Here is a 72,089-nt window from a genome sequence, read left to right as displayed (position 1 = left end):
AGCCCAGGCAGGTACGTAGGGTTTAATTAGGTCAGCTAAGTGGGGGGGCAGTCCGTGAACAATTTTATAGGTTAGTAGCAGAACCTTAAAATCTCATCTCACAGGGACAGGAAGTAAGTGAAGAGATCCCAAAATTGGTGTAATGTGGTCAAACTTTCTTATTCCTGTCAAAAGTCTGGCAGCAGCATTTTTTAGCAATTGGAGATACCTAATGCTGGACTGCGGTAAACCAGAAAATAAAACATTGCAGTAATCCAATCTAGAAGAGATGAATGCATGAATCAGTGTCTCAGCATCAGCCATAGACAGGATGGGACAAATCTTCGCTATATTTCGCAGGTCGAAGAAAGTCCTCGTAATATCTCTAATGTGGTCAAAGAACAATGTATGATGAAAAATTACCCCAAGGTTCCTCACTGTCAGTGTGATGTATGACACACAAGCCTGGTCAAACTGATGCCGATCTCTTGCTGAATCAAGAACCATCATTTCAGTTGTATCAGAGTGTAAAATTATCATCAGCATAGCAATGAAAGGTAATCCCAAATGCCACAATATGTGCCCAAGGGGTGCGATGTAAAGGCAGAAAAGCAGGGGCCTAACCACAAATTTCATGTCACTAAGGTTAGAGGTAGTGTTATTGTTATAGTTAGGGATTCAGATGGTACTGAACCGTTTTAGACTGTGGACCCACACACAGGGAGCAGGACACAGGACTTAGTTCAAAAGGAAAAATATGATTTATTAATACAAAATAAAGTACAACCCCAATTCCAATGAAGTTGGGACACTGTGCAAAATGTAAATTAAAAAACAGAATACAATGATTTGCAAATCCTCTTTAACCTATACTCAATTGAATACACCACAAAGACAATATAATGTTTAATGTTCAAACTGATACAGTAGACTGTTGTTTTTGTGCAAATATTTGTTCATTTTGAAATGGATGCCTAGTGAGATACTGTCAAATTCTGTAAATCTAGGTAATACCTCAGTAATGGGACCCACCTCAATAGCAGAGTGTAGTGGCTGGGTTAAGGCATGTTGGGATATGTTTAACCTAATGTCATCTTTTTTTCTCAAAATAATCCAAGAAATCTTGTGCTGTAAAAGTGGTGGTTGTCCATGAATAAGTGTTGTCGAACAAGAACTTTGAGTTGTGCTTATTTTTGTTGATCAAATCAGAGCAATAGGCCCACTGTTTATAATCTAAGATAGCATCACGCCATGCAAGGTGAATACTTCTAATTTTGAACTACGCCATTTGCATTCTAGATCTCTAGCCTTATGCTTGAGGTCACACAAGTAATCATTGAACCAAGGTGACTCTGTTTTGGGGGCGTGGTTTTAATATAGCTGGCGCAATCATGTCGAGTGTAGTTTTGAGCGCGGAGTTTGTACTATCCACAAGACTGTCTACTGATTGGGCATTTTCCAAATGTGAAGCTAAGATATCAGGCAGTCTAGTTTTGAGTTCAGTCATAATTGCGGAGTTGATGCATTACCACAGTGATAAATAAGGTTGTTGTTCCAGTAAACACGGCAGCAAAACTGTAAACCAAGTGATCAGAGACCACTGAAATCCACAATTTCCATAAATGATTTACAGAGGACATCAGAAGCCTTATTTATATGAATGTTGAAGTCACCAATAATCATAATGTTATCTCCTGTATATCAGTCTCATTCTAGAACTGACTTGTTCCTCTCAAGTAATTCTATAACTCCCAAAATTAATTCTAAAATTCATTCCATCACTATCATCGATCATGCTCCTGTGTCACTTTCCATACAAATACAATCCACTATTAAAGCGTCTCACTCATGGCGCTTTAACACCTCACTCTTAAAGGACTGTGAATTTACTAAAATCAGAAGAAGAGAGTTGGCAGACTTTATAGAAAGAAATGACTCTCCAAGTGGTTCTCCTTGGGAAACAGGAAAAGCAGTAATTAGAGGGAAAATTATTCTTCTTATGAAAATAAAATGGAACATAAATTTGAAAATGACCTTGAAGAAAAAATTAAACATTTAACAAATAAATATGCTGCGAGAGCAAGTGATCAAACTTTGCCAGAATTAAATAATGCAAAATTCCAACTTCACAATATTATATCGAAAAAACAGAGTTCCTCATTCAACAACTTAGATATAATAATTTCAAACATAATAATAAATCAGGTAAATTTTTGGCAAATCAACTACAATGCAATAAGGAAAAATCAAGGATAACATCTATCAGGGATCAAGCTGGAAACTATGCAGTCGCCAAAGGAAATTAATCAGATATTTAAGAACTACTACAGTAATCTATGGGTGATTCTTAGACTACGGGCACTTATTATGTCCTTTCATCATATTGTATGAAAAACTCATTTGAATACTGCAGTAATAAAACTTATATTGAAACCAGAAAAAGACCCTACTCTGACCTCTAATTATCGCCTGCTATCATTAATAAATACTGATGTAAAAATCATCGCTAAGGCATTAGCATCCCACTTAGAAAAAGTATTGCCATCAATAATACATAATGACCAAACTGGGTTTATTAAGTGTCGACATTCTACCAATAATGTCAGAAGACTACTCAGTCTCATTGACAAATCACAGAGTAGCAATACAAAGGTAATAGTGGTGTCATTGGTCGCAGAAAAAGACTTTGACAGAGTAATCTGTAGTTTTCTTATTAGAGTCTTTCATAAATTTGGTTTTGGAGAATCATTCATTCATTGGATCACAACTCTATATAACTCACCAAAGGCCACAGTCACAACTAACGAGATTGCTTCTCAAAGTTTCACATTGCAAACAGGGACCAGACATGGCTGCCCACTCTCACCACTATTATTTGCAATATTTATCAAACCACTTGCGACTGCAATATGTCAGAACGTCAACATCAAGGGTATCAACTCTTCAATATCTGACCACAAAATCAATTTATATGCTGATGACATTATACTATATATCCAAGAACCCTCAAAATCATTACAATAAGTATTTAAACTGATCACTACTTTCTCAGAAGTATTAGATTACTCTGTTAATTGGTCAAAATCAATTGATTTACTTCCTTTAACTGAGGATTTATGGAATCCTTCACCCGAAGATCCACAATATACCTTTCCCACTGGCAATATTAAGTACCTAGACATGAACATCTCTTCTAAATTAGGAGAGCTGGCCCACTTGAACTTTGCCGCACTCACTGACAAAGTCTGTAACAATTTGAAACGATGGAACAATTACCTCTTTTCAGTGATTCCATTCAAACCCACAGTCAAATGGTTTCAGTCTTCAGATTTGGCCATTTCAAAGTTTTACTGGAAAAAATAAAAAAAAAAGCTCAAATTAGTCTCGCTAATTTTCAGAAAAATAATTCTCAAGGGGGTCTGGAAGCAACAAATTTGTTGTGTGGGCCGCCTGAAGAGGAGGTACTGCTGGCCCACCACCACCAGATGGCGCCCTGCCTGGAGTGCGGGCTTCAGGCACGAGAGGGCGCTGCCGCCACGGACACAGCCGGGGGTGACAGCAGTTTAAAATGGGGGATGGACTTCCTTCTCACATATGACCCTGACCACTGGACACAGATTTATAAAAACATATTTTCAATGACAAAACACCACTAAACACCACTGACACCTATTTTCATGCCCTTTGGCTCTGCTCACCTGTCCAGTGTTTTTGGTCAGAAGTCACTGAAAAATTGTCCTCCATCTCGGGATATAGATTTCCCTTATCTCTTATTAGTTGTTTTCCTTCCCACTGTCGCCAAGTGCTTGCTCATAGGGGGTCGTTTTGACCGTTGGGGTTTTTCTGTAATTATTGTATGGCTTTTGCCGTACAATATAAAGCGCCTTGGGGCAACTGTTTGTTGTGATTTGGCGCTATATAAATAAAATTGATTTGATTTGATTTTTGATTTGATTTTTGATTTGATCTCCTAATTTATGTTTACTTGGAGATACTACACTTATTGAGCTGCCAACTAAACAGTCTAAAACTATACTGACTATTGCCAAAAAAAAAAAAAAAAAAAAAAAAAACAATTTTGCTGAATTGGAAAAATAAACAATCAGTCAGTATTAACCACTGGTAAAACCTCATTTTCAAATATATATCAATGGAAAAAAAATCTGCTTTATTAAGAAAGAGCGGGCCGCGGGGCCCGGTGTGTGTGGTCCTCTCCTTTCTGCCAGCTGCTTGGGGTTGGGCCTCACATGTCACACCCTTTTAATAGTTGTGGTGGGGTGTGGGCATTGGCACTGGGGGGTGGATGGCTGCTGGTGGGTTGGAAGGCCATGGTCTCCATGAGGTGGGGTGTTGCCCAGCTCTCACTTTGGCTGTCTTTCGATCTTGGGCTTTGGTGTTTGGGGTGGGGTCTGGGGTGGGGGATGGGTTGGGGGCCGGGGGGTGCTTGAGGGGGTCCTGCTGGCTGTGCTGGGAGCCTTGTGTGCTTCCTGGCCCAGGGGATTGGGACTTGCCTCTTGTCTGGGAGTCAGGCCCCACCCTCATATGGCTCGGTGGTCCCTGCCCATGCTTTGGGTTTGGTTGCAGTGGCTCCTGTGCTCCCCATCCCCACCACTGCTCATTCCTCCCTTTGGGGGCTGTGGTCCGCCTGGTGTGGTTCAGGAGCCTCCCCTTTTGTGGCCCATGCCTGCACTGTGTGCTTCACTTGGGTATGGGGTTGCTTCCTGTGCCTCTGTGGGGGGCGGTGTGTGTGTGTGTGTGTGTGGGGGGGTGTTCCAGTGCCACTGGGCCGTTCCCGTGGTGGTTCGTCGGGCTACACCAGTGGCTCTGTTGGCTGCCCTTCCTGGCCCCTGTGCCCTTCTGCTGCACTTCTTCTTCTGGTTTCTCCTGTGGCCCTGCGTCCTGGACCCATTTCCGTCTGTTGCATGCAGTCGGTCATATGGCTTCTGACATGCCAGAGTGGTCCAACCAATATTGTAAGGTTTTGTCTTGGCCCAACACACCAGCCACAGTAGTGATCGGATATTTAGCTGTGATCTGGGTCTCTGTGCATGGATGGTTGTGTGTTTGTGGCGTCACCAAAATTCGGGGGTGCTCTCAAGGGGATCAAGACTCTGGTATCCTAGATTAAGGTATGGATGCTCACTAATTAGGCAACAGATTGTTGAAGTCACTACATGTTCCTGTGTGTTTGTTTGTCCTGGTAAGTTCTATGATTGGGGCCCCGTCTGCTCAGTGTCTCACTTCTCATCACTTCACCAGCTATTGCCTTCACCACTCGTCTTTCATTCTTGTCTGTCTTCGTGTTGTTTTGGTGGTCGGCCCATCCTGATAGACGTTGTCGGTTGGCTTTGAGTAGGATGGTGTAAGCTGATCGGGAAGGGCAGATGGAGGTCACACACACGACATACTTACTGTCTTGCAAGAGTAAATTGCATATATGTGTATTAATGTACATAAATGGTTCTGTGGCATTTACCATTACTATATAAGCAGACAGGGGGGAAAAATGTTATCTGCACTAGTCGACAAGTTAGAGATGAACTCACCAAATTCATTTAAGAATTCATAGCCAGGGGGTCTATATACAGTGACAAAGTACAACCCCAATTCCAATGAAGTTGTGATGTTGTGTAAAATGTAAATAAAAACACAATACAATGATTTACAAATCCTCTTCAACCTATATTCAATTCAATACACCACAAAGACAAGAAATTTAATGTTCAAACTGATAAACATTGTTGTTTTTGTGCAAATATTTGCTCATTTTGAAATGGATGCCTGCAACACATTTTTACCACTGTGTTACATCACCTTTCCTTCTAACAACACTCAGTATGCAGGAACAGTCAACGGGCCATCCTCAGTTTCAACATCTTCCAATGTAGCAATGGATATTAAGTTTGCAAAGCCCTCTATGATTTTTATGGACACGTCTGTGGAAACAGGCCACAGTCTCAACTTCCCTGTCACATAAACTGCACTATCACCATGGTGGATTTTCGGCACTAATTTCCCCGCTAAGCTAATGGATTCCTGTTAGAGTTTTTCAGAGTTAGACCTGAAAAGTTTACACACACACAGAAATGATCACCCAGGAGACACTGAATTTCTTTATCCTGTACAGGAGAGGACAAACGAGAAGCTCCTTCAGAAAGAACTGTTGTCCATCCTAAAGGTCCCGCCCATTGCCTCTCCTATTTATTGAATATCGTTGCATACAGCATATAGGAATGACGATATCACAACACAATGGAAAGACACAAAGTCTGGTCTTACATTGATATGAGCCCTGTCTCCTAAGCTTTCCATAACAATGTGAGGTTGCCATGCTCTCCTTCAAGGCTGAACCATTAATCAAAAGTACATATCTGTGATTAGTTAATCATGACCCCAGCCTACCAGTCTGACATTCTAGATAAACAATCTGCACATTGAATGGTCACTTGCTCAACGCATATGATTGCTTTTGCCACTAAGTAATTATTTAGAGGAATAATGGTACATGAACTTTCACACATGCATATACATATATAATAGAGAACAGAAATGAAAGACATGATTACAGAGAGTACATCAAAGTGAAGACATTAATATTTGATAATACATATATTGACAATATAGAGAAAAACCCTGTCATTCTTCCCCCCTGTTTATCCAAATTAATATCTACATGTCTAACATTATCATTGTAGAAATATCAAAAACTTACAAACAGTGTACCTAACCACCCGTTTTCCCTGTCGGGACGGGTTGACATAATTCAGTCTCCAATAACAATAACGCAACATAGTAAAGGTCCAGCAATAAGCCATCAGTTGTGGTGGAAATCATCCGTTGAGCCATTGATCAAGCAAGAGGAATCATACAACAAATCATAACACATAGTAAGTCAGTTCAGTGGTTTCCATCAGATATTATTTTAGGGGCTGAAGGTGACAGTTCACAGTCTCAGTTCTGTTCAGCAAGGGGCTGAGGAAATCTGGAACTCTTTTTATGTTAGTTCCCTTCACCTGTAGTGCATAAATCTGTGCTATTATCAGTATGTGTAAAGCATGTTGCAAGTGGAATTAAAATAATGTGTCATGTACTCTGTCCTGTGTCCTGTTCTTGACATTTTCTTTAAACACAGGTGCACAGGAATAGAACAGGATTGTCTCCTGTTCTCAAAGATGCAGTTTCGTCTGCTTCTTTTCTCCTGGTCTGGTCATGTCAGTGCTCTTATTTCAAGCCTGTAGTACGTCTGCTTCTAATCCTGGATTATGTGGACAGGATTCTCCTCGGTTGTAGCTGGTTTCTCATCTGCTTCAGGACCCAGGCGCCTGGTTCAATCTCTGGTCTTTGCCTTTGTTCACTCCTGGTCACTCTCTGTCTCTGTTGTGACGCGCTTCCAGCCGTTACTGGGCCTATAGGCCATCAGCCGACACTGTTACCCGTCGCTCCCCTTGTCTTGCTCAGGATCTTTCAGGTATCTTTGTCTTTTACAGTGGAATAGATGCACCCAAGATGACCTTTCTGCAATTTTCATGGCAGTGGGGGTGGTCAGCAGCATTTGGAATGGACCTTCCCACCTTGGAGATGACCAGTTCTTTCTCTTAATAGTCTTTATCAGCACCCAGTCGCCGATCTGGATCTGACCCTCAGGGTCCTGCACAGAAATAGGAGAGTCTGGTATCGTGTTAGAATGTGTAACATTCTTATGGGACAATACTCGTCTCATGTAATCAACTAATTCCTCATCCTCACTATCAGGCCCAGCTATCTTCTGTAAGTCTGGTATTCTGTAGAGCCTGCCATACAAAATTTTGAATGGCTTAAGGCCAGTCGCTAGTTTGCTAGCAGCTAGTCATGAGCTGGGTGTTATATGCATGTACAGTTTCACCAAATTAAAAAAAAACAATAAACCCAGGATTTATTTTTTTTTCTCTTCCACAATGCATTTCCCTGAGCTCACTTTTAATTGTTCCATTTGTTCTTCCCACTAAACCTGCACTTTGAGGATGATTAGCACAATGTGTTTTTGCATTTATTTCCAAATGTTCTGTCAAATGTTGGATGATTTCATTTACAAAATGAATGCCATTATCACCCCACATCCACATTTGTCATAAGCCTTGCAGGGTCTCTAATCACCTGCTCTGTGGCCTGCTGTAAAGTTTTAATGTTCCCCTCCCTGTCAAGGTCTATCTATGTTCACAGACAAGATGGTGGCACCTTTCCCGGTAGGGTGAAGGTCGTCCGGGCATCAGCAAGCCACGGCGGCCCCAGAATGAAGGCCAGTTTTCAATAAAACTAAAGCCTTACTATCTGCAAAATTGCGCCAGCCACAATGTCAGCCTGCTAAACGCCTCATCATTACCTCGGGAGTGGAGGGGACCAGAGCCTAATTGATGCTGACACATCTTTCTGGTAAGGTCACAAGTCCTCTCTATGTCCATTTTTATGACTTTGGAGTGCTTCATCCTGACATCATTGGCGCCGAGACGTGAATAACGATGTGACTGTATCTCATGTCATGTTCTTTTGTCTGTCTACCCTTATGCAGTGTCAGCATCCTAAGATGGGAGGCAATGTCGGGAGCTCAGGCCCCAGGAATATATTTAATGTCAGCCGGCATCTGTAACCAGACTTTGCGGGTGATAGAATCCCATATCACTAAAGCCCGCCGTTTTGGCCTGAGATAGGAGTGGAAGTCACCTGTGGGCTCAAAGAACTCACAACAGGCATATCCTAAGGAGAAAACTGGTTCACAGTTCGTAGTGGCAAGTGTGATCGGGGGACTGCAACTGGGCCCCAAGCCCTACGTGACTTCCTCTGCCTAACCACAGTCCTGAAATGTCATCATCCACTGCCGGCATTTCTAGGCTGATGCTAATGGACACACTAGCTGGCCCAACAGTAACCTTGTCTGGAGTGCCCATAACATCTAACTCCACTGAGCAAAGGAGCTGTTCTAAAAGAGCCACCCTATCTGCCAGCATCATGCAGGATTTATGTAAAGCATAAAGTATTGTACTTTGTGCACCAGAAAATTCAAGAGTATTGGCAAGCTTGCGCAACCTAACCGCTAACAAAAATGCAGAAGTAAAATAAAGAGCTAAAATTCACAATAGTTACACTGAAAAACTAACACAAGTATTAGACTGGTAGAAATAGTAATAAAAGAAATTGGGGGAGGGAAAAAACCTGACCTAGCGAACACAAGCTAACTGCTAGCAAAACGCTAACCACTCCTAAGATTCATAACAGGAGAAATTTAGTGAAATAAGATTCACAATAGATGCACTTAAAAACTAAAAGAAGTGTTAAACAGAAATAAAAGAAACAAATACATCCTTGTAGAGAGGACTTCAATTCAGCACACAGTCCGTTGGAAGCAAGTTGTCAGACCTGTGACCCAGTATTGACCATAAGAACTTAGCTTACATACAGTCTGCCAAGCAGCTCAACTTCGCGCAAGCCAGGTTGTTGATCTTCTGCATACGCTTAAATTTCACATTCATGTACTGCCCTGGCTCCAAGAATGGGAAATTCAATGTCCCCTCCCACCAGTGATCCCATGTCTGCCTTTATTTTGTAACTGGATTGCCTCCATCCCAGGGAAAAACCGTCATCCTCACAATTATGGACCGCTTGTCCAAGGTGGCACTCTTCATGGCCCTGCTGAAGCTCCCATCATCCCAGGAGACCATAGACCTCCCAGTCCACCACATCTTCCATCTCCATGGCATTCCTGTGGACATCATGTCCAAACAAGGCCCCCAGTTCACCTCCCTAGGATGGCAATCCTTCTGTTCAGCACTGGGAGCCTTAGTCAGCCTCTTGTCTGGGTTCCACCCCCAGACCAATGGCCAGGCAAAACCGGCAAATTAAGATCTGGAGTCGCATCTTATGACATGTGGCATCTTCTCACCTATCTTCCTGGAGCACCCATCTACCCTGGATCAAATACACACACAACACCCAGCTCTGTTCCGCCACTGGACTTTCCCCCTTTGAGTGTCCCAAGTACATTGGACCTTATGTGGTGGACCAGGTGCTCAGTCCATCTGTGGTGTGCCTGTGCCTGCCCCGGTCCCTCTGGATTCACCCTGTGTTCTGTGTGTCCAAGATCAAACCAGTACACTCAAGCCCTCTGTGCCCTCCTGCTGTTCCACCTCCTGCCCAGATTATGGATGGATCATAGTGGGAACACAGTACACATCAGGTCCCTCCGTGTAGTTCTGGGATTGTTGTTCACCGTTCTCAAGATCATTTTGACCTCACGGGATGAGGTCTTGGGTGGAGCCCCAGATTGAGGGAGATTATCAATAGTCTTGTATGTCTTCCATTTTCTTACAATTGGTCCCACAGTTGATTTATTCACACCAACCTGCTTGACTATTGTAGATTCACTCTTCCCAGCCTGGTGCAGGTCTGCAATTTTCTTCCTGGTGTCCTTCAACAGCTCTTTGGTCTTGGCCATGGTTGAGTTTGGAGTCTGACTGTTTGAGGCTGTGGATAGGTGTCTTTTATACAGATAACGAGTTCCAACAGGTGGAGGACAGAAGAGCTTCTCAAAGAACAAGTTACAGGTCTGTGAGAGCCAGAAATCTTGCTTGTTTATCGGTGACAAAATATTTATTTTCCACCGTAATTTACAAATAAATTCTTTAAAAATCCTACAATGTGCTATTCTGCACAGTTTGAGGCTTTGGTGCAGAAATCCTTAAACCTCCGCCATCTCCTGAGTCCACTGTCTACACAGTAATGCACCAGATTCAAGCACAGACTGATCTTAAATGCAACACAAGATGACAATGTGATTGTTTTATTTCTTATTCTGGACAAAACATCTATACTATGATTAATCCACAGATTAATGATAATTAAATGATTAATCACAACCCCTTTGATCCCAGCAACAAAACATAGACCCTTCACCAAAAACACAGAAAGCAGTTAAGAACTATCCAACAGTGTAATCTTAGGTCTATACTGCAAATCAAATGGGATCACTTTGTCTTGAATTAGAAGGTCCTTGAAAAATTCTGTGTCAGTGATATAGAGATCAAATTAGCCGTAAGCCGCCTCTGATGGGTAAGGTATATTTGTCATATGGGTAATGACCAGTAAGCTCAAGCTTTATTATATGGTGATCACTACTTCCCTTCAAGGACATTTCTAAAAACATCCTCAAGCAAAGGAAGTGTTTCAAGTACAAGTTACTTTATTGGTACCCAGAGGTAGATTTTGTCTGTAGTACAGTCCCCATACATATACATTTGAAAAACCCAGAGACACATCAGTCAGACTTGACAAGGACAAGGGAATTAAAAATGGAAAATTTAAAAGTAAAATAAAATAGAATAAAAAGTTTTTTTTTTAAAAGAAGTTATTACAGGTCTGGCTACTACTAAATTACAAACAGTAAAATGTAAAAAACAGTATAATGATGGTAAAACAGTAATAACCTTATAAAATAGCAATAAATACTACCTGTCCATTAAACTGAATAAAATTATGACTTATTCCTCAATGCAATCCCTGCAGTAACAAAACTGTTTTTGTTTCAATTTGTTCTACCCCCAAGGGTTGTTAATCTGCAACCAGAGTGGAGAAGCTGAAACTCAGTGTGTAATGGATGGGAACTCTCTCTTAAAGCTGAACTGGGTATGCATTTAAGCTGTCTTTAAACAAATCTCCAAGTTGTCCTGTAGGTTAACAATCAGCCTGCCAGACCACTTAATTTCATTACGTGAGCTTTTGTTCTCCAAAGAGGGGTTCCCAAACCAGGCTGCTAGTGCAAATAATAAACCTGATTCAATAAAAGCATGATAAAACAGGATCATGATGAATTTGTCAAAGTGGAAGTGGCTCAGCTTACATAAACAGAGCAGATGCTGGGTTCTGTTTCTATACACAGCTTCACAGGTTGTTTCAAAGGTGAGTTTTGAGTCTATGACTGTCTCCACATATTTATAGAATTGCACACAGGGTTTGGAAGATTGAAGTTCCTTGGTCAGTGATTGCAACAAGTGTAGATCCCTAACCTTCAACATGTGCTGCAAGGCTGAAATTAAAAGAAAATAAGACCAAGAAGGAAAGCTTACAAAGGGCCATTATAGACAGACAATTAACAACCTTATTTCCCAATGAACTCTGAACTACTTGATTGTTTAACTTTGTTTCTGCTCATATTGTGAGCCCCCTGAACCATCCCTTAGTTATGCTGCTATAGACGTAGACTGCTGGGGGGTTCCCATGATGCACTGTTTCTTTCTCTTTTTGCTCTGTATGCACCACTCTGCATTTAATCATTAGTGATCGATCTCTGCTCCCCTCCACAGCATGTCTTTTTCCTGGTTCTCTCCCTCAGCCCCAACCAGTCCCAGCAGAAGACTGCCCCTCCCTGAGCCTGGTTCTGCTGGAGGTTTCTTCCTGTTAAAAGGGAGTTTTTCCTTCCCACTGTAGCCAAGTGCTTGCTCACAGGGGGTCGTTTTGACCGTTGGGGTTTTACATAATTATTGTATGGCCTTGCCTTACAATATAAAGCGCCTTGGGGCAACTGTTTGTTGTGATTTGGCGCTATATAAAAAAATTGATTGATTGATTGATATTGTGTGTGTGGCTATTGTTATATCTGGCCTCACTCGATGTTTGGGTGATGACAAAAAAAAAATCTTCCTAGGCCATCTGCCTCATCCACCATGAGGACCCATAGAACCAAAGGTACCACCATTTTGAATGGTCACATGTGCCATCTGCCTCATCCACCATGAGGACCCCTATAACCGAAGGGCGCCGCAATTTTGAATGGTCACATGATGTGATCTCAAACAGCATGGAGGAATTGATTCGGTCACAACGACGTCACTTCCGGTTTGCTGCCACATCAGATCTGCATCTGCCTCTTCCACGATGAGGACCCCTTGAACTGAAGGACCCCACCATTTTGAATGGTCACATGATGCGATTTCAAATAGCATGGAGGAATTGATTTGGTCACAACAACATCACTTCCGGTTTGCTGTCATATCAGATCTGCATCTGCCTCTTCCATGATGAGGACCCCCTGAACTGAAGGACCCCACCATTTTGAGTGGTCACATGAAGCAATTTCAAATAGCATGGGGAAGAATTGATTTGGTCATGACAACATCACTTCCGCTTTGCTGCCACATCAGATCTGCATCTGCCTCTTCCATGATGAGGACCCCCTGAACTGAAGGACCCCACCATTTTGAGTGGTCACATGAAGCAATTTCAAATAGCATGGGGAAGAATTGATTTGGTCATGACAACATCACTTCCGCTTTGCTGCCACATCAGATCTGCATCTGCCTCTTCCACAATGAGGACCCCTTGAACTGAAGGACCCCACCATTTTGAATGGTCACGATGTGATCTCAAATAGCACTGGGGGAAGAATTGATTCAGTCGCAGCAATGTCACTTCGGGTTTGCATCTGGGTCAGATAAGTCACCGGTGTGACTTTTTCTTTTTTATACCATAGAGATACATTGTGTATTTGGGAGTGGTATTTGCTCTTGAATTCCAGATTTAAGTAATTATTTGTTTTAATTTAGTTATATTTCTGTGGTTAGGGACTTAGTGTAGCTTTCAGCTATTCAGAGGGCTTGGTTAGTATCACAAAACAAATTAGCATCATCAAAGCTGGATGACGGAAAAATTATTCTACAGTGTTGTGAAAGTGTAGTGACACGGACCCACAACAGGGGGCGCAAATGAACGGTCAATAGATGAGCCAAAAAGTAACAATTTAATGTTGTGAAGGTGCACAACGAATACACAGACAATCTCAGAATCTGATAACAGTCAATCCACAAAGGTGACGTGTGGGCAGGCTCGAGGATAGAAGACGTCTGTCCTGAGAAGAGCCGGAACCACACGATTTCCGCCGCCACCGAACCTGGTGAATACTGGAGCCGCCAAGTCCCGAATTCCCAGGTGATCACCGTCCCCGACTGTCGGATCTGGTACTGCTGGCGAAGAACAAAGACAGTCAAGTGTGGGTGTGTGTACAACAATGGTGGGAATGCCACCTCCACCTCTAACACACACTCGTGCAGCGTCTGTTTAACCACTTATCTGACGGACATAGGACGAAACAGTCGCGACCCACGCCGGTCCTCTGGTTGACAGCTGCAAAACAATAGCTCTTAGAATCAATTAATACAGGCAGAGACCGTTACCTCCATAGAAGTACGATATCTCGGCAACGAGGTGGAGATGACGTCTGGTCTTTATGGAGTGAGATGCTGTAGAGTAGATGGGTGACAGCTGTCAAGAGATAATGAGTGACAGCTGTCACCCCCGGCTGTGTCCGTGGCGGCAGCGCCCTCTCATGCCTGAAGCCCGCACTTCAGGCAGGGCGCCCTCTGGTGGTGGGCCAGCAGTACCTCCTCTTCTGGCGGCCCACACAACACAAAGGCACTGAAAATGTAGGAATATTTATTCCTACCTCATAGATACACCAGGTATTTATTCAGGTGATTTGGATTTTACATCATTTCTGTGATGTGTGCATTGTGAATTGCTGGTCTGCCCCAGGATGGGCCATGCTGCTGATTACTCCCCCCAAAAGTAATGCATGGTACTGATTGATGTGATGCATAATCTTCTTGGTGTGTTATCACTATGCTTTATGAAATACTGGCCTATGCCAAGGAGGGCCATGCTGCTCAAATTTTGCATTCAATGTTAAAACCACACCCACCCCTCAAAACACACTCACCTTGGTTCAGTGATCACTTACGTGGCCTCAAGCATAACTCTAGAGATCAAGAGTGAAAATGGCATCGTTAAAAACTATAAGTATTCCACCTTGTGCAGTGCGATACTTTTCTGGACTATACAAGCATGCACTATTGGCTAAAAGTGGACCTACTACTCTGATTTGATGAACTAAAACAAGCATAATTCAAAGTTCCTGTTCGACACTGTGGCAACACTTATTCTGACAAAAATCTGCAGGCCACAGAGCTTTCTCTTATCATGCACCTGTTTTGAGGAATAATCTCCCTTTGGAGAAAAAAACAGTCAGATTCCCTCGAGATATTCAAGTCCAGACTAAAGACGCATCTATTCTCCCTCTTGTATGGCTAGTATTCTGGCATTGTATGGAACTGTGCTTCCCATCCTTTTAATTCATCTTATTAGCAGTGGAAGAGGTCACAGCCTCACTTCATCTAATTTCTGGGTCTATTAGTGAAGCTCAGGGCTAGCCACTGGCGATCATCTTAGTATTCTCTCTGCTTCCCTGTTGATTTATTGTTGGTGAACTCATACCTTAGATGCAGTTATTGCCAACCCATTGTTTTGGCTCTTTATCTCTCTGTCCGAATCGCCATTGAGACCGCCTGTGAATGTAGGCTACACACCCCGGCGTACTGGACTGACTACAAGCTGCCCTGGCTGAAGCTGACACAGCAGCCTGTGAACCACCTTGCCACTGCAGTCTGCTTTTGGAATGCAGTCTTCCATAAAATGAAACTGAGTAGGAGATGGGTGGGCACTTACCCTGCACCCCAGGATGCCAGACTTATCTCATAATGCCTTGATCCTGAATGATCACCAACCTTGATTAAAGGATCAAAAGACTTTACATCAAGCCTCAGTGATAAAAGGCAAATACAGCCTTGATCGGGATATGCAGCAAAATGTAACCAACACTTTATCTAAGACCTTTATCTAAGACTTCTCCTACAATTTTTAGTCAAACCCTGTTCAGGTTTTTTGAAATGTCCTGCTGACAAACAGACAAATACCAATGAAAATGTAACCTTCAGCACAGTTGTGTTTTTTAAAAACCTTACACAATAAACTATCGTGATAATGGCTGCCATTTTTCAACACTGTTGACATATGTACAATGTTTCAAAGCTCAGGAATAAAGACAGATTGTGATTTCTATGTTGTCTTCCTGGCAGATTCAAGATTCAGGGTTGATTTTGTAGCAACTATGGCCACAGACATATTTTTACAGAACCAAAAGCTGCCTTAGTTTTCCACTTTTAACCCTCTGGAGTCGACTGATGCACCTTCACGTCAAAAGTTAAATGACCCAGTTAAGTGGACGTAACACCCAATCCGCTGCACTCTGAGTCTCCCTTTGAATATTTGTTAAATGTGCAGTCTTCAACCTTTATACCACTTTTAAAACTTTTGTTAATAGGCCTAGTATAACTTGAATTATGAGTATTTTTTTACACCATGCATTTTCATGAATATTATTGTCATTTTTGCTGCACGTTTATGTACACACACGCAGCAAAAAGGATAATTTCCTTTTCTGCAGCAGGAGCGACATAGGTGGGAAGAAACATGACTCTTTCTTTTTCATTGGTGGAAAACACACAAGCTCACCAATCAGAAGTCACTAACCACACGTGTTTGACCACAGCCCACGACCCCCCGTGGTTTTACTTGTGGGTGCGCACTTCACGCATGACATGTGTGAATGGAGTTTGTTTTATTCCTTCTCCCCCTCTGCCCGAAGCAACACAAGTAAAAAACAAAACAAAACATGAATTTGTCTTTATTACTGGAGGAAAATAAACTACATAAGCCAATAACAATGATCCCCAAGCCACGTAATTTGGTTGCTGAAGCAATATTGTGGGTAATTCCTTCCCACTGTCGCCAAGTGTTTGCTCACAGGGGGTCGTTTTGACAGTTGGGGTTTTTCTGTAATTATTGTATGGCTTTGCCTTGCAATATGAAGCGCCTTGGGGCAACTGTTTGTTGTGATTTGGCGCTATATAAATGAAATTGATTTGATTTGATTTGATTTAATTTGGTGAGGAGAGAGAAAAGCAGACAGCGATTAGAGTTTTAGGATTTGAGAGATTTGGCGTGTTTGGCGTGTGTATTATTTTGGTGGAGTGTTTAGTGTGTGTGGTTAGTGTGGTGGTGTTGTTTGTTTTGTTTTATTTGTTTATTATATTTATTATTTATTTATTTGTTTTGTAAAAATGTGGCGTCTTATGTATGTTGAGTTATTTTTTGAATTGGAGCAAGACGGGGGGCACAGCACGTCGTCAGAGTCTGAACCAGACAGTGAGTATTCTGATGAAAGAGAGGATCCTTCTTTTGTTCTGGATGATCAACCAGAGCAGGTGCATCCAACAACGTGTGCACAGATCTCCACAGTGGATCAGATTGCACGCTTCTCTTTCACCAGGATTCACGCGCTGCAGAACTCCGCCCCAGTGCCGGGTCCTGGAACAGAGCAGGATGCAGACACACACTGCTCCAGCAGTGGTTCCAGGCGTGGAAAACACAGGAGTTCAGGTAGATACCCCCCCCCCCCCCCCCACACACACACACACACACTCCACCCAAAGTCCAAAACACCTTTTTCTATTGTTTTGTTTGTTTATTTGTTTGTTTTTTGGCCACTAACACAGTCAGGACAGTCTGTACCAACACCAAGAAAAATGCTACAAAAACAAGGAATTAGGGAAAAATACACATGGATATTGAAGTGGAATATCTGTACAAATTTTGGGGGCTTTTGATGTTCATTGGAGAGGAATTAGTCCCAGAGCTATGGTGGTTTTATTCATGTTTTTGAGCACAAAAGGTTCAATGGTTGTTTCTTATGCAGAAAATTGTGAGGAATTCAAAAATGTAACTCTTACAACTGTAAAGGTAGACAGGAATTCACAATATTGATTTGAAGTGTGGTACCTTCGACTCTCAGATTTCCTCTTCTTACGAGACTAGATTTTTACAGAAATGTACCTAAATCCAGCAAAACTTAGGGAAATGATGCCAAAATGGACATTGCAACACATTCTTAAAGTGCTGATTTCAAATCTGTGACTTTCATTGCTCTACAAAATGTCTAGTACCCCTTAATTTGCATATCAAAATGGCCACCAGTCAAAATGCCAAAGGCGCTGAGGGGTTTCTCTATTGGCAGTTCTACAACCCCTGGCAAAAATTATAGAATCACCGGCCTCAGAAGATGTTCATTCAGTTGTTTAATTTTGTAGAAAAAAAGCAGATCACAGACATGACACAAGACTAAAGTCATTTCAAATGGCAACTTTCTGGCTTTAAGAAACACTATAAGAAATCAAGAAAAAAAAGATTGTGGCAGTCAGTAACGGTTACTTTTTTAGACCAAGCAGAGGAAAAAAATATGGAATCACTCAATTCTGAGGAAAAAATTATGGAATCACCCTGTAAATTTTCATCCCCAAAACTAACACCTGCATCAAATCAGATCTGCTCGTTAGTCTGCATCTAAAAAGGAGTGAACACACCTTGGAGAGCTGTTGCACCAAGTGGACTGACATGAATCATGGCTCCAACACGAGAGATGTCAATTGAAACAAAGGAGAGGATTATCAAACTCTTAAAAGAGGGTAAATCATCACGCAATGTTGCAAAAGATGTTGGTTGTTCACAGTCAGCTGTGTCTAAACTCTGGACCAAATACAAACAACATGGGAAGGTTGTTAAAGGCAAACATACTGGTAGACCAAGGAAGACATCAAAGCGTCAAGACAGAAAACTTAAAGCAATATGTCTCAAAAATCGAAAAATGTACAACAAAACAAATGAGGAAGGAATGGGAGGAAACTGGAGTCAACGTCTGTGACCGAACTGTAAGAAACCGCCTAAAGGAAATGGGATTTACATACAGAAAAGCTAAACGAAAGACATCATTAACACCTAAACAGAAAAAACAAGGTTACAATGGGCTAAGGAAAAGCAATTGTGGACTGTGGATGACTGGATGAAAGTCATATTCAGTGATGAATCTCGAATCTGCATGGGGCAAGGTGATGATGCTGGAACTTTTGTTTGGTGCCTTTCCAATGAGATTTATAAAGATGACTGCCTGAAGAGAACATGTAAATTTCCACAGTCATTGATGATATGGGGCTGCATGTCAGGTAAAGGCACTGGGGAGATGGCTGTCATTACATCATCAATAAATGCACAAGTTTATGTTGATATTTTGGACAATTGAAAGGATGTTTGGGGATGATGAAATCATTTTTCAAGATGATAATGCATCTTGCCATAGAGCAAAAACTGCAAAAACATTCCTTGCAAAAAGACACAGGGTCAATGTCATGGCATAGGGTCAATGTCAATGAGCAGATCTGATTTGATGCAGGTGTTAATTTGGGGGATGAAAATTTACAGGGTGATTCCATAATTTTTTCCTCAGAATTGAGTGATTCCATAATTTTTTCCTCAGAATTGAGTGATTCCATATTTTTTTCCTAACCCTGACTGCCACAATCTTTTTTTCTTGATTTCTTATAGTGTTTCTTAAAGCCAGAAAGTTGCCATTTGAAATGACTTTAGTTTTGTGTCATGTCTGTGATCTGCTTTTTTTCTACAAAATTAAACAACTGAATGAACATCCTCTGAGGCCGGTGATTCCATAATTTTTGCCAGGGGTTGTAGAAGCGTATTAAAAATAGAAGAATAACACCTTCAGTGGATATAAAGGAAGGGAAAAATTCTCTATATTTCAAATATGTATCATATATGTATTCCTACTTCTCACCATAATTTCACTGTTAATATATCAGTCTCATATCACATACATCATCTGTGTTATTTAAATTACACTGATGTTGCCGTATTGCATTTCATCGCATCTCAATTCTATTCATATATATTATACCAATTACTATTTCAGGATACTTTCTTTGTGATAATGTACATAGTATGGTTAGCCAGTTGCCAGTTTAACATTGCATGTCGCTGCACTTTGTTTCTGCATGTGTAGATACTGTGGTGATGGTGGTGTTGGTTTTTGCATGAGATGCATGTTTTCTCAATTTCAGATGAAGGAAAAGGCACCTCATAGTCCACCTGCATCCCTCATCTAGACTGAATCAATGCATGAGGAGTGTGTGATTAAAGGTGAATGTTATGTACTATAAGACTTTTAATATATGGCAGTATAGGTTTTGCACATGGTTTCTGCACATATGTATACACTGTGGCCCTTGGTGTGGATGGATGTGGGACTCAGCTCCAACAACACAAGGCACTACATCAACATCTCCCAACTGGTTGAACACATTGACAGACAAGAGTTGGAAGCCCTGCCTACACAGGGTCTGACTACACTGCTTCATTCATGAACAAGGGCAAGATAAGACCATTTGACCTCATGAAGAAGAATCAGCAGTTTATCACTGCCTTTACCTCCCTGGGTAGAAGTGACAGAGTTGATGACAGCACAATGACAGAGATTGAAAAGTTCACATGTTGTATGTATTCCATGCCAAAGCTCTCCAAAGTCAATGAAGTGAGGATGGCACTGTTTGAGCAGAAGTATGTGCCAAGCAAAGCAACAACCCAAAATGAAAGGTGTGAACTCAAGTGACATGCCACCTTGCCATGCTTCCCTAGTCAACAAGGTCTGCAGGGAAAACTACATTGCCTACATGTGGAAGAATTCCTCTTCCAGCACTCCAACAGATCTGGATCCTGTGGAACATGGGTGGTTGCTGAAGGACAACCAGTATGTCATCAACTGGTATGATGGAGAGCAACTACCACAGAGCACTGCCAACATTCTGAGCAAGGAAGATGGCAATGAGCCAGCTGATGACTTGGATGATGAACTCCTGTCCTGCTCCAGTGACGAGAGCAATGATGATGGTGATGATGACAATGAGTGACTTTGGCCTTCACTGACTCTGAGTTCTAATGAACTAAATGATACGTAAAGGGATGTTATGGGCTGTTGTGATTTCTAATGTATGATAATTGGGATTTCAGTGTTTAGCTGTTTAATGTTATGTTTTTGAAAGAAGCTAAAGCAGCTGTGAGGAACACTCATAAATACAGTAGTGTTCAGAATAACAGTAGTGCTATGTGACTAAAAGGTTTTGAGTACATTTCTTATTGTTACATGGGAAACAAGGTACCAGTAGATTCAGCAGATTCTCACAAATCCAACAAGACCAAGTATTCATGATATGCACACTCTTAAGGCTATGAAATTGGGCTATTAGTAAAAAAAGTAGAAAAGGGGGTGTTCACAATAATAGTAGTGTGGCATTCAGTCAGTGAGTTTGTCAGTTTTGTGGAACAAACAGTTGTGAATCACGTGTCCCCTATTTAAGGATGAAGCCAGCACCTGTTGAACATGCTTTTCTCTTTGAAAGCCTGAGGAAAATGGGATGTTCAAGACATTGTTCAGAAGAACAGCATAGTTTGATTAAAAAGTTGATTGGAGAGGGGAATACGCAGGTGCATAAAATTATAGGCTGTTCATCTACAATGATCTTCAATGCTTGAAAATGGACAAAAAAACCAGAGACGTGTGGAAGAAAATGGAAAACAACCATCAAAATGGATAGAAGAATAACCAGAATGGCAAAGGCTCACCCATTGATCAGTTCCAGGATGATCAAAGACAGTCTGGAGTTACCTGTAAGTGCTGTGACAGTTAGAAGACGCCTGTGTGAAGCTAATTTATTTGCAAGAATCCCCCACAAAGTCCCTCTGTTAAATAAAAGATGTGTGCAGAAGAGGTTACAATTTGCCAAAGAACACATCAGCTGGCCTAAAGAGAAATGGAGGAATATTTTGTGGACTGATGAGAGTAAAATTGTTCTTTTTGGGTCCAAGGGCCGCAGACAGTTTGTGAGATGATCCCCAAACTCTGAATTCAAGCCACAGTTCACAGTGAAGACAGTGAAGCATGGTGGTGCAAGCATCATGATATGGGCATGTTTCTCCTACTATGGTGTTGGGCCTATATATCGCATACCAGGTATCATGGATCAGTTTGGATACGTCAAAATACTTGAAGAGGTCATGTTGCCTTATGCTGAAGAGTACATGCCCTTGAAATGGGTGTTTCAACAAGACAATGAGCCCAAGCACACTAGTAAATGAGCAAAATCTTGGTTCCAAACCAACAAAATTAATGCCTCGTAGATGTGACAAAATCATGAAAAACTGTGGTTATACAACTAAATACTAGTTTAGTGATTCACAGGATTGCTAAAAAAGCAGTTTGAACATAATAGTTTTGAGTTTGTAGCGTCAACAGCAGATGCTACTACTATTATTGTGAACACCCCCTTTTCTACTTTTTTTTACTAATAGCCCAATTTCATAGCCTTAAGAGTGTGAATATTATGAATGCTTGGTCTTGTTGGATTTGTGAGAATCTATTGAATCTACTGGTACCTTGTTTCCCATGTAACAATAAGAAATATACTCAAAACCTGGATTAATCTTTTTAGTCACATAGCACTACTATTATTCTGAACACTACTGTATGTGAATGCATATTTACCAAATTCTACACACTGCACATGGAGGATACACTGCAGAAAGGGCACTCATACATATAACTGATTAGTGTGTAGGATCATAGCCTATTACGGAAGCCGACAGAGACCCATTTTGTAATACTTTTTTAATTCACCCTGTTATCCTGAGATAACCACATAATTCATTCAGGATCTTGAGAAAACAACGCAACTAATTCAAGATCTCGAGAAAACAAAGCCTTTGTTTCGAGATCTCGAGAAAACATAACAATTATGCCGTGATCTCGAGAAAACAATTATTTCATGATCTCGAGTAAGCAGCTGACAAATAACTTTGGGGCTATATCTCATTCTGTATAGATGCAACGCTGGTCTTTAGAATGTCTGGAATAATCGATCACCTAATAAGGCAATATTTTGATCAGGGGTTGACACAGGCAGAGATTGCATTAAGTCTTTTAACAAGGGATAATTTCAAAATTAGTCCGCGGCACCTCCGCAGAAGACTGGCCCGGCTTCGTCTCTACCGATGGAGATACAGTGATCCAGTTGAGGTCGTAGATTTTATCTCTAATCTCATGGCTACCGTATGATGCACGCAAGGTGCCTTTTAGCCAGATTCCGTGTCAGTCGTGATGTTGTTGTGGAGATTCAGACCACTCTTGATCCCAAGGCCGTGCAGCGTCGGAAAGGTAGGAGGCTGCGTAGAAGGTCATACAGTGTTCTTTTAATTGTCTTTTAATCAACTACTTACTTCATCATATGAAACAAGTGGAAGTAGATGGAAAAACTACTACAGAAAAGTACAGACCGCATTTTAGTACTACTGCCACTTAGTTACTATAGCCTACATCTCTGGCCATGCTCGCATCCCTCAGTGGTTATTCTCAGTACTCCACTGCCACCTACTGGCAAATGTTGATAATATTTTAGGTGCAGTCAACACATCCCTACGTGTCTCTCTCTCTCTCTCTCTCTCTCTCTCTACATAACACTCCAATAAGATTTGGGCGTTCACACACATGTTCGTGAATGAATGAACAAGAAGTCTAGCAGCTAATGAATGAATAGGATGTTGCTGATAAAGTATCACACTGAACAGCTAGCAGCTACTACAACGGGTCAGCCAGTTGCAGACCTGTTTCAGTGAGGAGAGTAGTGCTACGCTGCTTTTAGACAACAAAAATGGTTGGAAAAGTTACCTGAGGGCTGAGGCTGTGTAAAGATCTGATGCTTATGTCATTACTGACAAAGACAACCTATCCAATCTATGCCGATTAATGAGTGATTGACTGCGAGTATGTCAGTGGCAAGGAATACGTCTGCTGTGCTGTTCTCCAGACGAATCCAGCACTATGGCCATAGATGGTTGATATTTGCTACGCTAGTCTAGTGCTATCTACCTCTCTCTGTGCATGTAATCTGTTCATGTATACAGCCATATATACACGGAAACAGCAACGCACACGAACAACATGAATATGGTTAGACTGCACTTGACTTGAGCAAAGATTGAATCGCTAGCCACTTTAGCTACCACCAGAGAGAAAGCTAGTGCTGGGTGTGAAGAACACTTAGCATGCTAGGCTAGCCTCCTGCTGCTTGATGCAACAGACTAGCTTTCATGAAATGCACAGATCAGCACCGTCAATAACATTTGTGAGGTTTAAACACATTCGTCTCACCTTGTCCTCTATCATCCGGGTGATTTTCTCCTCTGGAACCCCCCTCTCTCTCAAGGCATCGAAGAAAGCCATTTCTGCTCTGACACAGGGGGGTCACAGGCAGCTCTGCTAGAAATCTCAGTTGTTTTCTCGAGATCATGAAATAATCGTTTTGTTTTTTTCGAGATCACGGAATAATTATCTGTTTTCTCAAGATCATGGAATAAAAGTGTTGTTTTCTCGAGATCTCTAATTAATTATGTCATTATCTAGGGATAACAAGGTGAATTAAAAAAGATTATATGAAGTCCTCTGTCGGCTTCCGTAGCCTGTGACTTTCAAACTCAACAATTTAGATGTACTGGTAGACTCCTGCATGAGTACCTGAATTTGTATGTAGAAAATTTATGTCTGATGGTTTTCATGTATTTTGATGGCTTATTTTGAATGTGAAAGTATTTGCATATCACAATATATGTAAATCAAGGTTTTGAATTGATATTCAGTAGGCTAGTCTTCATACATTATCATAATTGCAGTTCAAGTGAAGGATTCATTAGATATGTAAAAGTTGTAAGATGTGAATGATTTTTTTTGTATGAATGCATGAAAGTGTTGAAACAAGTTTACAATGTGCGTAGCTTCACACTTTGTAGTGAAATTATGGTAAAAGATAAGTACACATATATGATACATATTTGAAATATAATTTTTTCTTTCCTTTTCATCCACTGAAATTGTTAATCTCCTATATATAATATGCTTCTAGAACTGCCAATATAGAAACCTCTCAGCGCCTTTGGCATTTTGACCGGTGGCCATTTTGATATGCAGATTAAGCGGTACAAGACATTTTGTAGAGCAGTGAAAGTCACAGATTTGAAATCAGCACTATAAGATTGTCTTGAAATGTCCATTTTGGCATCATTTCCCTACGTTTAGATGGATTTAGGTACATTTCTGTAAAAATCCAGTCTCGTAAAACGAGGAAATCTGAGAGGCGAAGGTACCACACTTCAATATTGTGAATTCGTGTCTACCTTTACAGTTGTAAGAGTTACATTTTTGAATTCCTCATAGTTTTCTGCATAAGAAACAACTATTGAACCTTTTGTGCTCAAAAACATTAATAAAACCCCCATAGCTCTGGGACTAAATGTCACAAATATAATTTGTGTGGCATCTTATTGTACGACTATGTAAACAGCCACAAAAATGCCTGAAGCATTTCCTGCATTTTAATGTGAATTGTTGTATATAACTTTGTTTATGGTACATTTTTACATATGTTTTTGAAATGTACAATTCATATTTGCATTCTAAGTTATAAAAATGGTTTCATTTTCACAGCAAAAAAAAAAAACAACTTTTTTCTGATTTGAATTTTAGGTTTTGGGGTGATGTTATGGTCACTGTTTTAATACACTATGTCAGAATAAAAGAAAAAACTGTAAATTCACACAGGTGAGGTTGTGCTGAAAAAACTGACACCAAATAAGGCCAGGGCCCGTATCCTTAGTGTATCTCAAAGCCCTCTCAAAGAGCTCCTAACGTAGCCTAAAATTTCCTGGCAAGGACTCCCAGCCTCACCCAAGAGGTGTCTGAGACCAACTCTGGGAAAGGAGTTGACAGAAACCCCTATCTTAGTGAGGAGGTGGGGTTGACCCCATTGCTAGGTACAACGTGGTCCTGTAAGAGCTGTGATTGGTTGTCACAGAAAGGGAAGGGGAAATAAAAAAATAAATGTGCTTTGCGCTCCAACATATGAACAGTAATATATATATATATATATATATATATATATATATATATATATATATATATATATATATTTTTTTTTCTTTTTATATATTATAGATATTTTCTCTTCACACCATACAGAATCACTGGCATATCACCCAAGTCATGCACAAGTAGACAGTTTTGACTTCTGGTTAAAATTTTAAACAAACTAATTCCGGACAAGTTATTTATATATTAATGTCACATCTGTCATTTGATAAAGTGAAAATATTATCTATATGTTTTAGTTTTAAAGTAATGCACTAATTTTGAAGGTTTTAGCATTTAGACACAAATGCTGCAATGCATTATGGCTAAATTAGTTTCCTGATAGATATGAGTGGTTGGTTGGTCAGTATAACACACAATTCTTGCTTCTTGTCCTCAGTTCATAATGCGCCACACATTTTCAATGGGTGACAGGTCTGGACTGCAGGCAGGCCAGTCTAGTACCCACACTCTTTTACTACAAAGTCACGCTGTTGTAACACTTGCAGAATTTGGCTTGGTATTGACTTGCTGAAATAAGCAGGGACGTCCCTGAAAAACATGTTGCTTGGATGGCAGCATGTGTTGCTCTAAAACCTAGATGTACCTTTCAGCATTGATGGTGCATCACAGATGTGTAAGATGTCCATACCATAGGCACTAACACCCCCCCGTACCATCACAGATGCTAGCTTTTGAACTTTGCACTGGTAACAATCTGGATGGTATGTTTCCTCTTTTTTCCGGGGGACACGACGTCCATGATTTCCAAAAACAATTTGAAATGTGGACTCATCAGACCACAGCACACTTTTCCACTTTGTGTCTGTCCATTTCAAATGAGCTCGGGCCCAGAGAAGGTGGCGCTGTTTCTGGATGTTGTTGATGTATGGCTTTCACTTTGCATGGTAGAGTTTTAACTTGCGCTTGTAGATGTAGCGATGAACTGTGTCAACTCACAATGGTTTTCTGAATTGTTCCTGAGCCTACGCTTTAAGATCCTTTACACAATGATGTCGGTTTTTAATGCAGTGCCGCCTGAGGGATCGAAGCTCACGGGCATTCAATGTTGGTTTTCGGCCTTGCTGCTTAAGTGTAGAAAGTTCTCCAGATTCTCTGAATCTTCTGATTATATTATGGACTGTAGATGATGGAATGCCTAAATTTGTTGCAACTAAACATTGAGAAACATTGTTCTTAAACTGTTGGACTATTTTTTCACTCAGTTATTCACAAAGTGGTGATCCTCGTCCCATCTTTGCTTGTGAACGCCTGAGCCTTTTGCAGACGCTCCTTTTATACCCAATCATGACACTCACCTGTTTCCAATTAACATGTTCACCTGTCGAATGTTCCAAACAAGTGTTCTTTGAGCATTCATCAACTTTCCCAGTCTTTTCTTGCCCCTGTCCCAGCTTTTTTGAAATGTGTTGCGGGCATTCAAATGAGCAAATATTTGCACAAAAACAAAAAAGTCTATCAGTTTGAACATTAAATTTCTTGTCTTTATAGTGTATTCAATTGAATATAGGTTGAAGAGGATTTGCAAATCACTGTATCACCAAGAAGCACCTCCAATGCACAAAAGTTTTTGTTTACTTCCAAGTTGCTCATTGTCATGAACTAACCAACCTTTGTTTGGTTAGCTGGCTTTATTAGCATTTACGGACAAATAAGAACTGCAGAACAATGCCCTTAGTGCTTAGCCTAGCAGTTATTCTTTTTGTGCACACAATGCTGCTCAGCATAACAGCAATGCCTGGTGGCTAATGTGAGAACTGTCACAAACACATGACAGTTGTCTGCTACCAACAATGGCCAAAAGCAGAGGAAGCTCTCCGTTTGTAGGCGTACGAGTGATGTAGGGGTGCTCGTGAATGTTCCATCAAGTGGTGGTACATGATTGCCACCATTTTTTAGGTAAGACACAAGTTTTGTCTTCTAAAATAAGATTACCCTCCTCTGTACCAGGCTAAAACCTTTAACCGGGTAACGCAAAACTTTAGCCAACTAAGCACTTTGTGCAAAGATGAAAAGATTAGTCAATTAAGTGAGTTTAGTTGACTAAACAAGTAAATAAGATTAGACTGTGCTTTATGAAACCGGGCAGTGGGCTTAAATACAGGTGATGATGATTGTAGGCAGGTGTGGAAAATCAGCTTCATAATGCGGTGCCTGAGGAAACAGAAAGGGAGGGGGAGCAGAGCAGAACAAACACCAAGTGTTGTGAAAGTGTAGTGACACGGACCCACAACAGGGGGCGTAAATGAACGGACAATGAAAGAGTCAAATATGAACACTTTACTGTTGTGAATGAGCACAACACAGAGGAATGTGAAATTTTACAGACAGTCAATCGCTAGGGTGACGTGTGGGCAGGCTCGAGGATAGAAGACATCTGTCCTGAGATGAACCGGAACCACACGATTTCCTCCGCCACCGAACCCGGGGAATACTGGAGCCGCCAAGTCCCGAGTCCCCAGGTGGCCACCGTCTTCGAAGGTCGGATCTGGTACTGCTGGCAGGGAGCAGAGACAATAAGATATGGGTGTGTGCACACCCAGTAGCAACAACGGTGGGAATTCCACCTCCACCTCTAACACACACTCATGCAGCTCCTGTCTACCCACTTATCTGGTAGAGGTGTGCAGCGAAGCCGTCGCTGGTCACACCGAACACCGATCTCACAGATAAGAAACACTTCAGGAAAATGGCTGCAAAACAGAGTTCAGACTGATACACAGTTCACTTTCAAGGCTGAGAATACTACCTGAACGGTTTGACGATATCTCGGCGATGAGGTGGAGATGACGTCCAGGTTTTATGGAGTGAGATGATGAAGCATGAATGAGTGACAGCTGTCAGGAGATAATGAGTGACAGCTGTCACCCTCGGCTGTGTCCGTGGCGGCGGCGCCCTCTCGTGCCTGAAGCCCGCACTTCAGGCAGGACGCCCTCTGGTGGTGGGCCAGCAGTACCTCCTCTTCTGGCGGCCCACACAACAGGACCCCCCCCCTCAACGGGCACCTCCTGGCGCCCGACCAGGCTTATCGGGGTGTCGACGGTAGAAATCGGCCAGGAGGGCCGGATCCAGGATGAAGCTCCTCTTCACCCAGGAGCGTTCTTCGGGTCCATACCCCTCCCAGTCCACCAGATATTGGAACCCCCGGCCCATTCGACGGACGTCCAGGTGCCGGCGCACTGTCCAGGCCGGCTCCCCGTCAATGATCCGGGCAGGAGGTGGTGCCGGACCGGGAGCACAGAGGGGTGAGGTGTGGTGTGGTTTGATCTTGGAGATGTGAAACACCGGGTGGATCCGCAGTGAAACGGGGAGCTGGAGCTTCACTGCAGCAGGGCTAAGGACCTTGAGGATGTGGAAGGGTCCGATGAACCTGTCCATCAGTTTTGGTGACTGTACCTGAAGTGGGATGTCCTTTGTCGACAACCACACTTCCTGCCCGGGCTGGTATGCAGGGGCCGGGGACCGCCGGTGGTCTGCATGGGTCTTGGCCCTCGTCCGGGCCTTCAACAAGGCAGAATGGGCGGTGCACCACACCCGACAGCACCTCCGAAGGTGGGCCCGGACCGAGGGCACACCGACCTCTCCCTCAATCACAGGAAATAACGGGGGCTGGTACCCCAAACACACCTCAAACGGGGAGAGGCCGGTGGCAGAAGACACCTGGCTGTTATGCGCATACTCGATCCAGGCCAGGTGGTTGCTCCAGGCCGTCGGGTGTGCGGATGTCACACAGCGGAGGGTCTGTTCCAACTCCTGGTTGGCCCGTTCTGCCTGTCCGTTCGTCTGTGGATGGTACCCGGACGAGAGGCTCACGGCGGCCCCCAGTTCCCTGCAGAAACTCCTCCAGACGTGAGAGGAAAACTGGGGACCACGATCCGAGACAACGTCTGTAGGGATCCCATGCAGATGGACGACATGGTGGACCAGGAGGTCCGCTGTCTCCTGGGCCGTAGGGAGCTTCGGGAGGGCCACGAAGTGGGCCACCTTGGAGAATCGGTCCACTATCGTGAGGATGGTGGTGTTGCCCTGGGACGGTGGGAGGCCCGTGACAAAATCCAGGCCGATGTGGGACCAGGGGCGATGAGGCACAGGAAGTGGTTGGAGCAGTCCTTGGGACTTCCTGTGGTCAGCCTTGCACCTGGCGCAGGTGGTGCAGGCCTGGATGTACTCCCGGACGTCGGCCTCCATAGACGCCCACCAGAAGCGCTGCCGGACAACTGCCACGGTCCTTCGCACCCCCGGATGACAGGAGAGCTTGGAACCGTGACAGAAGTCTAGGACCGCAGCCCTGGTCTCTAGTGGGACGTATAGTTTGTCCTTTGGTCCAGTTCCAGGGTCCGGGCTTCGTGCCAGGGCCTCCCAGACGATCTTCTCCACATCCCAGGTGAGGGTGGCCACGATAGTGGACTCAGGCAGGATGGGCTCCGGTGGATCCGACAGCGCAGTTTTGACCTCCTCTTCATGTACCCGGGACAAGGCATCCGATCTCTGGTTCTTGGTCCCGGGGCGATAGGTGATCCGGAAGTCAAAACGCCCGAAGAACAGTGACCAGCGGGCTTGCCTGGGGTTCAGCCGCTTGGCGGTCCTGATATACTCCAGGTTTCGATGGTCAGTGAAAACCATGAATGGCACAGACGCTCCCTCCAACAGGTGTCTCCACTCCTCAAGAGCCTCTTTCACCGCAAGGAGTTCTCGATTGCCGACGTCATAGTTCCGTTCAGCCGGGGTCAACCTGCGAGAAAAGTAGGCAAACGGGTGAAGAACCTTATCGGTCTCTCCGCTCTGGGATAGCACGGCTCCTATCCCTGAGTCAGAGGCATCCACTTCAACCACAAACTGGCGGCTAGGGTCGGGCTGCACCAAAACCGGCGCAGTAGAGAACCGTCGTTTCAACTCCTTGAACGTGGCTTTGCACCGATCCGACCAGGTGAAGGGGACTTTTGGAGAGGTCAGGGCTGTCAGGGGGCTAACTACCTGACTGTAGCCCTTAATGAACCTCCTATAGAAATTAGCGAAGCCGAGGAACTGTTGCAGCTTCCTACAGCTTGTAGGTTGGGGCCAATCTCTCACCGCCGCAACCTTGGCCGGATCAGGGGCGACGGAGTTAGAGGAGATGATAAACCCCAGGAAGGACAAAGAAGTGCGGTGAAACTCGCACTTCTCGCCCTTCACAAACAGTCGGTTCTCTAACAACCGCTGCAGGACCTGACGTACATGCTGGACATGGGTCTCAGGATCCGGAGAAAAGATGAGAATATCGTCCAGATATACGAAGACGAATCGGTGCAGGAAGTCCCGCAAGACGTCGTTAACCAAGGCTTGGAACGTCGCGGGGGCGTTGGTGAGGCCGAATGGCATGACCAGGTACTCAAAGTGACCTAACGGGGTGTTAAATGCTGTCTTCCATTCGTCTCCCTTCCGGATCCGAACCAGGTGATACGCATTCCTAAGATCCAGCTTAGTAAAGATTTTGGCTCCATGCAGGGGGGTGAACACGGAATCCAACAATGGCAACGGGTATCGGTTGCGAACCGTAATCTCATTCAGCCCCCTGTAATCAATGCATGGACGGAGTCCGCTATCCTTCTTGCCTACAAAAAAGAAACCTGCACCCATCGGGGAGGTGGAGTTCCGGATCAGCCCGGCAGCTAATGAGTCCCGGATGTAGGTCTCCATTGATTCGTGCTCAGGTCGTGAGAGGTTGTACAGCCTGCTGAACGGGAACTCAAAGCCTGGAATCAGATCAATGGCACAATCACACGGACGGTGCAGGGGAAGGGCGAATGCCAGATCCTTGCTGAAGACATCAGCAAGATCGTGGTACTCAACCGGCACCGCCGTCAGATTGGGAGGGACTTTGACCTCCTCCTTAGCATGTAAACCGGGAGGAACCAAGGATCCTAAACACACCTAATGGCAGGTTTCGCTCCACTGAACCACCACCCCAGACGGCCAATCAATCCGGGGACTGTGCTTCAACATCCATGGAAAGCCCAAAATCACGCGGGAGGTAGAAGGAGTCACAAAAAACTCGATCTCCTCCCGATGATTTCCAGACACCACCAGAGTTACAGGTTGTGTCTTGTGTGTGATTAAAGGGAGAAGGGTGCCATCTAGTGCCCGCACCTGCAATGGCGAAAGAAGAGCCACCAGAGGGAGCCCTACCTCCCTTGCCCATCTGCTGTCCAGCAGATTCCCTTCTGACCCCGTGTCCACCAGTGCTGGGGCTTGAAGGGTTAAATCCCCGCTTAGGATTGTAACTGGGAGTCGTGTGGAAATATGTGTATGTCCCACGTGAATGTCTTGGCCCACCCTTAGCCCAGTTTCTAGAGGCGGGCGTTGGTGGTTTAACCGCTTGGGGCAGTCTCTCTGCAGGTGCTCATTAGAACCGCAGACAAAACACTCCCCGCGGGCCAGCCTCCTCTGTCTGTTCGGTGGTCTAAATGTGGCCCTGCTCGTGTCCATAGCTTCGTCAGCAGGGGGAGCTGTAGCCACACGGAGCGTTGAGGCCGTGGAGCGTGGGGAGGGCGGAACCTTTTCGAATCCGGAAGGGAGCGGGATGGCGCGTGCCCGGCCATATCCTTCGTCTCGCTCCCGACGGTGTTTCTCCAACCTATAACCGTACGTCTAACCATATAACGAGATCGATAAGTCCATCTAAATCCCGCGGTTCTTCCCTAGCTACCAGGTGCTCCTTCAGGACCGACGACAGTCCGTTTATGAAGGCGGCGCGGAGTCGGAAGTCGACTGCATATTCGGCTGCGCTCCGACGCCCCTGTCGCATTGACAGCAGCACTGTTGAAGCGGTCTCTCCTCTGTTAGGGTGATCAAACACTGTTCTGAACTCCCTCACAAACCCAGTATAAGAGGTAAGGAGCCATGAGTTTTGCTCCCAAAACACTGTAGCCCAAGCGCGTGCCTCACCACGAAGCAAGTTAATAACATAAGCCACCTTGCTGGCGTCAGACGCGTATATCACGGGTCGTTGTGCGAAGACGAGCGAACACTGCATCAAAAAGTCCGCGCACGTCTCCACACAACCCCCGTACGGCTCTGGGAGACTTATGTATGCTTCAGGGGATGGTGGGGGGTTCGTTGAACGACCAGTGGAACGTTAATATTGGGCACAGGGTCGGCAGGAGGAGGAGCCGCAGCAGTGCTCTGATCGCGCGCTTCCACCTGAGCGGTGAGAGCCTCCATCCTGCGATTAAGGATGACGTTTTGCTCGGTCATCAAATCCAGCCGAGCGGTAAAGGCGGTGAGGATTTGCTGCAACTCACCGAGCACGCCTCCTGCAGACGCCTGTGCACCCTGCTCTTCCATTGGCTGTCCAACAGATGGGTGACGCCCCTCGGGATCCATGACGCTGGCCGAGATATCCTGTTGTGAAAGTGTAGTGACACGGACCCACAACAGGGGGCGTAAATGAACGGACAATGAAAGAGTCAAATATGAACACTTTACTGTTGTGAATGAGCACAACACAGAAGAATGTGAAATTTTACAGACAGTCAATCGCTAGGGTGACGTGTGGGCAGGCTCGAGGATAGAAGACATCTGTCCTGAGATGAACCGGAACCACACGATTTCCTCCGCCACCGAACCCGGGGAATACTGGAGCCGCCAAGTCCCGAGTCCCCAGGTGGCCACCGTCTTCGAAGGTCGGATCTGGTACTGCTGGCAGGGAGCAGAGACAATAAGATATGGGTGTGTGCACACCCAGTAGCAACAACGGTGGGAATTCCACCTCCACCTCTAACACACACTCGTGCAGCTCCTGTCTACCCACTTATCTGGTAGAGGTGTGCAGCAAAGCCGTCGCTGGTCACACCGAACGCCGATCTCACAGATAAGGAACATTTCAGGAAAACGGCTGCAAAACAGAGTTCAGACTGATACACAGTTCACTTTCAAGGCTGAGAATACTACCTGAACGGTTTGACGATATCTCGGCGATGAGGTGGAGATGACGTCCGGGTTTTATGGAGTGAGATGATGAAGCATGAATGAGTGACAGCTGTCAGGAGATAATGAGTGACAGCTGTCACCCCGGCTGTGTCCGTGGCGGTGGCGTCCTCTCGTGCCTGAAGCCCGCACTTCAGGCAGGACGCCCTCTGGTGGTGGGCCAGCAGTACCTCCTCTTCTGGCAGCCCACACAACAGGACCCCCCCCCTCAAGGGGCACCTTCTGGCACCCGACCAGGCTTATCGGGGTGTCCATGGTAGAAATCGGCCAGGAGGGCCGGATCCAAGATGAAGCTCCTCTTCACCCAGGAGCGTTCTTCGGGTCCATACCTCTCCCAGTTCACCAGATATTGGAACCCCCGGCCCATTCGATGGACGTCCAGGAGCCGGCGCACTGTCCAGGCCGGCTCCCCGTCAATGATCCGGGCAGGAGGCGGTGCCGGACCGGGAGCACAGAGGGGTGAGGTGTGGTGTGGTTTGATCTTGGAGATGTGAAACACCGGGTGGATCTGCAGTGAAGCGGGGAGCTGGAGCTTCACTGCGGCAGGGCTAAGGACCTTGAGGATGCGGAAGGGTCCGATGAACCTGTCCATCAGTTTTGGTGACTGTACCTGAAGCGGGATGTCCTTTGTCGACAACCACACTTCCTGCCCGCGCTGGTATGCAGGGGCCGGGGACTGCCGGCGGTCTGCATGGGTCTTGGCCCTCGTCCGGGCCTTCAACAAGGCAGAACGGGCGGTGCGCCACACCCGACGGCACCTCCGCAGGAAATAATGGGGGCTGGTACCCCAAACACACCTCAAATGGGGAAAGGCCGGTGGCAGAAGACACCTGGCTGTTATGCGCATACTCGATCCAGGCCAGGTGGTTGCTCCAGGCCGTCGGGTGTGCGGATGTCACACAGCGGAGGGTCTGTTCCAACTCCTGGTTGGCCCGTTCTGCCTGTCCGTTCGTCTGTGGATGGTACCCGGACGAGAGGCTCACGGTGGCCCCCAGTTCCCTGCAGAAACTCCTCCAGACGTAAGAGGAAAACTGGGGACCACGATCCGAGACAACGTCTGTAGGGATCCCATGCAGACGGACGACGTGGTGGACCAGGAGGTCCGCTGTCTCCTGGGCCGTAGGGAGCTTCGGGAGGGCCACGAAGTGGGCCGCCTTGGAGAATCGGTCCTTGGAGAATCGGCAGCACAACAGACTCTGTGCCAGACTCCAAAAGTCCCCACCTTTTCACAAAGTGACCAGTCCTCCAAACATTTTCTGGCTAAATTTTTGATGCCTTTGGAAAACTTCAACAGAAAGTCCCTTTGTATCAAGGACCCTTCTTGAAATGTTGCCAGGATATATCAACACCCAAGTACTCGGTAATCAATTCATAGCATCTCACATCTCCAGAAGGGGTCCTCAAAGCATTCTAGTTCATGTCTTATCACTAAAATAGATCAGATGAACAAGCCAAATGACGAAAGGTCAAAGATCATAAAATGACCAGCATTGAAATGGACTCACTTTACCACCTTGAGGAAGGACACTGACCCTTCCATACAAGAATATGCTTTCTTTTAACAAAAGAGAGAAATTATCATTTTCTTTTCCTGTTGGTACAGTTAACAAAAGACAAAATTTATATTCCAATATAATATGTTGCACATTTCTTTCATGTGACATTATGAGTATTCCTTTTGTAACTCTTGGTGCATATTAAATGTTATTTGTTGAATTCTTAATGAATTGTCATGGTGAAAACAGTATTTATGTTAATCACTTCCCCCAGTCAGCTTATATTTTGTCAGACAAAGAAGAAAGAAGGTATATGACATTTACTGTCACACTGAACTTCCTGAGCTGTCTGAAAAAGTACATCCTCTAGTGTGCCTTTTTCCTGATGGAGTCTATGTGGGAGGTCCACTTCAGATTCCAGGAGATGGTGGATACCAGGAACCGGTAAGTGTCCACAGTAGGCACAGTGTTGTTGAGGATGTAAAGGGGACGGTTGATGGTGGGATCCTCCTGAAGTCTACTATCATCTCCACATTCTTTGAGTGGGTTCAGCTGTAGGTTGTTCTGATGACACCAGATGACCTACTGTTCCACGTCCTGTATGGCTGCATCGTCATCACCATCCTGGATGAGTCCAATGATGATAATGGTAATAAGTGGTAATAAGTGGTAATAGTGGTAATAATAATAATAAATAATGGTAGTGTCATCCACAAACTTCAGGAGTTTAACAGAGGGGTTACCCTGAGGTGCAGTCGTTCATGTACAGGGAGAAGCGCAGTGAGGAGAGCACACACCTCTAAGGGGCTCCACTGCTGATTGTCCATGTGCTCAATGTGATACTCCCCAGCTGACGTGCCCAACCAGTCGATCGCTAAGTTCCAGTCGATTGCATGAAAAAAAATCTCTCTCTGGACCCGAGACGATTTAGTGCTGCTAAAACAGACTGATGCAGCAGGTGGCAGCAATGCACCATTAAGGATGCCAGCTGCCATTAAATGCCAGAGAGGAAAAGCTCTACTTCCATAGTGGAGGATAACAAACGAAAACATATATTTTTTTCCTTTAATCGAATAGCAAATCCATCTGTCTTATCTGCAGTGTAAATGTGGTTTTACTGAAGAAATGGAATTTGGAGCGGCTTTTCAGACGTTTCACAAGAAATACGATGCTCACATCTAATGCTGACCTGGCTAAATCCCCTCTACTCACCTGAAAAGTCCAGGAATTGAAATGTCGGCGAGCAGCACAATGGTCCATAAATAAGAAGAGTAATGAATGTGGCGAACAAAATTGCAGTGTTCTGTTCGGGCCAGGAGTCTGAGGACACATCTTGTCAGAATTTGACAGGCACTTTACTGACTTTGCATCCAAAGATGCTGTTGTCAGTTTTCTCTGTTTTCCATTTGGGGAAAATATGAGGTCTGTTAGAAAAGTATCCGACCTTTTTTATTTTTTTCAACAACCTGATGGATTTGAATCACGTGTGCTTGGATTGTTGTGTGGGCCGCCAGAAGAGGAGGTACTGCTGGCCCACCACCAGAGGGCGCCCTGCCTGAAGTGCGGGCTTCAGGCACGAGAGGGCGCAGCCGCTACGGACACAACCGGGAGTGACAGCTGTCACACATCAACTCATGACAGCTGTCACCCATCTTCATTTCATCACTCCATAAAAGCCGGATGTCATCTCCACCTCGCTGCCAAGATATCATCTACCTGTGAAGGTACTTTTCTCTGCTGACCTAAATCATTGAATAATAACCTGAACTTCTTTGCAGCCGTATTCCTGTGGCGTTTCATTATCTGTGGATTGGCGTTTGATGTGAACAGCGACGGCTTCGCTTCACACCCAAACCAGATAAGTGGTTAGACAGGAGCTGCACGAGTGTGTGATTAGAGGTGGAGGTGACTTTCCACCTTCTGACTGTTTTTGTTACTGGGTGTGCACACACCCACATCTCACTGTTTGTCCTCCTCGCCAGCAGTACCGGATCCGACAGTCGGGGACGGTGATCACCTGGGAATTTGGGACTTGGCGGCTCCAGTATTCTCCGGGTTCTGTGGTGGTGGAGATCATGTGGTTCCGGCTCTTCTTGGGACAGACGTCTTCTATCCTCGAGCCTGCCCACACGTCACCTTGGTGTATTGACTGCTATCCGATTCTGTGATTGTCTGTATAATCGTTGTGCACATTCACAACATTAAAATTGTTACCTTTTGGCTCATCTATTGACCGTTCATTTGCGCCCCCTGTTGTGGGTCCGTGTCACTACACTTTCCCCAACATGGATGAGCCAACCTTGAACCTTCGTGCGCATGCGTGCGTTTTCCACCATTCCACCATTCGGAAGATACAGGCGGCTTTTGGTGGCTTTTCAGTGTTGTGACTATCAGAGAAATTGTGGACGAGGTGGGCATGTCACAAGATGTCCTGTGAGGATTCAACACGAAGGCGCTTTTGCTGCACCATCAGCTTTGTGCTGATGAATTTCGCTGCAACTCTTTTCATGGCAAAATCTTCTGTCACAGTGGAATGTGCTGAAAAAGTGCTGATGTCCACCTCTTCCGCAGTTTCTTGGATAGTCACATGATGGTCCCACATCAACACAGCGTTCACTTTGGAAATGATCCGGTCATTTCAGCATGTTGATGGCTGCCCATCAACATGCTGGGCAGCACGCTCTCACCGTTGTGCGACAGTCTTTAAACTAGTTGTATCGCTCCTTAATTTGTATGATGCCCAGAAAGCCGTCTGAATAATCCAAATGGTTTCCACCTGGCTGTCGCTCAGTTTCTGGCAAAATTTTATGCAGTCGCGCTGCTCCAGTCGTTCCGCCATTTCCTTGCAAAGAAAAAATGACGAGAGACTACAACCCATCCTCACACAAAGGCTGCTTACAAGCAAATGACGCAATCAACAGGCATGAAAAAACTCACGCATGCGCACAAAGGTTCAAGGTTGGCTCATGCAAGCACACGTGATTCAAATCCATGAGGTTTTTGAAAAAATAAAAAGGTCGGATACTTTTCTAACAGACCTCATATAGATGTGGACTGTATATCCTCCAATGTGGCATCAGTCTTCAACATGGATCCACACACTGAAAAATGACATTGAGCTCAATTCAGAGTAACACTTGGCATGAATGTCCAATTCTGAAATCCAATGCAGAAAAAGAGTGCAAGAGTGCCTGTTTATGGCTGGCAAGCAGCTCCTACTGTCCGGACTATGAGAGACTAGCTTCCTCCTCTCAGTGCCAGAAGTCCCAGTAAGGTAGGGAATATCTTTTCCAACTTGAGGCCAGTCCAAGGCCTACTTGTGCTTATTCTTTTCCACCATGCACATTTCCTTCAGTGAATCATTATTATTGTTAACCCCTTAACGCCCATCGTCGCATATATGCTACAATCTCTGACTCAAATATGCAACTTACCAAATTGACCCGTATGCCTGTTGTCGCAAATTTGCAACATACCATCATTATTATTATAACATTGTAACATAAAGCCATTACCAGAATACCCAATATTACTATCTAGTTTTTATGCAAAAGTGAAATGAATAATCTCAACATTATTTGCCATCTACTTAAAGGCAAAAACACACACAAAAAATTTTTATATACAGCTATATAAATTCGGGCGTTAAGGGGTTAAAACCTGCCAGAAATTTTCAATTTAGTTTCAATTTATTTTCATTTATATAGCACCAAATCACAACAAAGTTGCCTCAAGGCACTTCACACAAGTAAGGTCGAACCTTACCAATGCCCAGAGCAAGCACACAGGCAACAGTGGTAAGGAAAAACTCCCTCTGATGATTTGAGGAAGAAAACTCACGCAAATGAGACAGAACAGACAAAAAATTGTGTAATATATTGTGGCTACACATTGGCATTCGATATGGCTTGGTAGTGTTGGGAAAGTGTAGTGACACGGACCCACAACGGGGTGTAAATGTACGGACAATGGAAAGTCAAAAGTATAACAATTTAATGTTGTGGAATGTGCACAACGGTATACAGACTAATGCAGATTTGGAACAAAGTCAATGATACAAAGGTGACGTGTGGGCAGGCTCGAGGATAGAAGACGCCTGTCCAGAGAAGAGCCGGGTCCCACACGATTTCCCCTGCCAACGGATCTGGAGCACACTGGAGTCGCCAAGTCCAGAGTCCCCAGCTGGCCACCGTCTCCAGCTGTCAGATCTGGTACTGCTGGCAGGAAGTAAAGACAGTTTATGGTGGGTACGTGCACAACCAGCAAAACAATCAGCAAAACAGTTCAGTTTCTTTCAGTAGGAAAATTTCCACCTCCTACACGGGAACACAGTTTGTGCAGCGCCTGAAAGTACTACTTATCTGGTTTGGAGTGAGGGGTGAAGATGTCACTCCTCCACTAACCACAAACCCAGCTCCCAGCTGACAGTAGTTAACAGGAACTCCTGCAAAAAACTCAGAAACAGACACGTGCGTTCGACACAGAAAAACGGCTGAGAGGTTTACCTTGTAGGTAAGAAGATTTCTCGGCAGGGAGGTGGAGTTGCTGCCCGGCTTTTATGGGATGTGGTGGTAGATGAATAATGAGTGACAGCTGTCACCTCAAGCTGCTCCTGGGAGGAGGCTGCGCCCTCTCGTGCCTGAAGCCTGCACTTCCGGCAGGGCGCCCTCTGGTGGTGGGCCAGCAGTACCTCCTCTTCAGCGGCCCACACAACAGGTAGATCTCGATACACTGTCAACTTTAAAAGTAGATTTCGGTTCAAAAAAGTTTGGGCACCCCTGCTCCCCAGCCTCACCTGCTGTGTCCTGTCCATCAGGAAGTTGGAGATCCACTGACAGGTGGGAGCTGGCACAGAGAGTTTATAGAGTTTTGATTTTCTTTTTTTTGTGGAGAATAGGGATGATGGTGATGATGGTGTTGAACACCGAGCTGAAGTCCATGAACAGGATCCTCGCATATGTCTCTGCCAATTCCAGGTGTTGCAGGATGTAATGCAAACCCATGTTGGCTGTATTTTCAAATAACCTGTTTGCCCAGTAGGCAAACTGCAGGGGGTCCAACAGGGGTCCTGTGATGTCTTTCAGGTGGCTCAACACCAGCCATTCAAAAGATTTCATGACAACAGATGTCTGGGTAGTGGGCCTGTAGTCATTTAGTCCTGTTATGGAGGGTTTCTTTGGGAGTGGGATAATAATGGAGCATTTGAAGTAGGAAGGGACACTGCACAGCTCCAGAGATCTGTTGAAGATCCGGGTGAAGATGGGCACCAGCTGGTCAACACATGCGCTCTGACATGAGGGGAGACACCATCAGGTCCTGGAGCCTTGTTGATCTTTTGTTTACTAAAGTACTGAGATACTTCGTCTTCACAGATCATTAGTGTGGGTGGTGTTGCAGACGGGAGGTGGAAAGAGGTGTCTAGGGGGGCAGGAAATCTGTTGTTGGGGTGGGTGAGGGATGTGAGATGGTCTCTTTCAAACCTGGCATAAAACTGTTTCAGCTTCTCAGTCAGTCGGGAGTTCTCCACAGGTTGTGGGTATGATCGCTTGTAGTTGGTGGCATGCTGAAGACCTCTACATACTGCTGTTGGCTGAGAATTGTTTTTTTTTTTTTTCCAGCCTATAAGAGTACCTCCTCTTAGCTATTCTGATCTCCTTTGTCAGCATGTTCCTGGCCTTCTTGTACAGAAGCCTATTTCCATTTCTGTCTGCCTCATCCTTGGTTTGATGGAGCTGCCTCAAAGTCCTTGAATGTCTGTGTTCAGCTTCAAAGATGCTCCAGTCTGTGCAGTCAAAACAGGCCTGTAACTCCTGCCTTGACTCATATGTCCACTTCTTTACCATCTTCACTACAGGCTTTAAAGATTTTAATTTCTGCCTGTTAGTGGGGATGAGCTGGATCAGACAGTGAACAGACTCCCAGAGCTGCAAGGGGAACAGAGTGGTAGGCATCCTTTATTGTTGTGTAGCAGTGGTCAAGAATGTTTGTGTCCCTGGTGGGACACATGATGTGCTTTCTGTATTTATGGAGTTCATGGCTCAGATTTGCTCTGTTAAAATCCCCTAAAATGATGAACAGGGAATCTGGATACTTTCTCTCCACATCTGTGATCTGGTCAGTGAGCTGCTGTTGCACCAGCATTATGCACACCTGTGGTGGAATATACACGCTGACCAGCACAAACGAGGAGACTCCCAAGGTGACTAGAACGGGCAACACTTTATGGAAAAGTTTCCAGCTTCCAGCGTGACATTGGGCACCAACTTTCATTTATAATAAAAGCTTTCTTTCCCATTTCAGTTTGAACATGAGGTACAAAAACAGAAAATACAACATATCATTCAAGTGTAGATAAATTAGCATGATAGGAGCAGGGCTGGTGCTAGCCATTTGGGTGCCCTAAGCACAAATGCTTTGTGGTGTCCCCCCCACCCCCTCCCAAAATGAACCATAATTCAGAATTTGTCAGTGGGGGTCTTTTTATTTCCAAAATAACTACTCAAATTAATATTGAGTTATTATTTTAATAATTTATTATGGTTTTGAAAAAGGTTACAAATAACAATTGCACCAAACATGACAAGAAATAAATACAAAATTTAAAATCAAAATCAAAATGCATAGAACACCCTCTACTGGCAACCAGTTATATCACAGTGTTGTCGACCGCAGGATTTTAAAATTATCTGTAGTTTCCAGAACCTGAGACCACACATGTGGAGATTAAAAAAAAAATCATAGATCTGACAGGTTTAGTTGTACAGTGTGTGGTGCGATTCCTATCGCCACAAAACTCCAACCACACACTAGAAAGTTTTTTTTGACAGTTTTTGTTATTGAAAGAAACCTTGTCTCCCTAAGGGCCTGGTCCCACTGGGGAGAGGATTAATTGCAGATGAATTGAGTACACAAATTCTGGGCGTTCGTTGTCGTTTGCAACAAAAATGGCCAAAAATGACAAATGTCCCAGTATGAATTATGGATATATTAATAATGTATAGCGAATATATGATGAACAATCACGGTTGTATAACGCAAGTAGTGAGGAAACGAATCCAACGCATTGCGGTTATCATGAAGTATTACAGGTGTATTATGAATGCATCGTGCATGTGTTTGCGCATGCAAGGCATCTGCATTGTGGTCATAAAAGAAGCGCACTCGGGCCGTTGGCATCACTATTCACACCAACAATACAGGCTCTGGAGCATTTGCTGGACTTGGACAAGTTGATTGGAGTAAACAAGTAGTGAACAGGGTGAGTGGTGACGTCAGCAGATCACATCAAAGCGCAGCTCGTCTGAATGATTATAACAAGAAGGTAAATCTGTTATAAACCGGAATAAATACTGTAATAGCTGCAGACGAGAATGTAAACAAGTCAAATAATTACCTTTTTAGATGGCTCAAAATGCTTTCTGCTGCTTGTTAGCTGTTCATACGCGCATGCACGGCCCAGCTGCAGCTTCCTCTGTGATTCAGGAGGTGATTAGAGCTGTTTTCAGCAGCCAATTTGCAGAATAAAATGATTAATCCGCCACAAAATAATTATTTTATATACGCAGCATCCAATGCAGAGCGCATGGCAGCCGATAGAACAAAGAACGGCATCCAGCTGTGAACACAGCGCATCTGATTTGCATCCACCGCAAATCAGATGCAAAGCAGACATAATAAAAATGCTTTATTCGTGGCCAATCTGTATGCAGTCACTACAACTTATTTTAGTTTGTGATGTGAACATGATGGGCACGCAAAATATCCATTTTACACACTGTCCCAGTGTTAAGGATTTTATATATATACACTCAACAAAAATATAAACGCAACACTTTTGGTTTTGCTCCCATTTTGTATGAGATGAACTCAAAGATCTAAAACTTTTTCCACATACACAATATCACCATTTCTCTCAAATATTGTTCACAAACCAGTCTAAATCTGCGATAGTGAGCACTTCTCCTTTGCTGAGATAATCCATCCCACCTCACAGGTGTGCCATATCAAGATGCTGATTAGACACCATGATTAGTGCAGAGGTGTGCCTTAGACTGCCCACAATAAAAGGCCACTCTGAAAGGTGCAGTTTTATCACACAGCACAATGCCACAGATGTCGCAAGATTTGAGGGAGCATGCAATTGGCATGCTGACAGCAGGAATGTCAACCAGAGCTGTTGCTCGTGTATTGAATGTTCATGTTTCTACCATAAGCCGTCTCCAAAGTCGTTTCAGAGAATTTGGCAGTACATCCAACCAGCCTCACAACCGCAGACCACGTGTAACCACACCAGCCCAGGACCTCCACATCCAGCATGTTCACCTCCAAGATCGTCTGAGACCAGCCACTCGGACAGCTGCTGAAACAATCGGTTTGCATAACCAAAGAATTTCTGCACAAACTGTCAGAAACCGTCTCAGGGAAGCTCATCTGCATGCTCGTCATCCTCATCGGGGTCTTGACCTGACTCCAGTTCGTTGTCGTAACCGACTTGAGTGGGCAAATGCTCACATTCGCTGGCGTTTGGCACGTTGGAGAGGTGTTCTCTTCACGGATAATGCGAAGGAGATGTGTTGCACTGCATGAGGCAAATGGTGGTCACACCAGATACTGACTGGTATCCCCCCCCAATAAAACAAAACTGCACCTTTCAGAGTGGCCTTTTATTGTGGGCAGTCTAAGGCACACCTGTGCACTAATCATGGTGTCTAATCAGCATCTTGATATGGCACACCTGTGAGGTGGGATGGATTATCTCAGCAAAGGAGAAGTGCTCACTATCACAGATTTAGACTGGTTTGTGAACAATATTTGAGGGAAATGGTGATATTGTGTATGTGGAAAAAGTTTTAGATCTTTGAGTTCATCTCATACAAAATGGGAGCAAAACCAAAAGTGTTGCGTTTATATTTTTGTTGAGTGTATATATATATGTTATCACTGTTAAACATTTGTACCTTCGTCTTCTTTCTTATGAAAACGGTGTTGTGCTGTTTGCACCTAACCCCGAGAATGTATGTGTTATTCAACCTTGTTTTAGCATGCTGGGGTCAATCTGAACTGGGAATGAAGAGCTGGATGTACTTATTATTATTATTATACAACTTGTTTTCGTAGCCGCTAACGACTGGGAGTGAAGCATGACGGGGTCAGGCTAAACTGGGAGTAAAATAACTGAAGGTTGATTTGACTGTTGTGATGTGATGCTTAGGGTGAAGACCAGGACACTCCAGGCAGATGCACAACAGCTGATAACTGCAACAGACGAACGGGATGTGCTGACCTTCGACGATAAGAGTAAAAAAAAAGAAACTGTTTTTCCTTACAGCTGCACTTATTGACGTATGTGTTTATGTTACGGGAAGAAACTTGTCTCGCGTTGTCCCCCCCCCCCTTAGGACAAGTTTCATGATGTAATGAGGGCTTCTCTAATAAAAAGAGCGGGAGAACAGGCCAGACTTTAGTGTAGCCTTGGTGTACAGCCTGACTGCACTCCGCGCGTAAAATTTGACTTTCTGTCTCACTGGTGTTTCTTGACTCTGTTTGTCTTGTTAAAGGTTTTAAAAATGTTTGGAGGAGAAAATACCCAACATTGACTGGGGGCTGGTCCGGGATCAACAACACCGGAGGTGTCCGGCGGAGGTCGTCAAGTCCAGACGTAAATCCTTGGCCAAGGTCCGATCGATCGATTGATCGTGTCTGCAATTGTCGACCACCGTTGGCATCGTCTGGTTGACGAGATTTTCCCGAAGAAGACAGACAGGAAGTCGAGTCAGTGAGTAAAATTTCTTTGTAAACAGTACTGAGTGAGTGGTGATCAGATCACAAAACAGTTAAATTCCGCAAGCGATGATACAGAATCGTCTGTTAATGCAAAGCAGTTAAACTCTGTAAGGAGGGTGCGGACTCCTCTGTTTATATACGCGTACCGGTAGGGGATAAAAGTGATCACATAAAACAGTTAAACTCCGTAAGCGATGATACAGAATCGTCTGTTAATGAAACACAGTTAAACTCTGTAAGGAGGGCGGACTCCTCTACGGTTGCAAGGGACGCACGTAGTTAAATTCCGGAAGGAGGATACGGACTCCTCTGTTTTAATACGTAAAGGAAATCCCGGGTAGAAATACGTGCACTGTAAAAAAGCAGTTAAATTTGGCAGGGACGGCGGAGTCCCCTAATGCAGGACATTAGTTAAATTTCACGGGAGGGCGAGCTCCCCTGGCATAAGAATACGCGTACCATTATTAAAAGTGTTTCTATGTGTAAATAGTGTTTTGTGTAAGTGTAAATAACTGTGTGAAAGTGTAATACTTTGGACAAGTGACAACCGTGCGTGTGGAAGCAGAGGCAAGTGATTCCGCTTCCTACGGGGAGGTGAAAGGAATCAACCACACGACGGCAAATTAATTGTCACGTCCAAAGAAAGTGTGAAAACTTCAGATTTAGAACACCCTAGGTGTGCCCCCGTCTGAAGTCCAAATTATAACAAGGGATAATAAAAATGGGGGGTAAGACATCTAAAAATAAGGAAAATTTATCAACTGACGACTGGAAATTTATGGAAGCAAAAAAAATCCAAAAGCAACAAAGAAATTGGAGACCTGGATAAATAAACATGACTTTGACGGACGACTGAACCTGATCAGTATACAGAAGCTAAAGAAGGAGTTAGAACAGGAACATAAAGGTGATGAGAAAAAGATGCAGAAAGTAGGGGCAGATTTAGTGGCATTTTGGGAGGAGGAAGCAGAGAACAGACAGAAGGGAGCAGAGAAGCGACGATTAGAGAAAGCAAGGAAAAAGAAAGCTGTAGGTAAGGCAGAAGAAGATGTGATAATTCAGCACAGAGAACCAGAACAGCCTCAGCAACCACCGCCGGCTGGATCGTCGGTGACAACAACACCCTTATCTCCTCTACCAGAGGATGACGATGTACCGCCACCACAGTATGATTTGGCAGTAAAACCTAAGGTAAAAAGTGAAAAACCAGAAAAACCACAAACACGCAGTCAAGCGAAAGTGCCTACAGCCCCTCCCATGGTGGAACATAGTGACCAGGGAGGTGCCTATCCTATGATAGAAGTACCAAATCCTCGTGCAGGAACAGCAGGACAGCGATCAACCATGCTCGTATATCGAACATGGAATGCTGATGATATCAAAGCAGCAGTCGACATGATACCATCGCCACATGTCGACATTGAGGGATTTATGCAGGATATAGAAAACATTAGAAGTTCTTACCACCTTAGTGGACCTGCATGTGGCCCTAAAATGGAGTCAGATACGCGGAGACTGGAATCCTGCAGATCAACAAGGCGTACCACTGACACATGATGATCTAGTCTTAGAAACAAGAGTGGAAGCTATGATTACACGTGCAAAAGGAGTGTTAGGACCAAAGATAAATTATACTGAAATTACCAGGACAACTCAGAAAGAAGGAGAGCCATGGACAGAGTTTAGATGCAGATTTGAGAATGTATTTAGGGTCCATAGTGGCATATTGCCAGGAACACCTGTGTATGAACAACAATTGAAAAACGCTCTGATCCAACATTCCAATAAGGATATAAAAGCTTGGATACAGAAACATTGGATTGGATTGCCTACAGGCACATTGGAAGAAACACATACACACTGCTGTCATGCAGAAGAAGTCTTAAAGCAGAAAAAGACAAGAAACAGCGACAAAGGAGTGTATGTAGCACATGGAGATGATGAAATATATTACCAGCAGGGTAACTTAAGACAGCAGAAGCAGTGCAAATGCCCCAAAAAGCCATGGCAAAATAGACAAGGTGGACAGCCACAACATCAAGGACCCTGGCAACCACAACAGCAGCACAGACAGGGAGGGCCACCACGTGGTCCCCTGATTTGTTGGAACTGTGGAAGAGAGGGACATATGTATAGAAATTGTCCGAATCCACCTACTGAGGGAGCAGCAGGGAGAATTCAACAACGGAATAATCCTCCGCAGCCACAGTATCCACAATGACTAGAATCCATAATCCATGATTCCACATCAGATAGGCAGTCTGATTGTGATATGGATCTGTGTGCCTTGCTGGGAAATCCGGTACCAAAACCAGAAGTGACTTTGTTGGTAAATGGACGACCAGTGACATTCCTTTGTGATACAGGAGCATGTAGAACCACATGTAATGACAACATACCTGTCCATCAATTAAGCAACGAAATCTTTAGGGTTCGCTCTGCAAATGGACAAACATCAGACGTCCCTATCACCAAACCCATAACGTTGACAGATCCATTTGGCCTGACGTGTACTATGTCAGTGTTGAGCATGCCACGATGTCCAGTTAACCTCCTAGGACGAGACGGATTGACTGCATTGGGCTTGTCCATAATTGTGGAACAAGGGAAATTAGTTGTTGAACGCACAGGAGGCGTTAACATGGTAAGAGAAGAAAGCGATGACCCCACATTCCACTATTACTATACATTTGACATTTCAGAAGAAGATGCTGCAGGATGGGGTAAAGATGTCGTCTTGCAAGCGACAGCCCTACTAAAAAATCCTGAACAACAGATGTCACCACCTGACCTGCATGTCACAATGTGGCATAAAGATCCTCCAGGTCCGGATGGTGACTATGAAACTAAATTGAAAAATGTTTCACCTGTGAAGCTGACAATGACCGATTTGATTCATGATGGCAACTCAACAGCTGTCATAACAGTAACAGGCGCCACTGAAGATGTATCAAAATTGAGATTCACAGGTATGCCATTACATATGTCACTTTGTAAGCCATATTTGACAGAATGGCAAGAATTGGGACTGACAGTCATAACAGCTTTGTCAGCCTCTGATTGGAGCAGAGTTGGACCACGAACGGAGTTCAGTCCATCAACTAAATTGTATAAAGTGCCAGTTAATGTCTCATTGGTGCTGACAGCTGGAACACACATTGATGTGTCCACTTCACAATCCTGAGTGTTTCAGTTGAGTCCTGAAGAAGATGATCTTCTCTCTTCGGTACCATCAGGATTGTGGACAACAGGTCCTTCAGACGTAGGACTGATAAAAAATGCACAACCTGTAGTTATAAGACCAAAAACAGAATACAGACCATGTGTAAGACAGTATCCATTGAAACCTGATGCAATTGAAGGAATCAGGCCAGTAATAGAGAATTTATTAACAGCAGGAGTAATAGTGCCATGTCCAGATTCACCATGTAACACACCCATATTTCCTGTAAAAAAGGCTCCGCCCTCAGTGGGGTGGAGAATGATAAGTTCCACATGCAGTTTCTGCACTTCTGTTGCAGACAAACATGAGCCTTTTGTCCCCAGCAAGACATCTTTCGTGCATGTCCTTGCTATTATCACAACCACACCTTACGGTAGAGCGCTGTACAACATTGAATCCATCCACATTGATACCTTTACCTGAGGATGGTGAGCCGCACAATTGTCTTGATGTAGCTACGGTCTGTACGAAAGCACGCCCAGACCTCCAGGACACACCCATCCCAAACAGTACAATTGTGTATGTGGATGGTTCTTCCACTAAAAACGCTTATGGACAAACACAATCTGGATATGCTGTTGTCACAAATTCAGAAGTATTGGATTCTGCTTCATTGCCATCCTCATTTTCAGCACAAGCAGCTGAATTAGTTGCTTTAACTGCAGCTTGCTATCTGTTTAAAGGTACGGCTGTAACAATTTATACAGACAGCCAGTACGCTTTTAGCACAGTGCATGTGTTTGCAAAACTGTGGGAAGAGCGTGGAATGGTGACATCATCTGGAAAGCCAGTGACTCATGCCACACTCCTAACTGCACTACTGAAGGCTGTGAAATTGCCTAAACAAATTGCTATATGCAAATGTGCGGCTCACACCAAGGGCTCTGACAGTATTTCAAAAGGAAATGATTTTGCTGACAGAGCAGCAAAAGAGGCAGCAGCAGTTTCTTCTATTTTTGTTGTACAGGAAACCACTCCAGATTTGCATTTAGGTCATACACTGCTTGCTGACATGCAACAGCAGGCAACTGAAAGAAAAACAGATGTGGATAAATAAAGGAGCTACGTATGCAAATGATTTGTACGTATGCCCACAAAAGAAACCCATATTGCCAAAAAATATGTTTAAATGGGCAGCTATTATGAGCCATGGCGTGACGCATGTCTCATCAGGGGGTATGATATCGCAATTGCAATCTATTTTTTGTCTTTATGGGTTCGATGCATATGCAAAACAGCATTGTAGAGCATGCATGATATGTGCAAAACACAACTCACAAGGCAATTTGAGACCCCAAAGAGGTAAATTTCCAACACCACAATATCCCTTTCAAGTGATTCATATGGATTATATACAGCTGAGTAAACATGAAGGGAAGGAATTTTGTTTAGTCATAATTGATGCCTTCTCAAAATGGGTAGAATTGTTCCCTACAAAACATGCAGATTCACTTACAGTGGCTAAAGCATTATGCAAAGACATCATCCCACGATTTGGAATACCAGAAACAGTCTATTCAGATAATGGAGCGCATTTTGTTAATACAATAGTGCAATACGTAGGAGAAGCACTACAGGTTAATCTCAAAAATCATTGTGCTTATCATCCACACAGTGCCGGATTAGTGGAAAGGACAAAGGGCACAATAAAAATAAGATTAAGGAAATGTATAGAAGAGACAAAACGAACCTGGATTGAATGTTGGACCTAGTAAAATTGTATATGAGAATAACACCAACACCATCAGGGTTAACACCATTTGAGATACTTTATGGACGACCATATCGTCTACCAATTTTGACATGGATACTAAAACAGCAGATGAGGAACAAACATTAGCAAATTTGATGAAAAAGACATTAACACAGAAAGAGATAACTTAAACACATTTACTGCCGAATAATTTTGATCTTCCACAGGACGGCCTTCCAGTAGTCTAGCCAGGAGACTGGGTGTTCATCAGAGTGATTAAGAGGAAGAACTGGTCCAGTCCTCGTTGGGAAGGTCTATACCAAGTGCTGTTAACAACACCAACTGCAGTAAAGATAGCGGAGAGATCAACGTGGATACATCACTGTAAGATACAGCGTGTGTTGGCTGCCTCCACAGTGTAAGGGGAAGTCTGGCTACAAAGGGAGTCTATTTAATTAGCAATAGATTGTCTCAATGCCAGTGAAGCAGGGAGATCCTTGCACTATTAGGTGAGGTGGTTAACAACACTGTATCCTAGCAATCATGACTGAACTACAGCAGACCCCGGAGCGGCGTGCTCAGCGCCGCCGCTGCCGGACTGTTGGTAGGGCAGCCGGTTGCGTTGTGATCTTAGTGTGTTTCGTGCTCCTCGGATTCCTGGCCTGGTGGTTGACCCAAGAATTGCAGCTCACTGTGGACCGAGCCAGAGAACAACGCAAGCAACGTCAGAAGAGGTTTATTCATAATGTGAACGAGACAGATGGACACCCTCATATATACCATACTAATATGTGGTACAGATATGTTCATTTATTGGCTATGGAATTACGTTACTAATTGTTATGTTTGTTCGCAAATACCTATATCCTCAACACACCCAGCTCTGACGGCTAAACCGTACCCTGCTAGGGTGACAGAATGTCTTATCATACGGATGCATAATCAAACTGTATTTCGGGGGCAGTTCTAACACCACTTGCCTCAGTGCAACCACTTATATGATAGGGATTTCAACAGAGGACGTACAAGCGTGCCCAAGTGCTGCTCCATTGACTAGACTGAAGGGAAACGCAAAAATATCATCACGTTAAATTGTCATCACAACGGCCATTCCCAAATTGCTTTTACGGGACAGGGAATAAAACTGTAAGTAAAATTAAGAAACGTCTGTGTACCCAAACGTATGTTTTATCAAATAATTTAAGCCTAGCCAAAACATAATATGTGGATGGTACTTATCTTCATCACATTGGACGGGGATGTAATTATACAGGCTCCTGTCCATGGGGAACGGATGAATCATGTGCTTATGTTAGTAAGTTTTTGCTACCACCTGTAAATGGTACTCCGGTGTATGATGACATCTATTGGCTTTGTGGTTCCAGACTGTACATGAGTCTCCCACCAAATTGGGGTGGTGTGTGTGCACCTACCCAGGTGACTGACCATACATATGTGGTAGGACCTCCACAGAGAAGAATGGCAGCACCAGACGGAGGAGATTGATATACCCAGATGTGTTACCACATGATCACATGTGGGGCTCGGATGTACTAAAGGACCAAAAAATTGTGGTCTGTAGGAGATAAAATAGCACATTCATTGTTCCCCTGGATAGGAGTGGGAAAAAATTCATTAATGATTGAAACTCTGAATTATCGATTGGGTCTGTTCATGAATGTAACTAAAAAAATAGTAGCAGCTCAAAACACTGAAATAGATGCTTTACGTACCATGGTGATGCAAAATCGCATGGTTTTAGACTTGCTTACTGGTTCACAGGGAGGAGTTTGTGTTCTGCTGAACACAACATGCTGTACTTTCATCCCAGACTCCATTCATTCAGTGGATATGCAGGATGCATTGGAAGAGCTGAATAAACTTCGTGATGCAATGCATAAAGACACCCTAGCCGTGAACCGGTGGAATCCCTGGTCCTGGTTGACTTCAGGACCATGTTGGCAGTTACTATTGAAAATGGTGACACCAGTTATTATAGTCCTAATTCTGATTGGACTTTGCATGTGTTGTGTGATCCCTTATATCAAAACAATGGTTGGCAAAATGGTGTCAAATACATTTGTACAGTGTAATCTGGCCTTCCAACAAACTATGCCAAAATATCAAGCATTGAAACAGTCAGACCTTAGTGGAGAAAACTATAATGACTGTACTGAGAATTATGATGATATTGAAAAGCTCACAACTCCAGTTCAAGCTTGAACTGTTGACGTGATGAGTTAACACACTCTTAGCCTATGAAGCTTTAGCTGAAAAAGTAATAAGACAAGTGGTGTAGTCGAATAATACAGAAAAACGGTTCATTTATACCAGTCAGCCGAAGTGATGTATGGTGGTGGTGTGGTGATAACAGAATCTTTGACAGACTGCCACGAAATGTGTCAGGTTATTGTGCATTAATATCATTATTGTTACCCATGACCCCTGAAGACGTTACGACATATGCAGCCTCTCTTATTCCTGAGGATTGGCAGAAAGGCATAGCCAGACATAGAGTAAAAAGAGATTGGAAAGGAGTAGGAAATCCAACATATATTGACGCAATAGGAGTCCCCAGAGGAGTGCCTGACGAGTATAAACTGGTTGATCAAATAGCAGCTGGATTCGAATCTTCCATCTGTTGGTGGTGTTCAATTAATAAAAACGTGGACAGAATAAACTAAGTTAATAAACTAACTAACTAAGCTGGGTGATGCCTACTATATGTTTAACAGGCGATAAACAGGTGGGAAATGTTAAGGATTTTATATATATATATATATGTTATCACTGTTAAACATTTGTACCTTCGTCTTCTTTCTTATGAAAACGGTGTTGTGCTGTTTGCACCTAACCCCGAGAATGTATGTGTTATTCAACCTTGTTTTAGCATGCTGGGGTCAATCTGAACTGGGAATGAAGAGCTGGATGTACTTATTATTATTATTATACAACTTGTTTTCGTAGCCGCTAACGACTGGGAGTGAAGCATGACGGGGTCAGGCTAAACTGGGAGTAAAAGAACTGAAGGTTGATTTGACTGTTGTGATGTGATGCTTAGGGTGAAGACCAGGACACTCCAGGCAGATGCACAACAGCTGATAACTGCAACAGACGAATGGGATGTGCTGACCTTCGACGATAAGAGTAAAAAAAAAGAAACTGTTTTTCCTTACAGCTGCACTTATTGACGTATGTGTTTATGTTACGGGAAGAAACTTGTCTCGCGTTGTCCCCCCCCCCCCTTAGGACAAGTTTCATGATGTAATGAGGGCTTCTCTAATAAAAAGAGCGGGAGAACAGGCCAGACTTTAGTGTAGCCTTGGTGTACAGCCTGACTGCACTCCGCGCGTAAAATTTGACTTTCTGTCTCACTGGTGTTTCTTGACTCTGTTTGTCTTGTTAAAGGTTTTAAAAATGTTTGGAGGAGAAAATACCCAACACCCAGTCCGCTGCCAAGCCGCAAAACCCTGTCAGTTGTGGATATCAGCAGATGACGGTGAATATACAGTGCATAGATTGAGTATGTTTGTGTATGTATTGAGTATGTATGGAGTATATGAGGTGGATGTCATCTGCAGCCAAAATTTTGTGCAGCTCAAAAATCCTTGCAACGGAAAAACATGCCTCTGCGGATAATTGCAGACTTGTGCGGCTGTCGGCCGACTCATACAAGCATGTTTCACGCATATTGCGGATGTTAAGCGAATATAAGCCAATTTTATGCGTAATTCATATGCAAATCCTTGCAAACGCCAGTGGGACCGGGCCCTAAGCGGATAGAGTTGTGATGTCATCACACATGCGCTTAGGTGCTGTCTAGCAGGATTTTGAAAATTTCTTTCTTTTTTTTTATAAAAATGAAAAAAATTACATATTTTACAAAAGCACATTTATTTGTAAACACCAACACGTTACATTGATTCACTTGTGTTGGTTTTTACATAGAATGAATGAATGAGCCAATCAGTACGAGTGGAGGCTTAGTTTACCCATAATCCCTTTGGGCATCTGTGTGTTAATGTTCAAATCTTCAGAATTACTGCATTATTTTAAAATTAATAGATATGTGTTATATATCACTTTGTACATTTTAAGAGTTTACATAAATGTAGTTATTCTATCTGGAATAATTTTATTTATAAAGCAAAACCATAATTCAAACCTGCTTTCCATTTCAAGACCTCTGCCTCATCGCTGGACCACTGTATTGTCTCAAGGTAAAGAATGCTTTCTTACAGCAGGGGGCAGAGTGCACAAAGACAGAAGTGCTGGCTCACTGGCTGTTTGGGTTGATTCTATTAGCAGCTTTGGTGGTGTTTAAACTCAAGATCGGCTTGACTGTAGCTGAGAGTGTATGGGAGGCAAAATTGAAAGTTATTGGTTAGCTGTAGCTTCTGGTAAGTTTTTAGGCAGTTTATCGGTTTAATGTTAAAAAAATAACTTTTCAGTTAGCTATTACCAGTTATTGAAGCTAACTTTTTGGTTAGCTGTGCCAAAAACAAATTCATCATGTGATGGCACCTTTACAGCAAAGTGTGTGCAGTCAATAGCTCTGATTACATTAGGGAATCCAGTTGTCATTGCAAATTGTGCTTTAATGTTGGAATGTGATGTACCTGGATGACATTCGGATGATTGGCTGAGCACACCTGATAGAGTTAATTGCCTGGGAGTGGAACAGGGAAAGTTAGAAAACATGCAGGGAGGTGCCCTCCAGGAACAAGGTTGGTGACCCCTGGTCCAGATGATGTGGTGTACGTCCTTGATGGTGGAGCACTGTTATAAGGGCTGCCATGGCCTAACCAGACAACATACAGCAATCTGTCTGCTTTTTATATGCAGTATTTACACCACCACTGCATTCACACATTGTGGTATTTGATGGCTATGGATGCTATCCATCTACCAAAGATGAAGCACACCAGATATGATGTGCAAATTCCCACAACATTGTGGCAGAAGCCAACTTCAACCCAGAAATGCAACAAAACATGAAGAAGAAGGCATTCTTCGCATACTAAAGGAACAAACAGAAATTCTTGTACTTCACTGACAGTGAGCTGGAGAAAGCTGGTATTGAAGTCAAACACAGTGTTGGTGATACAGACTATGGCATTGTGAAAACTGCATGTACCGTGACCAATCGGTGACAGTTGTTGGGGATGACACAGACCCGATGGTCCTGCTGCTGCATCATCTCAGTCCCAGACATCATGCCATCTTTTCTGCAGACAGCCAACGAGATTCTCAACATCCGGATCCTGCAAGAACATCTAGATCCTGACCTTGCTGCTTCTCTACTCATCCTACACTTACAGGGTTACAGGGTGTGACACTGTGTCAAGGCCATATGGCATAGGAAAGGTCATGGCAATGGGCAAGTGACATCAGCTCAAGGACCATGCCAGCATATTCCCAAAGCCAGATAAAAGTCAAAATGATGTTAACAAGCATTGTCAGGCCACTCTAGAGGTATTTTACAGCTGCAAGCCCTTAACTTTGAAAGGGCGGCTGATGGGCTTAAGCCAGTAAAGCTGCAGAAAGGAGCTGCTCCAACCTTCTCGCTGAAGCTTGTGAAATGCAACTGCCATGGCAAATGTGACAAAAACCCCCGCTCTGGACTGTTGTGCAGCTTGGCTTGTGGTCACTGCAAGGGAATCTCCTGCACCAATACTGCCGTGAACCCCTGAAGCAGAGCCTGTGGATTACTAAACTGTTTGACTTTTAGACTTAATCTAAGTGTAGGATGTTTAAAGTTTAACTGGATAATATTGAGTTTAATTTGTCTGCCTTATTCAGTAAGATCACACTGCATAACTTACACTTGTGATGTAGTTGACACAACCTTTGCTAATCTTATTTTTATGTGTTGTTACATATATACAGTGGTGGGCACAGATAACCAAAAATTAACTTTGATAACAGATAATCAGATAACTGAAAAGTTATCTTTGATAAAAATAAAATAATAAACCACCCAAAATATATCAGACGTTACAGATAACCGATAAATGCCAGTATTATCTCTAGTACATTTGCAACTACTAACAAGCTGAATTTGAGTTTTAACATCACAATCGCTTTTGGAAGTATCAAATGCAACAACAGACCCAAATAATGATCTCGCAGTTCTGTCTTTGAACATCTTGCCTCCTACTGGAAGCTCTTGTTTACTACATGGCTTCCAGCACAGAAGCAAGCTGAGAAGAGCCATAAAGCTCAACTCTCTACTCAACTGCAATGCCCCTGTCAGGTGGAGGTCTTGGAAAATAAAGCAATGCTGAGTTATGGTTTGGTGTATAAATAAAATGAATACTGATAGAATCCTAACTCCATTAATGTCAATACTGTCATTTGTACAAAGTTAAAATATATCATATATCTTTTAATGTTGAATAATGCACTGATTCTGAAGTTTTGTAACAAACACAGACAGATCACAAAGGATTCTGGGTAAAATGTGCCTCCGCTAAACACTGTTTGGTTGAGTCATTCATTATGTAAACCAACATGTTAACATGATGGTGTTTACAGATAAATGTGCTTTTGTAAAATATTTCATTTTTTTATTTGCAAAAACAGGCATTTTCAAAAGAAAGAAGCCAAGTTGTAATTAGATAACCATCTGAGAATTTTTTTTTGATCGCACTGAGTTTCAGGTTAATGGCGCATCCTGCATCATTTAGTATACATGGAGTAACGAGCTGCGTTTAACATCTCACGACCACCTCCTGATCGGTGATCGTATGGTCAGATGAAAATCAAACTTGTTTGATATTCTGGTCAGCCGTCGTGAGGGTATCCCGCTGCTGAAGTGCTACAAGCATCCAACCTCTTGCACTTGCAAACACCGCAGAGGAAATAAATGCATGAATTAGTTTTTCAGCATCACTCTGAGACAAGACCTTTCTGATTTTAGAGATATTGCGTAAATGCAAAAAAGCAGTCCTACATATTTGTTTAATATGCGCTTTGAATGACATATCCTGATCAAAAATGACTCCAAGATTTCTCACAGTATTACTAGAGGTCAGGGTAATGCCATCCAGAGTAAGGATCTGGTTAGACACCATGTTTCTAAGATTTGTGGGGCCAAGTACAATAAGTTCAGTTTTATCTGAGTTTAAAAGCAGGAAATTAGAGGTCATCCATGTCTTTATGTCTGTAAGACAATCCTGCAGTTTAGCTAATTGGTGTGTGTCCTCTGGCTTCATGGATAGATAAAGCTGGGTATCATCTGCGTAACAATGAAAATTTAAGCAATACCGTCTAATAATACTGCCTAAGGGAAGCATGTATAAAGTGAATAAAATTGGTCCTAGCACAGAACCTTGTGGAACTCCATAATTAACTTTAGTCTGTGAAGAAGATTCCCCATTTACATGAACAAATTGTAATCTATTAGACAAATATGATTCAAACCACCGCAGCGCAGTGCCTTTAATACCTATGGCATGCTCTAATCTCTGTAATAAAATTTTATGGTCAACAGTATCAAAAGCAGCACTGAGGTCTAACAGAACAAGCACAGAGATGAGTCCACTGTCCGAGGCCATAAGAAGATCATTTGTAACCTTCACTAATGCTGTTTCTGTACTATGATGAATTCTAAAACCTGACTGAAACTCTTCAAATAGACCATTCCTCTGCAGATGATCAGTTAGCTGTTTTACAACTACCCTTTCAAGAATTTTTGAGAGAAAAGGAAGGTTGGAGATTGGCCTATAATTAGCGAAGATAGCTGGGTCAAGTGATGGCTTTTTAAGTAATGGTTTAATTACTGCCACCTTAAAAGCCTGTGGTACATAGCCAACTAACAAAGATAGATTGATCATATTTAAGATCGAAGCATTAAATAATGGTAGGGCTTCCTTGAGCAGCCTGGTAGGAATGGGGTCTAATAAACATGTTGATGGTTTGGATGAAGTAACTAATGAAAATAACTCAGACAGAACAATCGGAGAGAAAGAGTCTAACCAAATACCGGCATCACTGAAAGCAGCCAAAGATAACGATACGTCTTTGGGATGGTTATGAGTAATTTTTTCTCTAATAGTTAAAATTTTGTTAGCAAAGAAAGTCATGAAGTCATTACTAGTTAAAGTTAATGGAATACTCAGCTCAATAGAGCTCTGACTCTTTGTCAGCCTGGCTACAGTGCTGAAAAGAAACCTGGGGTTGTTCTTATTTTCTTCAATTAGTAATGAGTAGAAAGATGTCCTAGCTTTACGGAGGGCTTTTTTATAGAGCAACAGACTCTTTTTCCAGGCTAAGTGAAGATCTTCTAAATTAGTGAGACGCCATTTCCTCTCCAACTTACGGGTTATCTGCTTTAAGCTACGAGTTTGTGAGTTATACCACGGAGTCAGACACTTCTGATTTAAAGCTCTCTTTTTCAGAGGAGCTACAGCATCCAAAGTTGTCTTCAATGAGGATGTAAAACTATTGACGAGATACTCTATCTCCCTTACAGAGTTTAGGTAGCTACTCTGCACTGTGTTGGTATATGGCATTAGAGAACATAAAGAAGGAATCATATCCTTAAACCTAGTTACAGCGCTTTCTGAAAGACTTCTAGTGTAATGAAACTTATTCCCCACTGCTGGGTAGTCCATCAGAGTAAATGTAAATGTTATTAAGAAATGATCAGACAGAAGGGAGTTTTCAGGGAATACTGTTAAGTACCATACCATACCATACCATACCATACCATAAGTCAGAACAAGATCTAAGATATGATTAAAGTGGTGGGTGGACTCATTTACTTTTTGAGCAAAGCCAATAGAGTCTAATAATAGATTAAATGCAGTGTTGAGGCTGTCATTCTCAGCATCTGTGTGGATTTTAAAATCGCCCACTATAATTATCTTATCTGAGCTAAGCACTAAGTCAGACAAAAGGTCTGAAAATTCACAGAGAAACTCACAGTAACGACCAGGTAGACCATAGATAATAACAAATAAAACTGGTTTTTGGGACTTCCAATTTGGATGGACAAGACTAAGAGACAAGCTTTCAAATGAATTAAAGCTCTGTCTGGGTTTTTGATTAATTAATAAGCTGGAATGGAAGATTGCTGCTAATCCTCCGCCCCGGCCCGTGCTACGAGCATTCTGACAGTTAGTGTGACTCGGGGGTGTTGACTCATTTAAACTAACATATTCATCCTGCTGTAACCAGGTTTCTGTAAGGCAGAATAAATCAATATGTTGATCAATTATTATATAATTTACCAACAGGGACTTAGAAGAGAGAGACCTAATGTTTAATAGACCACATTTAACTGTTTTAGTCTGTGGTGCAGTTGAAGGTGCTATATTATTTTTTCTTTTTGAATTTTTATGCTTAAATAGATTTTTGCTGGTTATTGGTGGTTTGGGAGCAGGCACCGTCTCTACGGGGATGGGGTAATGAGGGGATGGCAGGGGGAGAGAAGCTGCAGAGAGGTGTGTAAGACTACAACTCTGCTTCCTGGTCCCAACCCTGGATAGTCACGGTTTGGAGGATTTAAGAAAATTGGCCAGATTTCTAGAAATGAGAGCTGCTCCATCCAAAGTGGGATGGATGCCGTCTCTCCTAACAAGACCAGGTTTTCCCCAGAAGCTTTGCCAATTATCTATGAAGCCCACCTCATTTTTTGGACACCACTCAGACAGCCAGCAATTCAAGGAGAACATGCGGCTAAACATGTCACTCCCGGTCTGATTGGGGAGGGGCCCAGAGAAAACTACAGAGTCCGACATTGTTTTTGCAAAGTTACACACCGATTTAATGTTAATTTTAGTGACCTCCGATTGGCGTAACCGGGTGTCATTACTGCCGACGTGAATTACAATCTTACCAAATTTACGCTTAGCCTTAGCCAGCAGTTTCAAATTTCCTTCAATGTCGCCTGCTCTGGCCCCCGGAAGACAATTGACTATGGTTGCTGGTGTCGCTAACTTCACATTTCTCAAAACAGAGTCACCAATAACCAGAGTTTGATCCTCGGCGGGTGTGTCGTCGAGTGGGGAAAAACGGTTAGAGATGTGAACGGGTTGGCGGTGTACACGGGGCTTCTGTTTAGGGCTACGCTTCCTCCTCACAGTCACCCAGTCGGCCTGCTTTCCCGGCTGATTGGGATCTGCCAGGGGGGAACTAACGGCGGCTAAGCTACCTTGGTCCGCACCGACTACAGGGGCCTGGCTAGCTGTAGAATTTTCCACGGTGCGGAGCCGAGTCTCCAATTCGCCCAGCCTGGCCTCCAAAGCTACGAATAAGCTACACTTATTACAAGTACCATTACTGCTAAAGGAGGCCGAGGAATAACTAAACATTTCACACCCAGAGCAGAAAAGTGCAGGAGAGACAGGAGAAGCCGCCATGCTAAATCGGCTAAGAGCTAGTAGCTACGCTAACCTAGCGGATTCCTAAAAACACGCAAAGTGAATAATGTGTAAATAATTTAGAGGTGATTCAGCAGAAGGAGTGCTTTAGTTAAGGCACGTAAAGATTACACTGGGAAACAAATCGTAATGTAGATAACTAGATCAATCTAACTGCGCAGATTAAACAGCTAACAGATACAGAAAAACACCGCTGTGCTCCGGAACAGGAAGTGATACAATACCGCAGTGAGAGCCAACCACCAGTAGAGGCAAGCAAGAGGATCAATGAAAATGCATGCAAAGATAATGAAAGCATTATCTTTGATAATTATCGGTTATCGGATCTGTGCCCACCACTGCATACATATATATATATATATATATATATATATTCGTATATATATACTTTAATTTGCTGCTTGTTTCAATGAGCTGACAGCTGTTCAATTTATGTTTTGCCAATGTGAATGGTTGTAAAGTAATTGTTTAAAAGGTGAAATTGTTTTTAGAATGTCTAAGTCCTGTAATAGTTCTTATCAGACAAGACCTGGGGCCTCATGTACAAAGACTAATGTGGACTTTCTACTGAAACATGCTGTACACCAAAACTGTGAATCTGGCGTAAGCACAAAAATATTCATGTTGGGAAAGTGAAATGCACGGACCAACGCCAGGGGGCGTAAATGAATGGCCAATTTGAATTCATATAAATGACCATTTATTATCAAGAGCCGAAACCCACGAAGTTCCACTGCCAACGGAGACCTGCAACACACCAGAGCCGCCAAGTCCCGATTCCGCTCGTGGCTGTCAGACCCGGTACTGCTGGCAGGAACAAAAACAGGTTACGGTGGGTGTGTGAACATCCAGCAAACAGTCAGCAACTCACAGAAATCCTCTTGTAGGAATAAATCCAAATACTCCCAGTGCAGAAGAAAAACTGGAGGACGTGCAGTGTCAATTGTTATACTTAGTAAGTCAGAAGTGAGGAGTGGAGACGCCAACTCCTCCAACTTCCACAAACTCGGCTACAAGCTTCAAGATGAATTTAGATGACTGACAGCTGATACGGTGCACCTGGTGGATCCACCTGGCCAGTGCGCCCTCTGGTGCCTGAAACCTGCCAACAGGCAGGACGCCCTCTGGTGGTGGCCAGCAGTACCTCCTTTTCGGCGGCCCACACAACAATTCAGATGTATCAAAGCGTGCATAGCCAAGAATCCACAAACGTTCCGTTTGTACATCCCACTGAACGTGGAATTGAGCGTGGAACCAAACTCCTCCCTGGCCACGCCCCATTTAATAAGCAAATTTAATATAAATACACCCTTGGAGCAGGGATTCCCCACAACATCACATCAGTCAACATGAACACAGAAAAGAAATTATACTACAGATGACTAGAAATTACATGGAGACACACAGGGACAGTTTATTCAGTGCGCTGTTAAACGGATTACTCATGAAACTGGAAAAATGTTTGTGGGATGAAAAATGAGTGTGTGTGTGTGTGTGTGTGTCTGATGTGCACATCACTCTCATAAGTTCTTGTTTTTACACTATTAACAGTTCCCAGCATCACGTTTACATGTCCGCAGTGGAACAATAGCTGGAGAAATGTGTATTGCCAGCCTGGATTTTTGCGTGACGCACCACACATTTCCACGTTTACGTCACTTTTGATATATTTGCACATGGACATGGAGACGGGCATATGCCAGGTTTTTGTGCATATGCACGCTTTGTATACATGAGGCCCCTGTTTATTCTCTAGGTTTATGACATCATCATCTGAACTTTCTTCACAGTTGTGTTTATAACAAAAATAAATAATCCACTTTCTGGGTGAAACATTTGCAGACAAAAAGTGACAGAAATTCTCTCATACTTCAGATACTGTATGTCTAGTACATGTATTGTCAATCAAGTCAACATGGATACTTTGAAAATACCTGAGAAACAACAGATTTATTGTGGTCCAAGCTTCAAAAAGATATTTGTTTGTCCATTAATAATTCAGGTTTGTGCCTGTTGATTTTACTCCATTTGGAATGATTTTTTTTTAAATAAATTTCTAATATCTCAAAACAACTTTCCTGACATTAAAACAGGTTTAGACACCTTATTTGCCTTTTTAGTTGTAGTACTAATGAAATTATGCCAATTTTCAGCCTGTGGTGGAATCAGTAGTGGCCATCTTAGATTTTCCTGAATTTAGGGTATTGGCACCAAGCAGATCTTGGTAGGCTTTTTATTCTGGCTAGTAGAGGTACTTTCCTGCCTAGATCCATTGAAAATCATGTGGTAACAATTTTGTTGACCCTAGGTGATTTTTTTTTTTTTTTTTTTTTAGCTTTTTTTTTAGCAAAGAATGGAGAGGTCTGTATTTTTTTTATTGTAGGTATACTTCAACTGTGAGAGACAGAATCTAAAAAAAAACAAACAAAAATATCCAGAATATCACATTGTATGATTTTTAAATAATTCATTTGCATTTTATTGTATGAAATAAGTATTTGATCACCTACCAAACAGCAAGAATTCTGGCTCTCACAGACGTGTTAATTTTTCTTTAAGAAGCCCTCTTATTCTGCACTCTTTACCTGTATTAATTGCACCTGTTTGAAATTGTTACCTGTATAAAAGACACCTGTTCACACACTCAGTCAATCTGTCTAAGGACACCAGGGACAAAATTGTAGACCTGCACAAGGCTGGGATGGACTACAGGACAACAGGCAAGCAGCTTGGTAGAAGACAACAACTGTTATAATTATTTATTAGAAAGAAACACAAGATGACTGTCAATCTCCCTCGGTCTGGGATTCCATGCAAGATCACACTTCGTGGGGTAAGGATGATTCTGAGAAAGCTCAGAACTACAGAGGAGGACCAGGTCAATGACCTGAAGAGAGCTGGGACCACAGTCACAAAGATTACATTAGTAACACATGATGCTGTCATGGTTTAAAATCTTGCAGGGCAGCAAGGTCCATTCTTATTTCAACCCACAAAGACAATAAACTGACAGACTTACACATGGACTGAAGCATGCTCCAGTTTTTCCCTTTCACCTTCCTTCCTGCTCCCCGTGGCAGGCCCCCGTTCTTCCCAAGCTGGCAGGTGGCACGACTCCACTTGCAGCGGCTACCACACACTCACATCGCCTCAATTTGGAAAACGGACTGTTTCAAGTTTAGTGCACATAAACAATGTCAAATGTATATGTGTTGTCTTAATTCTGATGTGTGCATTTATTATGGTAAACAAGTAATAATTGTGGATTAATTGCTGTTTGTCTGTGCAATGTGCGTGTGGCAATCTCATTGTTGTAATGACAATGATAATTAAGCTATCCATCCATCCAAGGTCCCCCTGGTCAAGCCAGCACATGTCCAGGCCCGTTTGAAGTTCACCAGTGACCATCTGGATGATCCAGAGGAGGCATGGGAGAAGGTCATGTGGTCAGATGAGACCAGAATAGAGCTTTTTGGTATCAACTCCACTCGCTGTGTTTGGAGGATGAGAACAATCCCAAGAAAACTGTCCGAAATGGGGGTGGAAACATCATACTCTGGGGGTGCTCTTCTGCAAAGGGGACAGGATGACTGGGCTATATTGAAGGGAGGATGGATGTGGTCATGTATTGCAAGATTTTGGCAAACGACCTCCTTCCCTCAGTAAGAGCACTGAAGATGGGTCATGGCTGGGTCTTCCAGCATGACAATGACTTCAAACACACAGCCAGGGCAACTAAGGAGGGGCTCCGTAAGAAGCATTTCAAGGTCCTGGAGTGGCCTGGCCAGTCTCCAGACCTGAACTCAATAGAAAATCTTTGGAGGGAGCTGAAACTCCAAACCTGAAAGATGTGGAGATCGCCTTAGTATTTCTTCTGTTTTTCTTGTTGATTAATGCTGGCAAATTATACAGTATTTTTTTGTCTTTCTGATGCCTGATTCTGTTTTTTCTCTGTTTAAGGTGCAGCTCCATCCAGAGATGGGAGTTGTATTTGTGTTGGCGACCCTCCTGTCCTATGCACCAGCAGCAGTTCTTGTATGTTTGTCCATGAATTGTTCTGAGAATTGTTTCTGTAATTTATGTTTGTAGCATGGCCCAAGCAGAGGGTCATCCCTTTGAGTCTGGTCTGCTTGAGGTTTCTTCCTCAGAGGGAGTTTTTCCTTACCACTGTTGCTCTGGGGGTTGGTAAGGTTAGACCTTACCTGTGTGAAGCGCCTTGAGGCAACTCTGTTGTGATTTGGCACTATATAAAGGAAATTAAATTGAAATTGAAAATTGTAGAGAAGATCTGTATGGAGGAGTGGACCAAAATCCCTCCCACACCAAAATATATGTCCCCCCATTTACTTTGTGAACAAATGTCTTCCAAGCTCTGAGTCATTTCAGCAAACAAAGAATACGAGCCCCGTGATGAGCAGCACTGGGCAACGAGAACAGATGCACGTAATCTCATGGTGCTCATGCTCGAGTAAGTTTTATTTGATGCGAAACCGCAGGCTGAGTAATGAGCATCACTTAGCAAGAAAATGTAAATCTTCAAATACAACTGTTAGAACCTGTCAGGATTCAGCCCATTCAGGGCCCTGGTCATGGTTTTATCACCTTGCTTTTGTTTTTGATTATTCTGTTTGTGGTTTCTGTTGATCTTTACCTTCTCTGTTTTATCGTCTTGTTTATGCTCTGTTTATGATTAGTTTTGTTTCATTTATTTTCTGTGTATCACTTAGTTACCATGTATTTAGTTTTGTCTTTGTTCCTGTCTGGCCTGTAGTTTGTTTTTCTTTATTGCTCATTGTATTGCATTTGTATTATTTTACTTGTGGTCCATTTATTTACTTCAGTCTTAGTTTAGTTTTGTTTATCGCATTTATTGTATTCTGCTTTAGTCACTGGTTTTGGTTGGTATTTATCTTCAGCGTTTTCATCTGCTTATGTTCCTTTAGTTATTTATTACTTTCTGTGTTTATCATTTATTCCGTGCTGTCCTTCGTTGTGTTCTTGTGTCACTGGTTTAGTTTGTCATTTATTTTCTGGTCAGCTTGTAATTGGTTATGGCATTTACTTTTATACTTTAATCTGTATCACTTATCTGTTTTTGATCATATGTTTTATTATCTGTTAATACCATTTTTGCCGCCAGTGAGTTCTAGTTTGGTCTTTGCTTTTTACGTTCTCATTCTGTTTGCACTCTGTCTTTCACTGTAGTCATTAGATGTTTTTCTCTTATACTTTAGCCATGTGGTGAGTTCTATCTGAGTTAAGTTTCTACCTTTTTATTTTCTGTGGTGTTCAGTTCTTTTTGTCTCTGTTTGGCTGTGGGTGGGGTCACTTGCACTCAGTTGTTTTGTCTGTCACACCCACCTGTCTTCCCTGTCTTATCTGGCAACGCCCCTTCTAGAATCCTCCTCACACCTGCTTCACATCACGCCTGATTACTCCCCTGGTATTTAAGCCCTCACTTTCTGTCCTCTGCCAGTTTATTGATCCTGTATCTCATCCTAGCATCCAGTTTCTCTCTTGTCTAGTGATTTTGACCGTGCTTGTTTTTCGATCTCTGCCACGCTGGGAACCTGACCCCTGCTTCTGAACTGTTGTATGAATTTGCCTTTCATCTGCCTGTACTGCCTCCCCGCTGACTGCCTTTTTGTGTACCGAACCACTGCCTGTTTTTTGATGAAGCCTTTTATTACCTCCACATCTCAGCCTGAGAGTCTGCATCATGTGTGCTACAACTTCCTTTGCCTCGCCACACCCAGTCATGTCAGAATCCCTTTGTTCTTTTATTACTTGATGCAGTATGTTAATAGCAAGACAAAAACCAGGGGTCACATGTACAAAGACTTGTGTGGATTTCATACTAAAACATGACATATGCCAAAACCCAGAAACTGGTGTAAGCACAAAAATATTCAGATTTATCAAAGTGTGAGTCGACATGGATCCACGCATGTTCTGTATGTACATCCCACTGAACGTGGAATTGAACATGGAACCAAACTGCTCCTTTTCCATGCCCCATTTAAATATGCAATTTTATGAAAATAAGCCCATTGAGCAGGGATTCTCAAAAGAAATTATATTATAAATGACTGGAAATTACGTAGAGACATGCAGGGACAGTTTATTCAGTACACTGTTAAACAGATAATAATGAAACTGGAAAAATGTTTGTGGGAGCTACAAAGTGTGTCTGTGTGCAGCCCAGTCTCACGTTTTTTTGTTGTTGTTGTTGTTGTTTGTTTTTTCTCGTGCTCCCGTGACGAAATGAGTCAAATTTTCATGACGGGGTGTTTTTTAACTCACTATTCCTAACATTACTCCTACCCCCGAACCTAACCTTAACCATAACCAAATCTTACTCTTTCCCCCCACCCTAACCATAACGACCCCACCAGCCAAGATTTTTGCGTGACGCACCACACCTTTCCATGGTCATTTCACTTTTGACACATCTGAATGTTGGCGTGGAGACGGACGTACGCCACGTTTTAGTACGTAAGCACGCTTTGTACATGAGGCCCCAGATCTTTATTCAGCTACAGTCAAAATGAATTAAACAGACCAGTGAAAAAGTGATAGTTTGGGTTGTATCTTCATTATCTATGACACACATTCTGTAGTGCACCACACAAGTGCATTTGATGGATGTCCAACTCAGTGCTGATCTCTTGTTTGTTTGCTTGTTGCTTTCAGTTGGAGTCACAACAGCAGATCTGGTAGAAATCGACTTTTGGATTTGAAACAAGTTTCATGCTGGAAGCCCTTCCTCTTGTAACACCTGATCTACAAAGAAAAACTTGTACAGCTCCAGATGATCCCAGGCATTTACTCATCCAGGTAGGCTTTTTCCATTCTATTTACAGAGTCAAAGTCCAAACAGGCAACAGGTCTTAAAATTTCTTACCGTGTTCCTCTTACTGCATCAAATTTAATGGGAGTAAAGATAATGGGGTTTCAATTTCAATTGTCAATTTATTTTCATTTATATAGCACCAAATCACAACAGAGTTCACACAAGTAAGGTCTAACCTTACTAACCCCCAGAGCAGCAGTGGTAAGGATGATCCCATACTCTTTACTGAGCTTAAGGGCCCCTTCACACATAGTGCGAATAAGTACAACTCAGAGTGACTCCTGTTGGAACAGCTCGTATGAGCGAACCACGCAAACATCGCGCTGACGGACAGGCGTGAACGATGCTGCTGCGATGGCTCGTGCAACCGGGAATATAGTGCCAGCATCGTGCAGCTGCTGTGAAGAAAAAATTAATAAAAAAAAACATGATGCAATATTTTGTGCACATGGGAACACAGCAGCTTTTCACAGCTGCTGTGAAAAGAAAAAAAAAATTACATGCCACCCAGGGGAATCGAACCTGCACTTTACAAAAGCTCTGATTGCCAGTCAGAAACTTTACTTTACTCAGTGAGAAGGTCATGGGTTTGATTCCCACCTGTGGCCTTTCTGTGTGGAGTTTTTTCTCCCTGTGTTTGTGTGGGTTCTCTCTGGGTGCTCCGGCTTCCTCCCACATCCAAAGACACAAAGCTTAGGTGGATTGGAAACTTTAAAATGTCTGTAGGTGTGTGTGCGAGTGTGAATGTGTTTCTCTATATGTGGCCCAGGGTGATTCTCTGCTACTGACAAAATTGACTAAATTAATATAAAATAAATTTTGGGAGTCCATGCTGGTGCACAGGACGGAAGGCTTGCAGAAGAAGACACCACTCTCATCAAACAGAGAGAAAAACAGAATCAGGCATCGCCGCGCCATGAGCGGCTGGGTGCCGACCGTACGAATCCGTCTGCACGTCTTTCATTACAAAATCTCCTTTAACAGTGGAATGTCCGGATAAACTGCTGATCCCGACCTCTTCTGAAACTTCTCTGTTCTCTCACGACATCCTGGGTCAACAGAGGCTTAAATTAGGAAGTTTTCAGCTCGAAACAGGCTGACGACGGCGGCTCGGGGCGCGGCGCGCCGTCCGGTGCCGTGGGCTGTCCTTAAAGCGATAGTAACACTACTTAATCCCTCATCAGCCTTTAAAATTTTCACCGAAAACCGTCTGAATTTCTTGAATGGTGTCCACTTGGATGTGCCTTACAGTTTCTGAAAAAATTTTGATCAAGCAAAGCGGCAGTCTCTCAGCAAGTTCTCAGACAAAGGAATTCCGACGGGAGGGGTGGACCAGTGCTCACTCAAAGCCTGCTCACAGGCGAATGACGCAACCGACAGGCGTGAAAAAACTCACGCATGCGCACGAGGGTTCAAGGTCGGCTGATGTAATCGCACGTGATTCAAATCCATATAGTTTTTGAAAAAATAAAAAGGTCGAATACTTTTCTAATAGACCTTGTATATATTTTGGTTTTGTGGTGTGTTTTTTGGTACATTTTGGTACATTTCAATAAAATCCAGAAAACAAAGTTTTCTTTTGGTGTGTTTTTTGGTACATTTCAATACAATTCAGAAAACAAAGTTTTCTTTTGGTGTGTTTTTGGTACATTTCAATACAATTCAGAAAACAAAATTTCATCTCTCCCCCAGGGTAAAGTTATTTATCCACCTAAGCACAAATCAGCAGCCCTTTCAGACAGCAAAAACGCAAACACAAGAATGTGGCTAGCCAAGTCAGCCCCTCCCCTGAGGTGTTCTGAGACTTCCTTGTTTACATAACAGAAGTAGCTCTCCACAGGGGATCTTGGAGTCATTTGACTATCCGTGGACTTTAGAGGTAGGTTGGTCATTTGACCAGACCTTGGCCTTCTGGGTGTTAAGACTTCCATCTGTTTGCAAACATGAAAAGGCATCTTACTGGAACTTGGTATAATACTGATAATGATGTCATATCTGCAGTGGATGACTTCCTCAAGCTGCAGGATAAGACCTTCTATGAGAATGGTAATAAGGCACTGCAGTGGCACTGGAAAAAGTGTGTGGACTGACACGGGGATTATGTTGAAAAATAAAGCATTACATTAATTCAGTTGTAGTTTCTTTTGTCGGGCTACAATATAATGTATACACTTAGGAGAAGCAATGCATATTGTACAGCCAAGCAGCAGCAGCAGGAGGGAAGGATCAGCAAATCCCCTCATTGCAGGGTCAGCGGTGTTGTCTTTCATTTCTGATGTTTGTTTCTGCATTGATTTTCTTTTTTTTTCAGTGACAAAAGACAAAGAAGGAAGCGTATGTGGAGGAGGGTGAGAAGGCAATTTCCCTGGAGACCTCAGCTGTATAGCAGAGACTGAACTGCTGGCCCTCACAGATTAGATGAATAAGCCATCAAAGGTGTTGGAAAAATGCCTATTGTTGATAAATTGTATTTTCTCAAAACTTGATGAATTTTAGAATGGTGTAAAAATGTGTTATTTAAAGACTTGTAATAACCAATGAAATATCAATTTTGTGTGTTTTTTGAAAATCTTTTAGTTTTGGCTTCTATTGTAGCTTTCAACTGTCAGATAAATAACTTCATGGTTAGAGTTCTGTGATTTATATATATATATATATATATATATATATATATATATATATATATATATATATATATATATATATATATATATATATATATATATATTTAATACATACAGTATTTTTTATCTGGAGTCAGTGCTTTTCATTTGGTTTTTATTAGGAGTCCGAGCTGTGGGGACTGGGAGTAGTGTTTGCAGAGCAGAGCTCTTCTCAGTCCCAGCAGGGCTGTGAACCTTTTTGTTGTTGTTAGGATAATTGGTTTCATAAGGATTTTAATTTTTTTCACTTTTTCCCCCCAACTAAACATCATACTGGAGCCTAGACCATACAAGTTCAACCACATTTGCCTTCCCAAACCATACATCACACATTCAAATGCCTTATATGGATGCATTCACTGGCATGATCTGAAATTCATGAGTTTTGGCACGTTTTTGCACAAGTATGCAAAAATTACATTTTGAGACACAACCTAGTCCATTACTCTGATCAACAACATGCTTTGCACATAGAGTCTACTGATCCTCATGAGCCAAAATTATTAAAACTAGGAACCTACCAGCCCTACAACTAGATGGAAATTTTGAATGCTGAAATCATATATCCTGGAAAGGAATTATAACCATCATTTCATATTTTACGTGGTATAAGACAATCATGATTGGCGCATTTAATCAAAGAGGTTTTCCATGTCACAATCACACTGGTCACTAACGTTTATGTAGCAATGTAAAAGTAGTACATTTTGACACAGCTTCTCTGCATCAGCATCACCACTACCACACTCCACTCTCCCATCACAGAACCTACGGGAACACAACGTTGATTAAATTTTCTCTTTGTCTTTACAGTTCATCATAAAGATTTTTAAATGCTCACGGTCTTGGATGAACAGCCTGTTCACTGTGAGAAATGCTGTGTCTTTGGATTCAGTGCCGATTAACACTCCCAGCCAGATGGTGGCGGTAATGCAGCTGTTGCCCTGCCAACTGCCATAAAAATTAACATGAGTTTTGGCTAGTTAGTATGCTAATGCTTTAGTCTGAGATGATAGTACCTAATGCCATATACATTGGAGTGACATGCAAAAACTACCACCCACCCATGTTACCCCAGTGTCTTGAAAGACAACTGTTGGGTATTTTCTCCTCCAAACATTCTTAAAACCTTTAACAAGACAAACAGAGTCAAGAAACACCAGTGAGACAGAAAGTCAAATTTAGCTCGCGAGGAGTGCAAACAGTCCGTACACGTAGTACCACTGAAAGCACTGAGGACTGCTGCGCATGCTCACTCTTTTTATTAGGAGAAAGCCCTACCCACATTGTGAAACTTGTCCTAAGGGGGGGGGGGGGAGCATCGCAATGACAAGTTTCTTCCCGTAATACAAAACATCTCATGGCACGTATACTATTGGTTACAGCTGTGTGGAGAAACGGTTCCTTTTGTTTAATCATAATTTGAAGGTCAGCACATCTCGTTCTTGCAGGCTCCTCTGTTTGCACTTATCATCTGTTCTGCAAAAGCTTGGAGTGTCCTGTTCAAAACAGTAAGCATTTGTACAGCATAAGGTCAAAATAACCTCCATCTCTTCACTCCCAGTCGTTAGTGGCTACAGAAACAAAGTTGTGCTATCAGTGTAATAATAACAAGTACATTCTCAGGGTTACGTTAAGACAGGTGCAAAACAGCTCAATAACATTTCATCAGAACAAAGACAAAGGAACAAATGTTTAACAGTGATAAAAATATATATATATAAAATCTTTAACATTTCCCTCCTGTTATCGCTTGTTAAACATATAGTAGGCATCACCTAGCTTAGCACTTCTTTTGAGATTTTCACTAAGAGGTTCATCATGGTATGTTCTACAGGCTTACACCCCAGAGGTTATGTCATCATTGTCATCATCATCGGTGTCTGGGTCATCATACTTCCATTGGTCTGGGTACAGGTCATGAGAGCCCTCTTCCTCCTCGTCGTCGTTTTGCCCCAGGAGTGGATATGAAGCTGGTCCCCCTCCTGGTCCTGGACCTATTGCTGTGGTTATCATTCTATTTGCAAGGCCTCGAAGACATGGAATACAACAACATCCACACAATGTTAGAATCGCAGCAAACACTGCTATAGACACTAATAGTGAAGAAATCAAGGACCTCCATTTTCCCATCCCTTCCAGCCACCAGTCCCAGCCTTCGGTGTTTACTCCACTGTGCTCTTTCATCTTCCTGTTCAACGTCCTCAGACCGTCGATGGCTTGAGTGAGGCTGCCATCTGCAGCTGTGTTGTTGGGAATGAATGTGCAGCATTGTTCTCCGAACATGGCACAAACACCTCCTTTCTCTGCCAACAAC

At 43.2% G+C, this 72,089-nt stretch overlaps 1 long non-coding RNA gene across 1 annotated transcript; it reads right to left on the bottom strand.

Moving 5' to 3' along the window:
* Positions 1–24,141: 24,141 nt before the first annotated feature.
* On the bottom strand, positions 24,142–50,171 carry LOC117520299. Its single transcript, XR_004563595.1, has 4 exons — positions 50,159–50,171; positions 38,587–38,598; positions 34,862–34,869; positions 24,142–24,260 (listed from the first exon to the last, which is right to left on the bottom strand). It is a non-coding gene; the product is annotated as an uncharacterized LOC117520299 (long non-coding RNA).
* Positions 50,172–72,089: the final 21,918 nt, after the last annotated feature.

The sequence above is a fragment of the Thalassophryne amazonica genome, chromosome 11 (genome assembly GCF_902500255.1).
Source record: "Thalassophryne amazonica chromosome 11, fThaAma1.1, whole genome shotgun sequence".
NCBI lineage: Eukaryota > Metazoa > Chordata > Actinopteri > Batrachoidiformes > Batrachoididae > Thalassophryne > Thalassophryne amazonica.
The sequence above is the reverse complement of the archived record's forward strand: the minus strand, read 5'-3'. Positions and strand labels throughout refer to the sequence as shown.